The sequence below is a fragment of the Pelodiscus sinensis genome, chromosome 19, assembly GCF_049634645.1.
Source record: "Pelodiscus sinensis isolate JC-2024 chromosome 19, ASM4963464v1, whole genome shotgun sequence".
Classification (NCBI taxonomy): domain Eukaryota; kingdom Metazoa; phylum Chordata; order Testudines; family Trionychidae; genus Pelodiscus; species Pelodiscus sinensis.
The window spans coordinates 21,889,313-21,960,065 of NC_134729.1; the positions used below are offsets into that span (position 1 = coordinate 21,889,313).

At 48.9% G+C, this 70,753-nt stretch overlaps 2 protein-coding genes across 2 annotated transcripts in view; both read left to right on the forward strand.

Moving 5' to 3' along the window:
* The first annotated feature begins 10,501 nt into the window (after positions 1–10,501).
* On the forward strand, positions 10,502–58,454 carry ATCAY (ATCAY kinesin light chain interacting caytaxin). The gene is made up of 13 exons (XM_006135594.3): positions 10,502–10,864; positions 12,951–13,073; positions 21,289–21,353; positions 26,081–26,302; positions 32,627–32,812; positions 34,464–34,566; positions 36,045–36,176; positions 39,683–39,769; positions 41,281–41,379; positions 41,743–41,778; positions 44,904–44,939; positions 47,811–47,843; positions 52,457–58,454. The coding sequence occupies exons 2-13, from the start codon at positions 12,997–12,999 to the stop codon at positions 52,464–52,466; spliced, it is 1,086 nt and encodes a 361-aa protein (XP_006135656.2). The 5' UTR covers positions 10,502–10,864; positions 12,951–12,996; the 3' UTR covers positions 52,467–58,454.
* Positions 58,455–62,067: 3,613 nt separating this feature from the next.
* NMRK2 (nicotinamide riboside kinase 2) overlaps positions 62,068–70,753 on the forward strand; it is an 11,535-nt gene continuing 2,849 nt past the window's right edge. The window contains exons 1-5 of the mRNA XM_014579783.3: positions 62,068–62,281; positions 66,033–66,123; positions 67,645–67,693; positions 67,882–68,053; positions 69,819–69,890. Coding sequence (XP_014435269.2) covers positions 62,256–62,281; positions 66,033–66,123; positions 67,645–67,693; positions 67,882–68,053; positions 69,819–69,890 — 410 coding nt within the window. The 5' untranslated portion in view covers positions 62,068–62,255. The remainder of the gene's footprint in view (positions 62,282–66,032; positions 66,124–67,644; positions 67,694–67,881; positions 68,054–69,818; positions 69,891–70,753) is intronic.

Genomic DNA, 70,753 nt, shown 5'->3' on the forward strand with positions numbered 1-70,753 from the left:
AACTCTACAACTACGTCTACACTGGCATGATTTTCCGAAAATGCTTTTAACGGAAAAGTTTTCCGTTAAAAGCATTTTCGGAAAAGCACGTCTAGATTGGCAGGATGCTTTTTTGCAAAAGCCCTTTTTGCAGAAAAGCATCTGTGCCAATCTAGACGCAGTTTTCCGCAAAAAAGTCCCGATCGCCATTTTCGCCATCGGGGCTTTTTTGCAGAAAACAATACTGTGCTGTCTACACTGGCCCTTTTGCACAAAAGTCTTTCGGAAAAAGACTTTTGCCCGAACAGGAGCAGCACAGTATTTCCGCAAGAAGCACTGATTTCTTACATGAGATCATCAGTGTTCTTGCGGAAATTCAAGCGGCCGGTGTAGACAGCTGGCAAGTTTTTCCGCAAAATCATCTGATTTTGCGGAAAAACTTGCCAGTCTAGACACAGCCTACAAGTAAAGCTAAAGCATACAACCCTCCCCTCCTTCCCTCCGCCCCAGGTGGATATAGTGATCTAGCTATATAATTCAGAAATGTGTAGCTCTTTATACTTGGATACTTGCTGGAGATCCTGATGTTGCCATAACAAGAGGGGAAACCGAGGAAGGCACTTGGTGGAGAACGCATGCAAATGATCAGTCCTGGCAAGCACCCAGGGGAGGGAAATCAAGGCGGGGGGGCCCTGTCAATCAATCAGAATCTTCACCCAGAGCCGTTAGCTCCATTCCCCAAGGCGTTCTCTTACATAAGAGCGGCCACACTGGGTCAGACCAAAGGTCCATCTCGCCCAGTGTCCTGTCTGCCGACAGTGGCCAGTGCCAGGTGCCCCAGAAGGAGTGAGCAGAACAGAATAGGGAATCATCAAGCGGTCCCTCCCCTGTCATCCATTCGCAGCCTCTGACAAACGGAAGCTAGGGACACCATTCCTACCCATCCTGTCTAATAGCCATTGATGAACCTGTCCTCCATTAATTTATCTAGTCCTTTCTTGAACCCTGTTAAAGTCCTGGTCTTTACAACATCCTCTGGCAAGGAGTTCCACAGGTTGACTGTGCGCTGCTTTAAAAAAACTTACATACACACAGCCATACTGGGTTAGACCAAAGCTCCATTTAGCCCAGAATCCTGTCTACCAACAGTGGCCAATGCCAGATGCCCCAGAGGGAGTGAACAGAACAGGTTATCATTGTGTGGTCCCTCTCCTGCCATCCATTTCCAGACAAACAGAGGCTAGGGACACCATTCCTCCCCATCTGGCTAATAGCCATTGATGGGCCTAACCTCCATGAATCTATCTAATTCTTTTTTGAACCCTGTTAAATTCCTGGTCTTCACAACATCCTCTGGCAAGGAGTTCCACAAGTTGACTGTGCACTGTGTGAAGAAAAACTTCCTTTTGTTTGCTTTAAATCTGCCATCTATTCATTTCATTTGCTGAACCCGTAGTTCTTATATTATAAGCAGGGCTCGACAAACCGCTGATTGTACTTGCCCGTGGTGAGTAGATTTCAGCTGGTCGCTCCGTGCGACCCATTCACCAGCACTGTGTGCATGCGCAGTGCTGGTCTGGCGCATGTGCGGTGTGGGGCTGGCGAGTAGCTCTCACCACGGTTTGTCAACCCCTGATTATGGGAACAAGTAAATAATATCTGGTCACTTTTTTCCACATCAGTCATGATTTTATAGACCGCTATCATAGCCCCCCCCTCCCGTAATCTCCTCTTTTCTAAGATGAAAAGCCCCAGTCTCTTTAATCTCTCTTCATATGTGACCCGTTCCAAACCCCTCTTCATTTTTGTTGCCGTTTTCTGAATCTTTTCCAATGTCGATATATCCTTTATGAGACGAAGTGACCACATCTGAATGCAGTATTCAAGATGGGGGCGTACCATGGATTTTTATAGAGGCAATAAGATACTCTCTGTCTTATTCTCTATCCCTTTTTAAATGATTCCTAACATTCTATCTGCTTTTTTTCTGACTGCTGCTGCTCACTGAGTGGATGTTTTCAGAGAACTATCCACAATGACGCCGAGATCTCTCTCTTGAGTAGTTATAGCTAAATTAGTCCCCATCATATTTTACATTACTCCTCAGAAAAATCCAAAACTTTCCGGGGAGGCAAACCGCAGCCTGTGCCCATCGGGGCTTTTTTGCGGAAAAGAAATCTCTGCTGTCTACACCGGCCCTTTTGTGCAAAAGTCTTTCAGAAAAAGACTTTTGCCCGAACGGGAGCAGCATAGTATTTCCGCAAAAGCACTGACAATCTTACATGAGATCGTCAGTGCTTTTGCGGAAATTCAAGCGGTCAGTGTAGACAACTGGCAAGTTTTTCTGCAAAAGCAGATGATTTTGCGGAAAAACTTGCCAGTCTAGACACAGCCATGCAGATCAGCAGTTCCCATCTCTCTCAAAGGCAATTCAAGGAGACAAAATAAACTGGCCCTAAAAATGACATGAGGAGACCCCTTTAGAGAGATGGCAGTGTTAGTTATTTGTACAAAAACAAAAAGTCTATAGACTCTATCATCAGGGTATCTGAGAGTAGGTCTACACTACAAAGATAAATTACAAAAAGAAACGCAATTTGCAGTATGCTAATTGTGTATCTTTTTCCAATTTACTTCTGAAAGAGGCTTTTCTGAAATTTGGCTCATCTCTACTGGGCCAAATTCCCGAAAAAAAAACAAATTCTCTCTCAGAACATCCCTTATTCCTTATGAAATGAGGTTTACAGGGATGCTGAAAAAACGCATCTGCTTTTCTGACATTTTTTTTTCCGGAAAAGTGGACATGGTCCTCGGATGCAGCAGAGCTTTTTCGGGATACCTCCGGAATCCTGGAAAAGTTCTGTAAACTAGACGTACCCTGAGCACCTCACAAGCTCACTACTGTAGAGCTCTGCAACTCTGCGGATATCCACTTTATATAAGAACCGCCACACTGGGTCAGACCAAAGGTCCATCTAGCCCCGTATCCTGTCTACCGACAGTGACCACTGCCAGATGCCCCAGAGGAAGTGAACAGACCATCACATGATCCCTCTCCTGTCACTCATTTCCAGCCTCTGACAAACAGAGGTTAAGGACACCATTCCTGCCCATCCGAGCTAATAAATATTGATGGAGCTAACTTCCATGAATTTATCTAGTTCTTTTTTGAACCCTGTTAAAGTTCTGGCCTTCACAACATCCTCTGGCAAGGAGTTCCACAGATTCACTTTTTATTGCATGAAGAAACAACAGCTACTGAAACCTGGGATTGAATCAAGGACTTTTAGATCCTCAGTCTAATACTTGCCCCAGTGAGTTATTTCAGCTATGCCAGCGAATGCACATCCAGATACCTAGGACTCATCTTTGCAGATACAGCTGTGGCTGTGGCTACAAAATTTTGTATCTGCACAGGGCTCTAGAGAGATAGGCAGTGCTAGGGATGGGAAACTGAGGCACAGAGACCAGGAACCAGATTTTTTAAATGATATTTCTTCTTCCACTAATATGCCTAATGCAGAGGTTGCCAACTGCCACCTTTGAACTTTCGCAGTCATCACAGATAGTAACTGCTATGCTCCTTTGGAGAGGAGTCCATTTGACCACATATGTGACATAACTGGCTCATTCTGTTCCTCTGCCAGGTTCACCTGAGATCTTGCCTGATAGTAGGAGCATTGGGAGAAAGTTGCTCTGTAACCCATAACTTCATGTTCCCAGAAAGCTGCAATTTAGGCTCCTAAATAATAATTTCTACAAGAGACATAATCACATACTGTGTTTTTAGCAGTAGATCACAACAGCCCTTTGAAGCAGGGAAACACTAACGGCTCCATTTTATTAAGGGACAAGCAAGCTAAGTGACTTGTCCAGGATTATACACAAAGTCGGTGGCAGGTAGGGAAAGGTCTTCCAAGTCCAAGCATGTGAACCAGACTTTTTATTTGGTGACCAAAATGGGTTTATAAGGTATGTGTAGAGCTCAGTGCAGGATTGTGTGTGTGTGTGTGTGTGTGAGAGAGAGAGAGTGTGTGTGTGTGTGTGTGTGTGTGTGTGTGTGTGTGTGTGTGTGAGAGAGAGAGAGAGAGAGAGAGAGAGAGAGAGAGAGAGAGAGATTTGCAGAACCCTATTTAGAACCAGCACTCTCCGGTTGCTTAGGCTCCAGGTTCGGTGGCAAGGAATCTGGAAGTCCTGGAATAAGTGTGTGACCTTGGGACACATCACATAGACCTCTCTACACATACCAGTTCCTTAACTCTACAACTACGTCTACACTGGCATGATTTTCCGAAAATGCTTTTAACGGAAAAGTTTTCCATTAAAAGCATTTTCAGAAAAGCACGTCTAGATTGGCAGGATGCTTTTATGCAAAAGCCCTTTTTGTGGAAAAGCGTCCGTGGCCAATCTAGACGCAGTTTTCCGCAAAAAAGCCCCGATCGCCATTTTCGCCATCAGGGCTTTTTTGCGGAAAACAGTACTGTGCTGTCTACACTGGCCCAAACAGGAGCAGCACAGTATTTCCGCAAGAAGCACTGATTTCTTACATGAGATCATCAGTGTTCTTGCGGAAATTCAAGCGGCCGGTGTAGACAGCTGGCAAGTTTTTCCACAAAATCATCTGATTTTGCGGAAAAACTTGCCAGTTTAGACACAGCCTACAAGTAAAGCTAAAGCATACAACCCTCCCCTCCTTCCCTCCACCCCAGGTGGATATAGTGATCTAGCTATATAATTCAGAAATGTGTAGCTCTTTATACTTGGATACTTGCTGGAGATCCTGGTGTTGCCATAACAAGAGGGGAAACCGAGGAAGGCACTTGGTGGAGAACGCATGCAAATGATCAGTCCTGGCAAGCACCCAGGGGAGGGAAATCAAGGCGGGGGGGCCCTGTCAATCAATCAGAATCTTCACCCAGAGCCGTTAGCTCCATTCCCCAAGGCGTTCTCTTACATAAGAGCGGCCACACTGGGTCAGACCAAAGGTCCATCTCGCCCAGTGTCCTGTCTGCCGACAGTGGCCAGTGCCAGGTGCCCCAGAAGGAGTGAGCAGAACAGAACAGAACAGGGAATCATCAAGCGGTCCCTCCCCTGTCATCCATTCCCAGCCTCTGACAAACGGAAGCTAGGGACACCATTCCTACCCATCCTGTCTAATAGCCATTGATGAACCTGTCCTCCATTAATTTATCTAGTCCTTTCTTGAACCCTGTTAAAGTCCTGGTCTTTACAACATCCTCTGGCAAGGAGTTCCACAGGTTGACTGTGCGCTGCTTTAAAAAAACTTACATACACACAGCCATACTGGGTTAGACCAAAGCTCCATTTAGCCCAGAATCCTGTCTACCAACAGTGGCCAATGCCAGATGCCCCAGAGGGAGTGAACAGAACAGGTTATCATTGTGTGGTCCCTCTCCTGCCATCCATTTCCAGACAAACAGAGGCTAGGGACACCATTCCTACCCATCCTGGCTAATAGCCATTGATGGACCTAACCTCCATGAATCTATCTAATTCTTTTTTGAACCCTGTTAAATTCCTGGTCTTCACAACATCCTCTGGCAAGGAGTTCCACAAGTCGACTGTGCACTGTGTGAAGAAAAACTTCCTTTTGTTTGCTTTAAATCTGCCATCTATTCATTTCATTTGCTCAACCCGTAGTTCTTATATTATGAGCAGGGCTCAACAAACCGCTGATTGTACTTGCCCGTGGTCAGTAGATTTCAGCTGGTCGCTCCGTGCGACCCATTCACCAGCACTGCGTGCATGCGCGGTGCTGGTCTGGCGCATGTGCGGTGTGGGGCTGGCGAGTAGCTCTCACCATGGTTTGTCAACCCCTGATTATGGGAACAAGTAAATAATGTCTGGTCACTTTTTTCCACATCAGTCATGATTTTATAGACCGCTATCATAGCCCCCCCTCCCTTAATCTCCTCTTTTCTAAGATGAAAAGCCCCAGTCTCTTTAATCTCTCTTCATATGTGACCCGTTCCAAACCCCTCTTCATTTTTGTTGCCGTTTTCTGAATCTTTTCCAATGCCGATATATCCTTTATGAGACGAAGTGACCACATCTGAATGCAGTATTCAAGATGGGGGCGTACCATGGATTTTTATAGAGGCAATAAGATACTCTCTGTCTTATTCTCTATCCCTTTTTAAATGATTCCTAACATTCTATCTGCTTTTTTTCTGACTGCTGCTGCTCACTGAGTGGATGTTTTCAGAGAACTATCCACAATGACGCCGAGATCTCTCTCTTGAGTAGTTATAGCTAAATTAGTCCCCATCATATTTTACATTACTCCTCAGAAAAATCCAAAACTTTCCGGGGAGGCAAACCGCAGCCTGTGCCCAACTTTCCCCAAATCCAGTCCCTTTTCTGCCAAGTAATCACTTCCCCTCCTGTCCTTTTCTGGAGCTCTTATTCTCCAGTCCTCTTGGTTATTAGTGCCACTAACACCTTCTATTTGGGAATAATCATGGCCTGGTTATATAGACGCCCCACCCAAGACTCCTCCCACTCCCAGCAGCCTCTGAGAGGATTGGTTAATTGGGGTCCTACTTGGGATTTTTTTTCACACGGTCACCTCATGATAGTTTATTCCCTAGAATCTCAGAGGAGGCGCCGCATTAGCTTGTAACTATAAAAACTGTTCTGTGGCACCTTAGAGCATGTCTACACTAGGAAGTTATTTTGAAATAACTAAAATCGATTTAATAACTCCCAAAATAACAAAATCGAAATATCTCATCCCTATGACGGGAGAGCCTCATTTTTGGAGGAATGCAGGATCTGTCGAAAAGGGTTTATTTTTGACAGATCCGCATCTAGACTGCCAGTTTTTTTGTCGAAAAAACTCTGTTTCGAAAAAAAGCAGCGACCATGTTTATGCTAATGAGGTGCAGGATATTTAAATCCCTGCATCATTAGCAATTTCGATGTGACTAATCTACATCTCTCTGTGGACAGAGAGGTGTAGTCTAGACACACCTGGAGTGTGGACACTCCGCGTATTCTTTCGACATAATGGGGGTTATTTCAAAATAACCCCCTAGTGTAGACCAGGGCTTAGAGACTAACAGATATATTAGGCCAGGAGTTTCCGTAGGTAAAACCCACTCATGACCTAATAAATGATAGTCCCTAAGGTGCCCCAGAAGTGCTCACTGTTATTCCTCTACGGCAGTGGTTTTCAAAGGACAGGTTGCTACCCAGTATGGGGGCATGAAATGTCGGGCATTGGGTCTTGGTGCTGCAGGGAGGGGTCAGGGAGCAGCGGGGGTGGTAAAGCTGCTACCTGCCTCTCACGGCACCCCAGACTGCGCTGCGCCCCAGAAGTGGCCGCAGCAGGCCCGGTTCATAGGTGGGAAGTGGGGAGAGCGCACAGGGCACGGATGAGCAGAAAGCTCATCATCTAATAAACCATCTTGTTAGTCTTTAAAGCACTACATAGTCCTGTATTTTGTTTCAGCTACACCAGACTAACACAGCTACATTTCTATCACAACCAGTGACTGGATTGAAGGCGGAGCAAGCACAGTGGAGCCAAGAGCTAGGTGAACGAGAACCAGTAGGTGGCGCTCAGAAGCTTTGCAGGCGGCTTCACTTGCCACGCAACAGCAAAGGAGAAAAATGTTTTTTGCATGGAAGAAAACACTGAAATGCTCCTCTCGGCTGGGTAGTCCCACATCGACTGTCGGAGCTGGTTCTAAAACGACCCTTCATCTCATTGCCCCAGTTTGGTCTTAGGAAAGTCTGGGTAATAGGCCTTTAAATACCGTCTCAGAGGGGTCGCCCTGTTAGTCGATAACTTTAAAAACGAGTAGTCCTGTGGCACCTTAGGGCATGTCTACACGGCAGGTCTAACATCGAATTAAGCTACGCAACTTGAGCTACGTCATTTTGAAATCGAAAAAGCTTCACTCGGCTTTTGGCGTTGTCTGCACAGCAGGAAGTCTGAGAAGGAACGCTCTTCCTTCGACTTCCCATATTCCTTGTGAAATGAGGGTTACCAAGAGTTGGTGTAAGAAGTCCTGCAGCTCGACATTATTTCGAAATAAAGGCTTGTAGTGTAGACATGCACTATGTTATTTTGGAATAATGCCAGTTATTCCAAAATAAAGCTGCTGTCTCGACGTACCCTTAGGGTGTGTCTACACAACATCCTAAACTCAAAATAAGATACACAATTTGCACTATGCAAATTGCGTATCTTATTTCAAATCTATTTCAAAATAGCTTATTCTGAAATTTGGCGCATCTACACAGCACCAGATTTCATAATAACACGCTATTTTGAGCCATCCCTTATCCCTCGTGCAACAAGGTTTACCAGAATGGTGAAAGCGCACCCAATATTTCGAAATAACGGGTGGCTTATGTAGACATGCGGTAGCTATTTCAGGATACTTCCAGTATCCCAAAATAGCTGTGCAGTGTAGACATACCTTTAGAGTCTAACGCAAATATATATAATATCATGAGCTTTTGTGGGCAAAACCCACTTCCTCCTGCTTCCAACTCATCTGAAGAAGTGGGTTTTGCCCACAAAAACTCATGATACTGTATATATATATTGTTAGTTTTTAGAGGCATGTCTACACTAGGAAATTATTTCAAAATAACTAAATTCGAAATAATAACTCCCAAAATAACTATTTTGAAATAAGCTTATTCCTCAAGGAAAGCAGGCGTTATTATTTCAAAATAACCAGTCCGTTATATCGAAATAACAGGCTTGGTAGTGTGGACATTTTGCTTGTTATTTCGAAATAACTCCCTAGTGTAGACCGGAGATAAGATGCTACAGGAGTACGCATTAACTGGTCGGCGCATTACAAAGCCATTTTCTCCTGCCATTAACACCTGCATTTCCACATCCAAAGTTATGTATGGGTCACATCCAGCCCACTTAATTAGCCTCATTAACACAGGTCTTACAATAGATTGGTACTTCTTCCGCTGTTAAATCTGTATCTTGGTTTCTGTTATTTCCACTCCAAGTCATCTGATGAAGTGGGTTTTGCCCACGAAAGCTCATGATTCTACGTATTTTGGTTAGTCTCTCCAATACACAGGACCACTCCTTGTTTTTACATACTGTGTGAGTTTCCTCGTCTTCTCCTGCAGAAGCCACCAAAACCTCACCAGGCACTGTTGTGTCTGTGTAGCTGGGCCCTAGTACTGCATAGAGGGCTTTTATTTGGAACCAGCTCAGCTGTAACTATGGGTTAGGCTTAATGTTGTGTGAAGAGCCAAGTCACACCAGAAAGAGTCCTGCTTCGCGAGTGACTTCCTCTCTCTCTCTTCGCGCCTCCAGTGAAATCTTTCTGTCGTGAGCTCTTGCCAGATCTCTGCCCCCAAAGCCTCCTGCTCACCCTGGCCACTCGCCCGCAGACAGGGGAAATCCCTACAGCCGCAGAAGCGTAGCTGGAGAGAAGCCCTCAACCCAGCAGAGCCACCGAGGACTTCGGGGCTGTGCACTGTGGGGTTGGCACCAAGCCTATGCACAAAGAAAGAGGAGTAAGCACGTGGCATAGAGGAGTGGAGCCCAGTCCAACCCGTCTTCGGCATCCCACCCCGCCTCATGGAGCTATTCCTGCTCTGCTTCTCCTCAGCCCTTGCGTGCCTGTGCCGGTGCCTGGTCTGGGGGACCGGAGCTGCTCCGCTGTTCCGGACGCGTCTTGTATCATCTCGCTGGAGGATGCAGCGAGGAGAGAAGAGCAGGATGCGTGAGCTCAGATGACAAACGTGCTGGATGCAGGTAGCCGGGAGCCTGTCCGTAGCTGCGGGGCAGGATGATCTTCTGGTCTTGGTGCCTGTCCAGCCCAGGGACCCTGGTCTGTGACGGGGGCTCCAGGGCCCGACAGGGCTACAAACAATCAGCCGTAATAATGGTTCATCGGCAGGTGTGTGCCCGGCAGAAGGGACCCCTGACATTCAGCACAGCCTCTCCCAGGAGCCTGAGGCAAGGCTGGAAGAGAAGCAGGGATTTGTGTCAGCAGGGAATCAGGCCCCGGCTGCCCCTTGACAGCGGGGTTTGGACACACTAGACCCCTTTGAAAACCCCCCAGACTAGGCCTTCCACTGGTGCCTTTCCACCTGCCATCTGCCCTGGGCTGCGTCTGCACCGACCTGCCTCCCCCTTCTCCCCCTTCCTCAAAGCCGATTCTTTTCAGCTCCTCCAAACCCCTCTGGGGCCCTGCACCCCCTTCCCCAAAAGCCCCCCCCCAGCCAGCCCCACGCCAGCTCCCAGCAGCAAGGAGCACCCTCTCTTCTAGGTGCAGAGGACGGCCGTGCTGTTAGACTGGTCCTGAGACCCTGCCTTGGACCACTCCACTTTGCCTTTCCTTAGCCAATGATGCTCCACATTAAACAGCCTCACCCCGCCCCTCTCTTCCTGGGCCTGATCCTACTGAGGATGCTCAGGATGCCAGGGAAGCAGCTGTGGAGATATTTGCTCTTCTGTAGCCAATCAGAGGAGCCGTGGCTCTGAAAGGAGGGGGGGCACTTTACGTCATGAGCTCTCCACCCGCCCACCCCCCTCCTTTCCCGGCACACAAAAGCGGTGCAATTAGCTGTCTGAAGGGAGCTGGGGTTGAGCCAGCTGTGAGCTGCACATAATCCAGTATCTCTGAGGCAGAGCGAGCAGCGGCGGGGGGGAAGCATTCAGAGAAGACGAGCCGCTGCCATCCATTTCCAAAGCGCACGGCCGGCCCTGATGCGTCTCCCCGTCCCCCAGCTGCGACAGCCTGGCCCGGCAGTATTTTTATGCCAGTCCTGGATGTCTTAAGGAGCCCGCTGCCACTGGAGGAGGCATGCCAAGCTGGAATACAGCCGACAGCTCCTTTATTCCCCAGTAGCAAGAGGAGACGCAGAGACGGTAAGTCCCCGGCGGCGTCCGCGCTCCCATTCTGCGGGGTTGGCGATGGAGACACCGACGCTAGTTTTTCTCCAGGGTGCTGTGAAGGGATTGTGGAAGGGGAGTTACGTGCCCGGGATCTGTGTGAGCCCTGGGGCATTGCTCATTCCTGCACGCTCGGGAATCGTCCCTTAGCACAGAGATGCTCCTGCCCTGGCAGCGCAGCCGGCAATGCACCAAGAGAAAGAAAAATACGTAATGCAGGAAGCGCCGTGCGGGCAGAGGGAGAGGGGAGGAGAACGCGGTAACCCTTCGCCACACAGCTCCTTGCCGGCCTCCCGCAGGGCTGACTCCCACCTCTGGCCATGTCTGCAGTAAATAGAAACACAGGACAGCCCTAGCCATCTGCTGAGCCTCAGCCCCTGAAAGCAGCCTGCAGGCAGAGCCTTGTCTCCCTCCCATTCATCATGGAGGCCCTGCTGAGGTAGGACAAGCCTGCTTAGGCCAGGTCAGAGCAGCGGCTTCCCAAACAGCATCGAGTGGGCCGGAGGAACAATGTTGGCTGTAGCCGGGTCACTCGGGCCTTCCGCGGGTGTAACAGAGACCGGGATCTGACCCGCTGGGTTCAAAACAGGCCCCGGTTTAGCCCGTCCCTGCCCATGCAGACATGGGGTTTGTATCTGGATGCGGTCGGAACATTCAAGCACCTTCCGCGCCCACTGTTCTCCTGAGCGGGCAACGTCCGAAACCTCGCGCTGCCAGGGTCTAATCCTGGTGCCTTTACACTCCGCAGCCATTGAGTTCAACGGGAATAAAATCCAGCCAACGGAGGGGTCTTGCCCACGCTCGACTCCTACTGACTTTAGGCATGCGAGGAATAAAGAATAGTCCTCTCACTGACAGCTGTATCACAGCGTGCGAGGCGGCCACAGTCTCTCTGAAATAGGGCTGCCAGGTGTCCGGTATTGGCCTGGACAGCCCGATATTTTCGGCCTTTGTCCAATTAAAAAAAACAGAAAATACCGGGCACGTATTTTTTTGTTCAATAACTTGGATCCCCATCTCCCCCTTTTTTTTGTTTTGCTCAACCAATTTTTTCCCCACCATGTTCAGTATTTTTTGTGAAAGGATCCGGCAACCCTACTCTGAAAGTCCCGTAGCACGGCCCAGAGGCCTAGATGGGAAGGAGAAGTCGATCCCGTGGGGCTGATTTTGGCCGTCACTTGCACTGGCGTGGCTCACGAGTGGCTGCACTGGACTCCGTGGAGTTGCCTCAGTACAAACCACATGGAAGCAAGTGCCGAGCCAGCCCCATGCGCAGCCGGGCCCCCCATGGGTGTGACATCTGTTTTCATAAAAACGGGACTCAGAGTATGTGACAAGAGCCACAGGACGAACCCGGGTGTGTTGCCTGCATGACGAAGAACCAGTGTCTTCCTCCCAGAAGGCCTCCTACGCCTTCCTTTGGAAACAAGCCCTTCACCGGGTCTCAGCACAAAGCATCGCCCTGGCGTTTCTCTGTGCAACAGGCAACATCAGCACCCACCAGAGAGAGCAAAATGAACACAAGTGACGCTGCCCCATGGCCTGAAACTGATCGTGCGTTGTGGCCCTTTCAGCCTGCATTGCATTCCCACTGCCCAGCGTGTCGGTTACCATTGTTAGTACGGCAGGATAAACCCTGACCGGCGAGCCTATGCACTGAACATGGTGGGTCCCTGGGGACCAGTGCGTGAGAGTCACAACGGGTGATTGAGAAGCCGTGTGCGGTGGTCACGTTTTACACGGAACCTACGCGCCAGGCTCAGCAGAATGGCTTTTATTCATATCTCCGCAACACCACGCCCACTGGTTCCTGCATTTGTAAAGTCACTGTGCTTTAGGGAGAGAGGCTCTATAGTCACGTCACCACTGAACACTTCACACACACACAGACACACAAGCACATGCACACACTGACCCACATCGGGAGCTACGTTTTCCAAATGGCGACTGCCGTTGGAACAGACCACACCAAAGCCCCGGGCCCCTGCAAGGGGCTGAGAATGGGTTGCAGCTCCTGACGGCTTTACGCCGGGGGCCAACGCGCTTGTGTCTCCTGTTCCAGCCCAAACCCCGCGGCAGGTGAAACCCAGCGTCGCCAGCGTCTCGCCATGGGCACCACGGAGGCCACGCTGCGGATGGAGAACGTGGACGTGAAGGAGGAGTGGCAAGACGAGGACTTTCCCAGGTCGGTTCTGGCAAAGCCGCGGCGAACGGCAGGGGAAGCGTTACCTGGCGGCGATTGGGTCACGGGGCGGGTTCTGGCAACGCTCAGGCAAAGCAGTGGTCAGAAAGCAGGGATGCCGCTGCCCTTCCGAAAACGTTTCGGTGGCAATAATCTCCTGTCACCCTCACACCCCTTTGGGCACTCCGATACCGGGGGGGAGTATGGTCACAGCCGAGCTACATGTGCCCCAGCGCCCGTCTAAGATGCAGGGAGCATCTCAAAGAAAGCCTCCCGCAAGCTCTTCTTTGAGCAGCTTACTCAAGGGAACAGCCCAGAGGCCTGATTGAATTCAATGGCAGGACTCGGGCGAGTCAGTGCTACACGATGCCTTTATGAGTTGCAGAATCGGGCCCTAACGACAACCCTCCCCCCCTTCCCCTCCCCCACACCTGTCAGACAGCCACACAGAGAAGGACAGAGGTGCCTCTGCTCCCACCCGATCTGCAATGTTGCATAGACCCCACCTCCCCCGGCTCCAGTCTTCAGCCTGTCACCAGCACCTGGCTCCCCCGGGACCCAGCTCCACGCCAGGAGGGGATGCAGCTGGCGCTGTTGAATGGGGAGGCGCGCTGGTACCCAAAGGCTGTGAGGCTGCCTTTCACGCTGCCATCCTTTGGACCCAGCTGCGGCGGAACTCCCACCGCCGGCGCGACAGCCCCCCTGTGTTCGCAGCACAGTGGGCCCACTGTGCGAGTCGGGCTGTTCCGGGCGGTCCCTTGGCAAGGCCGAGCTGTCGTCTGAGCGCTCCTGTGCGCCTGGCCGTCGGCGGATCAGCTTGGCTCTGTTCTGGCAAGGCCCAGCTGTGGGGCGAATCTAAGCCCCGTTGTCTGCAGCCCCTGGCACCCCGCTCCTTGGGGCCCGCGTGTCGGCCTCCCCGCACACAAGAGTGAGACTCAGCCCGTCTAGAAGATGGGAACCGCCCTCGCTTATTTCAGGGCCCCAAAAGAGCCGAGAAAGCAAGCTAGCCCCGAGCCGGAGACCTGCTGCACAACCGGGCAGCAGCCACGACAAATGATAAGATTGGGACCCGCGCCGCGTGGCGCCCCGCCCCCCTTGTGCACGGTGCTGTACAACTGTGGCCCACAGGCCCACGTCTCCTGAGTCCCAGGCCAGTGCACTAGCCACTAGGTCACGCCGCTACGTCGGTGCGGGGAGCCGCAAGGCTCTCTTGTTTCAGTTGCAGCAAACTCGCTGGCTAATAATAATCACACGGCTATTCGGTTTCACCCTTAGATCTTAAGGCGGTTCCGTATCGCGCACCAGGAAACGCAGGGCACGGAGGTGACATATCTCAGGCCGTGCAGCAAATCAGCAGAAGTGGGTCCTGAATGCCAACTCCCCTTCCCCCGCCCCAGGCCCGCCCATTAACCCACACTCCCCCCATTGCATAGGACGGTGTGGGGAACATAAGGCCTGGAGGCCCGGTGTGGCCCCTGGCTTGCCTGGATCCAGGCCCAGGGCTCCCACACCAGCACTGGGGAGGCTGCACTGGTGCTCAGCCCCTGCCACCCTCCTGTGGGGCTGGAGCACACAAAATCGCCCACCCCGGCCCCTCTTGGCTCTGGTGCGTGAGGGGAAAGTGGGGAGGGTCTTTCTGCTCCTCCGTGAGGGTTTGGTTGGGTTTTTTATTCTAGTTTGTGTGCGGCCCCCGGCTGACTTTCCTGTGGGTCAGCGGCTTCAGCAGGGAAAGTCTTTCATGTTAAATAAGACCCAACCCAGCCAATCACTTGCCACGTGCGCTCCCGGCCGGGCTGGCAGAATTCCGCCGGCGTGGGCGTCTGCATGTGAAGCTCGTTTCACCTGAGAACTCAAGTCACACAGGCCCGAGGCTGAGCCCAGTTCCCGCTGCCGGCCGACGTGCTGCGCAATTGTATTTGCTCAGCTGCCATTCACCCATCTGGCTCCCACGGCATCTCCACGAAGATCCCAGCGAATTCAGCCCCTTGCAGGGCCCGAACGTTCCCCGTGGGCAGCCGGTTCAGGGGATGAGTTTCCTGGTCCCTGCTCGCAAAGGGGAGGTCCCCGCGGCTGCACCGCAGGGCAGGGCTCCGTCATGCAGGCAGGGAAGGATCCAAGTAGAGGAGAGCCCGCCTCCCTTCCCGGAAGGTTTAATCTCCTGGCTACAGTTTGGCTCTGCTGCTTGTGTGACTCCGGTCCTGCAGTGATGCTGTGGCGAGGCCGGGGGGGTGGAGGCAGGAGCATGCTCACTGTGTCCCCGGCATCCATCTAATCACCGCGCAGAGAGACTCAGGCTGTTCGCTGCCTGACAGCACGGGCCTTATACGGTGCCACTGGCCACCAGCTGATCAGTGCCGAGCAAAATGGTGGCCCACGACCCTTAGAAAAGCAGCTGTATTGAGGAAATGCTAGAAAAGGGACAGGTGGTCGAGCTAGCTGTGTGGGAAGGAAAATCCAAGGAAAGACTTTGCCTTAGGAACCAGGAGTTAGCAGGCTAAGCATCCTTCGGGAAGGTAAGGAAGACACCCCCTCCCCCCACTAGACAGACTGAATTGCTAAATGGAAAGGCTCTGAGATCCCTCACCTGCACGGTAAATCCCCGAGCCCCCCGGCAAAGGGCATTTTGATACACCCAAGCCTAGTGGCTTTTCTGTGTCAGAGAGAGGGAGAAAAGAAAGAAGGAAAGAAGGTTGGTTAGTTAGTTAGTTAGTTAGTTAGTTAGTTAGTTAGTTAGTTAGTTAGTGTGTCTGTCTGTCTGTCTGTCTGTGTGTCTGTGTGCATGCCTGTGTGTGTCTATGTCTGTGTGTGTAGTGCAGGGGGTATCTGTTTGTGTGTGTCTGTGTGGTATGTCTGTGTGTGTGTGTGTGTGCACGCATGCACAGAGGATGGGTGTGTCTGTCCGTGTATGTGTGTGTCTGTGTGTGCGTGTGTGGAGGGTGGGTGTGTTGGGGTCACTGGGCATGATCCTAGGTAACTCGGGGGAGTGGAAGGTCACGAATACCGATGAAGCACCCCCGCTCTAAGCCCAAGCACCCTAAAAGCACCCCCCCCTTCCGCCCCTTATTCCCCCTCCCAGGCATAACTTTTCTCTGGCTCGCTAATAGCTGGGAACAGGGAGGCAACAGGTGTGTCTGTCCATGTCTGTGTGTCTGTGTGTGTGTGTGGTGGGGGTGGGGATGTCTCCATCCGTCCCCTGTGGATTTTTTGCCCTGCTCTGGGAATATTCTTATTTCTTGCCAGTTTAGGGTACCGCTGTCTGCTGGCTATTGTGTCGGACCTTGGAGGCAGGGCCAGTGTGCCTCATTAACATACAACAGCCTCATTAACATACAACAGCCTCATTAACATACAACAGCCTGGCTCCAAGGGGATTCTCCCTTCATCTCAATGTGTCTCGCCTTTCATTTGACAGGGAGTTGTGACGGCGTGGGCGGGTCGCAGGGAGGCTCTGGAGGTTTGGGGGGGCATGCGCAGTCTGTCCCCCTGGCTTGAATGGACCCAGTGGAACGACCCCAGGTGGCTCTGAGATGGACCCGTTCTGTGGGGCTCAGTCCCCGAACTTGCAAAGCTTCCTACGCCAGCCCCTCCCAAGCACCACTTAGTGCAGGGCCGGGCGATCATTTTTGATGGAGGGAGGCCACTCCAAGAATTTGATAAGTGGCCAAGGGCGGCGCTCTTCCATGATCGTGATGGAGGGTGGGTGCCGAAGGGAGCTTGGGGAAGGGACTGGCGTGCAGGAGAGGGGGTGGGTTCTGGGAGGACGTGGATGAGGGAGGGGGTTGTGACCTGGGGCAGGAGTGCAGGGGAGTGCTGCAGGGATCTGGGTTGTGACCGGGGATAGGAGATCAGGGTGTAAGTTGTGGGAGGAGGCTGTGACCTGGAGAGGAGTGTAGGAGGGGGTGCAGGGTCAAGGAGGGAATTGGAACTCGGGGCAGGAGTGCAGGAGACGTATAGGGGCTTGGGATGCAGGGTCTGGGAGGAGTAGGGATGCAGGAGGCGGTGTAGGGGATTGAGGTGCGGGGGTGTGTGTAGGAGATTGGGGTGCATGGTCTGAGAGGGGCAGGGATGCAGGAGGGAGGCAGGGGGTTGTGAGCGGGAGGGACTGGGATGCCAGAGGCAGGTTCTGGCCCGGAGGTGGTAACCTGGGTGGCTCCTGCAGCCCAGTGGGTTCATCAGCCAGTCTCCCTGTCTTCCATGCCCCTACACCAGCTGCAGGGGCCAGGTGTGGCTCTGAACTCTGTGAGCCCAGAGAGGGGAGGGGTACTTCACACACAGCTCCCATTGGCCAGAAACCAGCCAATGGGAGCTGCAAAATCGTGTAAAGTCTCTCCCTCCTCCTCTCAGGTATGCAATATTCAGAGAGCTGGAACGCCAGTTCTAGTCTGGGTTAGTGGACACCAGGGCTAAGGACCACAGCCTGCAGTTTGGCACAGCATCATGGACTTCAGAGTACCGTGCAGCATCCGCCAGGGTAGTGCAGCTGGGCAGACGACACACGGACGGGGGAGAAGTGTTGCTTCTCAGATGGGGACCAGATTCTGATCTCGCTAACAGCAGCGTTGATCCGCTGGCTTCCTCGGAATGATGCAGGACTCGGCACCGGCGTGTCTTAGCGCAGAATCCAGCCCCGTGACTTGCCCCTGAAAGCAACGCTTCCCTCTTCCTTGGGATTTCAGCCCCTCCCGCTAGCAGGACCCCACTTGCTGAAAAGTGACTTTTCCAGCCCACAGGGCTGCGAGAAGTGAATGTCAGAAACCGAAAACCTTTGCTTCTGGGGCTGTGGCCTTGTTCTGTGAGGTCAGGGGCTGGGAATGGGCTACAGGCAGGGGGTTCCCTCTCAGGAAAAATTTCAGTCCTACCCAAAAATTTCAGACCTGCCCACCTCCTCAGCAGAGCTGCACAGCCACAGCGACATGGGGCCATGTGGCAGGTGGCTGCCCCATCCCAGGAACAGCTGGGCAGCCATGACACAACAGCCAGGAGCTGAAGCCTGGGCCCTTGTACTAAAAATTGCACCATGGCCCCAGCCGCAGTCCCAGCCCTAGCAGCCGCCATGCAGCTGAGGCCCCAGCTACTCCCTGGGACACGGTACTAAAAATAGTCCTGGCTCCAGCCACCCAGCACATGGCCACATCCCTGGGAGCAGCTGGGGCCGTGGCTGCCTGGCGGCTGCTAGGGCCCATACAGGGGTACTAAAAATAGTCTGCAGTCCTGGGCCCAGCAGACTCCACGCAGCCGCAGCCGCAGCCGCAGCCGCAGCCGCTCCCATGGGTGGCTGCCCCATGTTCCAGGACTGCTGCCGGAGCAATAGTGCAGCTGATCCTGGGCCGGGGTGGTGGTGCTAAAAATAGCACCATGGTCCCATCCAGGTGTAGTCATCACACGGCCCATGCGGAATGTGGGAGTCCTGGGCTGCAGCGGGTCTGCTGGGGAGAGTCCCTGGCGGCAGTGGGGGTCAGTGTGTGGGGGGGGGTGCTCCGGCAGCCAGGGGCTCTTGGCTGGGCACCCAACTCTGAAGGCAGCACTGCCACCTGCAGCAGCGCGGAAGTAAGAAAACCCTCCCCTACCCCCTGTGATTTCTTTGTGGCTCAGGAGTCCTACGATGACAGCGCCACAAGATTTCCAACTGAAATATTCAAAATCGCAACGTTTGTGATTTTTTTAATTCTGTGACGGTGAAATTGACCAAAATGGACAAGGAAACAAGGGCGTCCGGTACCGTGCAATAGTGAGAATGACCAAAGAATCCCTCCCTGCAAGAATCCGCCAACCAGGGGAGGGAACAGGTCTGCCAGCAGCAGCAGCTCTGCTGGGCTCCCCTGTCTGTCAACAGCCCATCTGTATGTCTGGCAAAGGGGAGATTTCGGAGGATGAGAAATGAGGGTTTCCCACTGGGGAGGTTCCTCATGTGTAAAGCTTGTACTACAGAGCCGGCAGCACAGCCAGCCCCCCGGCATGCACCGGCTCCCACCTGCAGCCAACTCCCTGGGAGCTGGTGCGTGCCAGAAGCTGGTTTTTAAGCTGTTTCTCAGCACATATTGGCTCCCAGCCCCGCACCCAGCTCCCAGCTTCTACCTGGCCCCCAGGGAGCTGGCTGCCACCCCATGCTGTGGGCTCTGATAAAGCGCGAGTGGGTAGGCAGCTCCCTGGGAGTGGGGCAGGGAGCTGATATGTAACAGTTGCGGTAACTGATATGCTCATGCTCATTGGTTAGCCAATTAAACAGTTATTCTATGATACCTCTAGTAGCGCCCTTGGCTAAAACATCCACTCTCCTTGCTGGGTGGCAGCTCTGTGTCTGGCTGCTGCCTTGCGTCCACCCAGAAGTGGCTGCATTTCACGGCGATGTGCTCGGTGGCAGGGGGGTTTATAGAGGTCGTTCCTGAAGCACCTGGCGATGCAAAATGCTATAAAAATAAATGGACGTTGATTAGGTTGTTCCCAGGCAAACCACCTGTCGGTTCCATGGACTCAGTGCCGCTGGTCTGTCCGGTTGAAATGCACTTGGGCCCAAAGGTGCATTAGAGAACGGGTGTAGAACTGGTACATTTTCCCGTGGTGCTCTCAGAGCATCTGCCCTGGGAAGACCAATCACTCCATGGGGCGTGCGGCACCGTGCATAAGGCAAAGTCAACTGAACAGCAGCTTCATATTTAGGACAAGAAGCAAGGGGCTTAAACTGCAGCAAGGGAGGTTTAGGTTGGACATTAGGAAAAACTTCCCAACTGTCAGGGTGGTTAAACATTGGAATAAGTTGCCTGGGGAGGTTGCGGAATCTCCATCACTGGAGAGATTTAAGAGCAGGTTAGACAGACACCGGTCAGGGATGATCTAGAGGGTGCCATGAGGGCAGGGGGCTGGACTTGATGACCTCTCAAGGTCCCTTCCAGTTCTAGTGTTCTTTGATTCTATGATTTCAGCAGCAAATTTTAGCTTCAGAAGTTTCTGATACACCCAGGCCCTAAACCCCTGAAGGCCTTTGCCTACCCTACGGCCCTGCCGGCAGCCAGGGTCGGCCAAAGTAGGTTTGTTGTTCTCAAGCCTTAGATTTATTTTGATCCAGTCTTGGATGAGGTCTCTCTCACTCCAGAGCCCTTCCTGGTGTCCTTCAGCAGCTACTTCCTTTGGACATGCAACAGGTCCCATTGTCTTCTCTTGCCCCTTTTGGGGTGCACTTCAGAGCTTTTGGCACCTATGACCGTTTTCCAATTTGCTCCTTTGCAACCCCAGGGAACTGTGCTCTTGCTAGGAAGCAGGGTGGCAGGCGGCCAGGGCTGGCCCACAACATTTTGGCATCTGAGGTGGGGAGCTCAAATGATGCCCCCATGCCTCCTCACGTGGGCCAAAACTTTGAAAGGTCTCAATTCTGCCTTCTTCTTGTTTTACTGCTCTCATGGGACTGCTCTTCTCCCTACATATGCACCAGCAGCAGACATAATTTTCTACACTTTGGCTATGTCTAGACTGCATCCCTCTGTCGACAGAGGGATGCAAATCAAGCACATCGAAACTGCTAATGAAGCCGGGATTTAAATATCCGGCGCTTCATTAGCATAAACATGGCTGCCGCTTTTTTTCCTAAACGGAGCTTTTTGGAAACAAAACAGCAGTCTAGACGCAGATCTGTGGAAAATAAAGCCTTTTTCGACAGATCCTGTATTCCTCAAAAATGAGGTTTACGGGATCTGTCAAAAAAGGGTTTCTTTTCGACAAATCCGCATCTAGACTGCCATTTTTGCCTCGAAAAAGCTCCGTTTTGAAAAAAAAGCGGCAGCCATGTTTATGCTAATGAAACACCGGATATTTAAATCCAGGCTTCATTAGCAATTTCGACATGCCTAATCTACATCTCTCTGTCAACAAAGAGGTGTAGTCAAGACACACCCTCTGGGTCCCAGTAACACTCCCCTCCCCACCAACAGTCTGGCACCTGAGGCAGTCACCTCAGTTGGCCTCATGGTAGGGTCAGCCCTGCAGGTGTAATTGACATGTGAATCTGATTCTGTCCTGTTTGGTGTTGGAGTGGGTGGGTGGCTTTTTCCAATGGTGATGTACCTTGAGTTGGAACGGTGGGATTGGTAAATACGATGGTAAAGATAATTGTTGCAAACCCCAGGGCACTGGGATGAATGGATTTAATAGTGGCAAGTCCTGCTAATTGTGCCCTCTTTGCGTCCGCACCTGGGCCTCTGGACCCTTTGCTTCGGCTGACTGGCAGACCCCTCCCGGAAGAGACAGGCATGGACTCCCTGGGCATCCCCACAGAAGACGAGCACACGTCCTGTAAGTATCAGATTGGCCTCGCTGGGCTTGGGAGAGGGCATTTTACTGGGCAGCAGGTTGGGCCAAATTCCCTTTGTCAAAGTCAGACAGGACTCACTCAGATTTGTCAGGCCACTCTATTAGCAAAGCTGCTCTGCTAAATGCACCCAGAAAATGTGAGTACCATGCAAGGCTCAAACTCCTTAGATTTATGCAGTCAAAAGAAAGCCAACTTAACAAGATTAAAAAGTGGCAAAACTTCACATGATTAGTATGAGACTAGTCAAGTATCTTCATTTCCACATCAAGCACACAGCAATCTCCTGTCCATATCTCCCTGGTTATCTCAATTACTTTCTGCCTAATACCTAATGTTCCTTTTCCTATTATCTCAGGCCTTCCTGGCTAGCACTCTGATCTGCATACCTACAACCAACATTAACATACGTTTTCTTCTTCCTGTTCAGAGACTAACAGTATTCCTTCAACTTACTCAATTATTACAGCATAATTCATCTTTCTCTTACAGTATAATTCTTTCTACTTTCACACCTTCAAGTCTTGCGCAAAAAATCTTGCCAAACCGAGAACAACATGCGAGTGTTGCAGATTCACGACAAGCGGGGGGGAAGAAGAATTTCCACAGGCGCCATGGACACCCATTGACTCCTACCCCGACTTCCTGGGGAGGGTTGAGTGGGACATCCCAGAGCCTCCGTCCAGCTGACACCCAGCCTGGGACACAGCTGAGCCCGCAGCCAACATGAATTGCTGCAAAACAGGAGGAAGATTTTGAAAAGCCAGATGCTCATTAATAAGCTGAGCAATTGCTGCCATAATTGACTTAGTGCACAGCAGAGTTCAGGCTGGAAAGCTCATTGCAATTATTTGACGGAGCTTTGCCACACCTCATTCTACGGAATAGAGCAAATACAATGGTTGTGCTCCCTCCCTGAACACAGCCAGAATATTATTCAGCATTTGTTTAACAGGGAGAGGATAGGAATCCACAAGAGCAATCCTTGTTAATATGTGATATTTGCATTGCTGTGACAGCTAGGAGTCCAGTCATGGGCCAGGACTCATGAGAAGCTAGATAATTACATGGAGGTTAGGTCCATAAAAGGCCATTAGCCAAGGGATAGAAATATCCCTGTTTGTCAGAGGCTGGAGAGGGATGGCAGGAGACAAATCGCTTGATCATTGTCTTCGGTCCACCCACTCTGGGGCACCTGGTGCTGGCCACTGTCGGCAGGCAGGCTATTGGGCTAGATGGACCTTTGGTCTGACCCAGTACAGCCATTCTTATGTTCTTATGTTTTTAGGACTGGGCACTGTACGTTGTGCTAGGTGCTGCATACGCATAAAACAAAAAGATGGTGACATTAGTGGCCCCAAACACCTTTGTTCCTTCACTTGCTCAGGTTAGTTTATCCATTCAGTAAAAGTTGTTCTGTTCAGCCCTGTGCTTTGATCTCTGCAGCTTTCGTTGGGGTTGGCTGCTGAAGTTAGATTTCTCCTACGCGAAGAAAGGCATGTTTAGCTTAATAGAAAGGATTTGCAAGAACAAGTGACAGGGCAAAGGTCCTGCATGGAAATCAGTGGCAGAGCCAGACTGAGACCACAGGTATTCCCTCATCACAGGCTGATGTTTAATTCACTTCACCAGGAAAGATGATGTATCAAATAAATAAGGAATTCATCTTCAAACATCTGGAAGACAATAAAGTGATAGGTAACAGCCAGCATGGATTTGTAAAGAGCAAATCATGTCAAACCAATCTGATAGCTTTCTTTGATAGGATAACAAGTCTTGTGGATAAGGGAGAAGCAGTGCACATGGTATACCTAGACTCTAGTAAGGCATTTGATATGGTCTCGCATGATGTTCTTAGCAATAAATTAGGGAAATACAACTTAGATGAGGCTACTCTAATGTAGGTGCATAACTGGCAGGATAACCGTTCTTAGAGAGTAGTTATTAACGGTTCACAATCCTGCTGAAAAGGTATAACAAGTGGGATTCCTCAGGGGTCTGTTTTGGGACCAGTTCTGTTCAATAGCTTCATCAATGAGATGATGGCATAGATGATACAATTAAGTTTGCAGATGATACCAAGCTGGGAAGGGTTGTAAGTGCTCTGGAGGATAGGGTCAAAATTCAAAATGATCTGGACAAACAAGAGAAACGGTCTGAGGTAAACAGGATGAAGTTTAATAAGGATAAATGCAAAGTGCTTCCACTTAGGAAGGAACAATCAGTTTCACACATACAGAATGGGAAATGACTGTCTAGGAAGGAGTACGGCAGAAAGGGATTTATGGGTTATAGTGGACAACAAGTTAAATTTGAGTCAACAGTGTGCCGCTGTTGCAAAGAAAGCAAACGTGATTCTGGAAGGCATTAACAGGAGTGTTGTGAGCAAGACACAAGGGGTGCATCTAGTCTGGCATGATTTTGCGCAAAAGCAGTTGCTTTTGCGCAAAAACTTGCCAGCTGTCTACACTGGCCGCTTGAATTTGCGCAAGAGCACTGACTTTGTAATGTACAAAATCAGTGCTTCTTGCGCAAATATTTTCACACTCCCACTCGGGAAAAAGCCCTCTTGTGCAAGAATACTTGCGCAAGAGGGCCAGTGTAGACAGGGAAGAACTGTTTTGCGCAAAAAAGCCCCGATGGCTAAAATGGCTATCGGGGCTTTCTTGCACAAAATTGCGTCTAGACTGGCCACGGATGCTTTTGCGCAAAAACATCCGTGCCAGTCTAGATGCACTTTTGTGGAAATACTTCATGCCAGTCTAGACACAGCCAAGAAGTCATTCTTCCGCTCTACTCTGCGCTGGTTAGGCCTCAGTTGGAGTATTGTGTCCAGTTCTGGGCACCACATTTCAAATATATGTGGAGAAATTGGAGACGGTCCAGAGAAGAGCCACAAAAATGATGAACGATCTAGAAAACATGACCTATGAGGGAAGACTGAAAGAACTGGGTTTGTTTAGTGTAGAAAAGAGAAGACTGAGAGAGGACATGATAGCTGCTTTCAAGTACCTAAAAAGGTGCTACAAGGAGTAGAGAGAAAAATTATTATTCTTAATCTCTGATGATAGGACAAGAAGCAATGGGCTTAAATTGCAGCAAGGGAGGTTTAGATTGGACATTAGGAAAAACTTCTTAACTGTCAGGGTGGTGAAACACTGGAATAAATTGCCTAGGGACGTTGTGGAATCTCCATCATTGAAGATAGTTAAGAGCAGCTTAGAGAGGCATCTATCAGGTATGATCTAGAACAGTGTTTCTCAACCTTTTTGTTTTATAAAGTACCCCTTTAAAAAAATTGTAAGTACCCCCAGTACCTACAGTTTTCAGACACACAACATTTTTTCTACCATTGCAACACATTTGTGTAAACAATTTAATCGTAGCCTGGTGGGCGATGAAAATTTTGGGTGTAAAAAGTACAAAAATAATAAAGCGCTGTAAAACTTAAAACAAAAATTCCATTTTCTCCCAATTTCAGTTGTGTTGACGTACCCCCAGACTTCTTTTGTGTACCCCCAAGGGGGACTCGTGCCATTGGTTGAGAAACACTGATCTAGAATAGAAGGTGCTTAGTCCTGCCGTGAGGGCAGGCGGCTGGACCTGATGACCTCTCAAGGTCACGTCTAGTTCTAGTATTCTAAGAATCATACAATGATAAAAATAAATACCCCATCTCTGGGAGGTGTGGGGGTCAGCCAACCACCATCACCAATCGGTCAGTGCCAGGGTTCCAGAGAACAAAGCATGGAAACAATCATCCAGCTTCTTAACTAGGCTCAAACACGGGTTCTAGCATCATCAGCCCCAAACGGTCTAGTGTTATTCATGTTTTAACAGCATTTTCAGCCTCACTTTCCTTCTTAGTGGACACAGGACTTTCTGTGCCTCAGTTTCCCCTTCCATAAGATGGTGGTTGTGCTTCTAACCTGTTTTGGGGGGCTTGTGAAGCTCAGTTAGTTAATGCCTTTTTTAAAAAATGAAAGGCACTATGGCTATGTCTAGACTGCAGGCTTCTTTCGAAAGAGGCTCTTTCGAAAGCATCTTTCGAAAGAGCCTCTTTCGAAAGATCGCGTCTAGACTGCAGGCGGATCTTTCGAAAGAGCAATCCGCTTTTTCGAAAGAGAGCACCCAGCGAGTCTGGATGCTCTCTTTTGAAGAAGCCCTATTTACATTGAAGAACGCCTTCCTTCGAAAGAGGAACTTTCGAAAGAAGGCGTTCTTCCTCGTGAAATGAGGTTTACCGCCATCGAAAGAAAAGCCGCGTTCTTTCGAAATAATTTCGAAAGAACGCGGCTTGAGTCTGGACGCAGGGGAAGTTTTTTCGGGAAAAGGCTACTTTTCCCGAAAAAACCCCTGAGTCTGGACACGGCCTATATTAGTGCAAATGTTCTGAATGGAACGGAGACTTTTGAGCAGAGAAAGTTCAGGCTTAATAACTTGCCCAGCTTGGCAAGGAAGGTGGAATGTAATAATTCCCGACTTTGGGAGCCCCTCCAACATGGAGCTGCGTTTGGCCTCATTAGAACAGAGAGCTGGGACTCAGGACACCTGCATTCCACTCCTGGCTTGGGCACGGGCTTAACATTTCTGTGCCTCAGTTTAACCCCCCTTTCAAATGGGGCTAAAATGCCGCAGTGCACAAGGGTGGGAGGCTGCTGCTCATATGCCAGGATCTGGCTGAGTTGCTTACGTTCCTCTTTCCTTGCAGCTCCCCCTAACACTTTGAACTTTAACGGGGCTCATCGGAAGCGCAAGACGCTGATAGCCCCAGAAATCAACATTTCCCTGGACCAGAGTGAGGGCTCCGTCCTGTCGGATGACTTCCTGGACACGCCCGACGACCTGGACATTAATGTGGATGACATCGAAACCCCGGATGAGACGGACTCCCTGGAGTTCTTGGGCAATGGGAATGAACTGGAATGGGAAGGTAGGTAAAAGGTGAACTTGGAGGGGATTTTGCTGGGTCTGGGTGCTTGTCTTGAATTGCTTTCAACCCTCTTTCTTTTGACTCCGCTTTGCTGAGCCCCGGCTCTGATGAGAGCTCCCTCATACACAGTTTGTCCTTGGCACGCTAATGGCAGACGGCACGGCACATGTTGGCAGCTGTTGGCAGCCACACAGACTGGTCAAAATACTAAAATAGCACCCTCTGAAAAAATAAAATGACAGAGAATAGCTATGCATTGCAGGAAGTACCAAGTAGGAATAACAACAATAAATACAAGTATGTGTCTGGAGGTGAGTAGACTGGATAGTGTGTGTGTGTGTGTGTGTGTGTGTGTGTGACAGAGTTCTTTTGTATCTTCGTAGGGTGAGACAGACAGTCTTCTTAGGGTGGGCCAGGCAGTTTCAAAAGCCAGCTGAAGACAAAGGGCTTCCCATTGCTTAAATAGACTTTCCCCCAGAGTGTGAATCCTTTGTTTGGCACACACACACACACACCCCTGTCCCCATGGAAAAATACCAGGTTCAAGATGGATTCAAGTACCAGGTGGCACAGTCACATGGCTTTCTAGGACCAATCACAGTCTTAGCTTACAGGACAAACAAGGCCATTCCCAAGTCATTGATTTGATTACTGAATCATTAAATTCCTGAAGTATGACTAATGGTCCTCATTAACACATTTAGAACTATGAACAGATTCACACTTCATATTTCTAACTTCACATGCAAGAATGATCCATGCACAAAAATAGGATGCACAAATTCAGCAGGCTGCATCTGAAAAGTTGATAGGTTACATGGCCTGTTTTACATAAAGCATCTTCAAGTTATGCATATTCATATTCGCAAGCCAATTCTCATAAGGCATGGGTGGGGAAAACTGTCACAGAGCCTATCATCCATGATATTTTCTTCCACTATTTGATCTGAGGAAGTGGGTCTGACCCACAAAAGCTCATCATCTAATAAACCATCTTGTTAGTCTTTAAAGTGTTACATAGTCCTGTATTTTGTTCCAGTCTTTTTAATCTCTCTTTCTAGGGAAGCTGCTCCAAACCCCTCATCATGTTTGTTGCCCTTCGCTGGACTTTTTCCAATTCTAATATATCTATAAAGGGGTCACTTGCCGTGAGCGCCTCTTAGAGGCCAAGGCTACATCTGCAATTTTCAGCCCAGCAGTTCTAGAGGGGGGTTTCATACCTCCTTGCTGCAGGTGGGGAGGTCCTAGACTCACCCACTCCTCCGGGTCCTGGCCCAGGGTCCGTGTAAGTAGCAGTTGCCTGCTATGAGTCTCTAGTGTCTGCTGCTACCTTGCTCCCTGGCTCTTGATACACCCTGTCTCAGGTTGCATAACGTTTTGTGGCTAGTCTTCTGCCTCTGGACCCGGGTCTTAACCAGGTCTAAAGTTCAGCTTACACTCGGCACTGTCCGAGGTGCTGCAGTCCTCCCAGTCAGAGCTCAGATCTGGCTGGGTCAAGCTCCAGTGAGGAACTGGCAGGCCCTGGCCCAGCAGCTTCTTTTATATCAGCCTGCTGGGCCCTGATTGGTTGCCTCTGCTGTGGCCACTCTATCCTGCGTGGAGGACCTCTCTTCTGCTCTTCACCCTACGGCGGGGTGCAGTAAGGCCTCTAGCTTCCAGCAGTGGGCCTTGGGGACTAGTCCACCCCACCACAATATCCTTTTTGAAACAAGGCTACCAGAACAGCACTCCGTATTTAAGGCGTACCATGGATTTGTATAGTAGAATGATGATTCTTTCTATCTTATTATCTATCTCTTTTTTTTTAATGGTTCCTAACATTCTGCTGGCTTGTTTGACTGTCCACGCCCATTCAGGGGATGTTTTCAGAGAACTAGCTATAGTGACTCTAAGCTCTCTTTCGTGAATGGAAACAGCTAACTTAGACCCCATCCTTTTGTACATAGAGTTGGAATTATGTTTCTCAGTGTATGTTACTTTGCATTTACCAACATTGACTTTCATCTGTCAGTGTGTTGCCCAGCCACCCGGTTTTGTGAATTCCCTTTGTGACACATGACAGTCGGCTTAGTCTGCAGACTTTGCCAACTCACTGTGTACTCCTTTTTCGAGATCACTTATTAATGTGACAAACAACACTGGTCCCAGTACAGACCCTCTGGGGACACCCAGGGCCATGGACAGTAATTCCAGGCCCGTGGCAGAATAGACAATGGGTCCCCTATGATATTTGCACTGCCAGCATGTTCCATCTTATTTTTTTCCATCCACATGCAGACCACATTTTGTTCTGTGCACTGAGGCATGTGCAGATGTGCACCACCAGGAGAAACAAAAAAACTAAATAAAATGCATATTTTTAAATGACCCTAGGGATAATCACTCCAGCTAGGACAGCTGAGGCCTGGTAGAACTCACTACTCAAAAGATTACATTTAAGCCTAGGAGAAATAAAAGTTACAACATGCACAGACCAACCAAAACACTAAAATGGCACACTTAAAAACAATACGATGGCAGAGAGCAGCTGTGTGTTGCAGAAAGTCCCGAGGAGTAACAACAACAATCAATACAAATATGTGTTGGGAGGTGAGGGTGACACAAGACAGGACAATGTGTGTGTGTAAGAGGTAGAGACAGACTGGACAGTGGGAGATGGGTGGTGATGAGAGAAAGAGAGAAGGAACAATAGGGTGTGTGAGAGACAGGCCTGTGTGTGTGTGAGAGAGAAAGAGAGAGAGAGAGACATTGTGTGAGCTGGCTGCTGGGGAAATCTAAGAAACAAGGCACTTTAAGAGAAGCCTTCACACACTCACCAGAGTAGAAGGAAACAGCTCCGACCAGAGTCCTGCACAGCCAGAACCACCCGTGTCCGTCTGCCACCTCTCAAGGAGGAGGCATGCTAGTCTCTCCTGAGTGGCAGGGCCCCTCCTGGTCCTTTGAAATCATCCAGGTCCCTGGGCAGTTACTCCCTTAGCTGCCCTCTGTCAGCAGGCCTGGGGACATGACTATTTACCCCTCTCCCTTCTGAAAACTAATCATTTATGCCTACCCTTCGTTCCCTATCTTTCAACTGGTTGCTGATTCATGAGGAGTCTTTCCTCTTACCCCATGACTTTGCTTAAGAGCCCGGACCATGTCCAAGTTTTCTGAAAGTCCAAGTACACAATATCCATTGGATCTCCCTTGTTCACAGGTTTGCTGGTGCTCCACCGCCCACCCCGCCAAAGCATTCTAGTAGATTGGTGAGGCATGATTTCCCTTTATGAAAGCTGAGTTGACTCCTCCCAACGTGCTCATGTATGAGTTTGATCATTTTGTTCTTTACTAAAATTTGAGCCAATTTGTTGGTACTGAAGTGAGGTTTACCAGCCTGGACTTGTTAGGATCGCCTCTGGAGCGCTTTTAAAAAATTAGGCAATACATTAGCTATCTGCCAGTCATCCGGTACAGAGGCTGATTTCAGTGATAGGTTATAGACCGCCGTGAATAGCTCTGTAATTTCAGATCTGATTTCCTTCAGAACCCTTGGGTGAATCCCATCCAGTTGTAGGGACTGTTTAATTTATCAGTTTGTTCCAAAACCTCCTCTAATGACAAAACTTCCCCAGACCCATTACCTAAAAAGAAAGGGTCAGATTTGGGACTCTCTCTTTAGCTAGTGAAGACCGATGTGAGGAGTTCATTTAGCTTCTCTGCGATGGCCTTGTCTTTCTTGAGGACTTCCTGATTCTGATGTGCTTAAAAGAAAAGTTTGCTGTTCATTTTTGTCATTTGCTAATTATTTTTCATATTCTTTTTTGGCCTTTTTAAGAATATTTTTACACTTCACTTGCCAGATTTTACACTCCTTTCTTTTTTCTTCTGTAGGATTTGACTTCCTTTTTTTTTTAAGCTCTCCTTTTGTCTCTCACTGCCTTTTTTACTGTGTTGTTTAGCCATGGTGGCACTTTTTGATCCTCTTACTGATTTTTTTTTTCTTAATTTGGGGTAGCCATATAGATTAAGCCTTTGTTGTAGTGTTTTTTAAATCATGCAATTTGCAGGCATTTCACTCTTGTGACTGCCATTAAATGAGCCACTCTCATTTGTGTGCAGTTCTCTGTTTGGAAGTTAAATGCTACTGTGGTGTGTCTCTTTGGTGTTTCACATACACATACACACACACAAACACACACACACATGCACGCGTGCGCGGATGTTCAATTTAATTACATTATTGTCACTATTACTGAGTGTTCAGCTACATTCACCTCTTGAACCAGATCCTGTGTGCCATTTAGGTCTAAAGAAAGAATTGCCTCCTCCGTTGTGAGTTCCAGGATTAGCTGCTTCAATCAGCAATCATTAATGGTGTCTAGGAATTGCATTGCTGTGGCCCATCCTGAGGAGACATGTTCCACGTCAAGAAGGCCATGGCTACACTAGGAAATTATTTCAAATTTACTACATTTGACTTATGTACTCCTGATTTAACAAATTCAAACTAGCATGTCCTCACTACAGGGAAGAATGGAACGTCATCTGAGGCAGGCTCCATTAATGTGGACACGCTCCGTCAGACCCAGAGCCTCCTGGAGACTAATTAGTTCAAATTAATGGCACCAGAGCCTCCACACTAATGTTATTTCAGACGTACAAGTTTGGACTTAGCATTATTCCTGATGAAAAGCAGGAGTGCAGAGTTTGAATTCCATGGCCCGTTATTCTGAAATAACGTGCTTGGTAGTGTGGATGCTTACTAATTTGAACTTGGGGGGGGGGGGGGCAGAAGGGATATTTTGGACTACGGTCCTGGTGTAGACCAGGCCTAAGGGGATAGTTGAAATCCCCCATTATTATTGGGTTTTCTGCTTTGGTAGCCTTTCTGATCTCCCTGAGCGTTTCATACTCAGCATGCAGGCCAGGTGATCAGTGGTATATTCCTACTGCTATTTTCCTATTATTCAGCCATGGAATTTCCACCCATAGGCCGTGTCCAGACTCAGGGGTTTTTTCGGGAAAAGTAGCCTTTTCCCGAAAAAACTTCCCCTGCGTCCAGACTCAAGCCGCGTTCTTTCGAAATTATTTCGAAAGAACGCGGCTTTTCTTTCGATGGCGGTAAACCTCGTTTCACGAGGAAGAACGCCTTCCTTCGAAAGTTCCTCTTTCGAAGGAAGGCGTTCTTCAATGTAAAGAGGCCGTCTTCGAAAGAGAGCATCCAGACTCGCTGGGTGCTCTCTTTCGAAAAAGCGGATTTTTCTTTCGAAAGATCCGCCTGCAGTCTAGACACGATCTTTCGAAAGATGCTCTTTCGAAAGATGCTTTTGAAAGAGCATCTTTCGAAAGAAGCCTGCAGTCTAGACATAGCCATAGAGATTCCATGGTACTGTTTGAGTCATTTAAGAGTTGTATTGTATTTGACTCCATGCCTTCTTGCAACATAATACCCCTCCCCAACCAGTGCGGAGCGGTATTATTATCAATGGCCTCATCTACTACCCGGCACTCCAGTTCACCCATTTTAGTAAGGTCAGGGTTATATCATACAATCATAGAACACTAGAACAGGAAGGGACCTCAAGAGGTCATCAAGTCCATTGTCCTGCCCTCATGGCTAGAGTACTGTCTAGAGTCCCTGATAGATGTCTAGCTAACCTGCTCCTAAATATCTCCAGAAATGGAGATTCCACAACCTCCCTAGGCAATTTATTCCAGTGTTTCACCACCCTGACAGGAACTTTTTCCTAATGTCCAACCTAAACCTCCCTTGCTGCAGTTTAAGCCCCTTGCTTCTTGCCCTATCCTCAGAGGCCAAGGAGAACAAGTTTTCTCCTTCCTTCTCGTGACACTCTTTTCTGAAAACCGCTATCATGTCCTCTCCTTAGATATTTAAGAGTAGGTTAAATAAATGTCTATCAGGGATGGTCTAGACAGTACTGGGTCCTGCCATGAGGGCAGGGGATTGGACTCGATGACCTCTCGAGGTCCCTTCCAGTCCTAGTATTCTATGATTCTATGAATACAGCAGCATGGCTGCACCTGCAACACTGTCATGCATCAGTGTAGTTTGTCACCACAGAGGTGTGAAGGATTCATCCAATATCGGAGTTAATCCACCTAGAGAGGCAGTACCTTAGTGAACAGAAGAATTGTACCATTTACCTAGTGTTGTCTACGCCAGGGGCTAGGTCATCTGAACGGTGTTGCTTGGAGGGATTGTTCACACCCTATGTCACCATTGTACGTTTTCAGTGTAGACCAGCCCTTCGTTTCAGCGATGCTTAGAAATGCACCTTAGATCTCTGTCCAGGCTCACCAGAGCTTCCACTTTCCCTCTTCCAGATGATACCCCCGTGGCCACCGCCAAGAACATGCCGGGCAACAGCGCAGACCTATTTGGGGATGGGGCGGTGGAAGACGGCAGTGCCGCCAATGGGAGACTCTGGAGGACGGTGATCATCGGGGAGCAGGAACACCGCATTGACCTGCAGATGATCAAACCTTACATGAAAGTGGTGACCCACGGAGGTGAGGTTTAGGAAGACCATGGGGCCTCAGAAATGCACTGGCCGGCTGGTCTTTCTTTCAAACTGTTGCTGTTTGGCTTAATGGGGTTGGAAGAGAAGTAGCTAGTGGTTGTCTGAGCCATCAGCATGGAAAGACGATAATCCATACGGTGCTTGCTAACTCAGTATGGCACCATTCATATCACTAGACCCAGCTGGGATTTTTTTTTTTTACTAATTTTTTCTGTCGAAAAATGACCATTGGTCAAAACCAAAACGTCACCAGAAAGATCCAGTTTCAATGCATCGCTCGTTTGGAAAACCCTTGGGAAAGCAAGTTTTGAAATTGTCACACCGCCCTGGTTTGGCATTTTCAGACCAAAATGTTTCCCGTAGTTGGCTCAAAATGACTTTTTGTTTCAAAATATGGTAGGGTATGTCTACACTACCACCCTAGTTCAAACTTGCAAATGAAGCCCGGGATTTGAATTTCCCGGGCTTCATTTGCATGTTGCTGGGCGCCGCCATTTTTAAATGTCCGCTAGTTCAGACTCCGTGCCCGCGGCACGAACTAGGCTTCCTATTCCAAACTACCGGTACACCTCGTTCCACGAGGAGTAACGGTAGTTCGGAATAGGAAGCCTAATCTGAACTACCTAGTTCGTGCCGTGTGTAGCCGCGGGCACGGAGTCCGAACTAGCGGACATTTAAAAATGGCGGCACCCGGCAACATGCAAATGAAGCCCGGGAAATTCAAATCCCGGGCTTCATTTGCAAGTTCGTATGACTACATTAACCACCCTAGTTCGAATTAGGGTGGTAGTGTAGACATACCCTCACTTTGTAGTACAATGTAAAACAAATGTTGAAAGGGTTGAACCCATATGTTCTGATTGGCCTGAACTGGTTCTCTTGTAGATTTTTCCTTTGCAAAAATTTCAAGATTTTGATTATGATAGGATAGAATAAATTAGCAAAACTCTTCTTGGAATGGGAAAACCATTCTCCACCCAGATCGGCCTGTCATCCTATAAAGCCTGGCTACATAATATAAAACATACAGGAACGAACAGTAGCAATAGATGGAGGGTCTGGTCCATCTCAGAGATGCAGGACACCTTCAACTTACGCTGAAGTCAACTGGAACTGCGGGAGCTAAGTAGCTCTGAAAACCAGGTCCTGGTGTTTCCAGTCAGATACCCAAATACTAAAGCACCAGAGGTAGTGGCAACGTTTAAAATTCAAGGCAAGCAATGAGTCAGTGGGACCACCTGAAATAGAGCTTCTGGTCCTTTGATTTTGGACCATGAGTGCAGGGGGGGTGGACTGAAGGGTCTTTCAAGATTTCTTCTGGTTCTAGGATGCTGATTCCCCTGAAACAGCTGATAATTTTCAATACAGGGCCTGCTGGAGCGTGTTACGGTCATCTGGGAGGCCACTGTAGTTCATCCTTTGGGTAAAATTCTCCACGGCAGGACCATGCATTGGGCTCTCTCAGCAGATGGCCTCTACCTCGGAAATCCCGTTTCCTTGGGAGTTGGCCAAAACCCCTCATCCTTTGGAGTTCTGCCTGTCTATGGATGGGGTGGTGTCCATGAGGGTGTTCCATTATGACCTCCTGCCTCTGTCTGTCTCACGCGAGTGGCCGTGCTGTCCATCTCTTTCTCTCTCAGGGTACTACGGAGAAGGTCTCAATGCCATCATTGTCTTTGCTGCCTGCTATCTCCCGGACAGCAACCTCGCTGACTATCATTATATCATGGAGAACCTCTTCTTGTAAGTGCCTATGCCAAGTAGAGGCAGATTGTAGTTTCGTGGGGCTCTGAACCAGAGCAATGGGGCCCCCTTTCTTAGTCCTTAGGCCTGCAGTCCCCCCCCCACCTCTCCCTGATGCTTCTGCCAGGGAAATGGGGTTGGGGTAAGGGGGTTTGCTCCTCTCTGCCCCCCGGGGGCTCCTGCCACCCCAGCAGGAGTACCGGGATAAGCAGGGCAAGTCTCCGCACCCTGATCTCACTCCCTGTTAGATGTGCTGGTTGGGCAGGCAGAGCAGATCACGGTACAGGGGCATCCATTTTTACAGGCCCCTCCAATTGGGTGGGGCCCATTGGCATGAGCTTCATTGGCCCAGTGGCTAGTCGACCACCGATGCCAAGTGTTATGATGGAGGGAAGGCGAGAAAGGTTACATGGGGCCCGGGAACCCCCTCTGAGCCACTTGCTAGGACTTTACATGGAACACCTCAGCTGGGAACCGAGGCAAGGTGGAATCCATGCTTGCAGGACCAAGGTGCAGCAGCCGATCTGGCTGAAGGCTACTAGCTGACTTGTTCATGGTGTCGTAATGGGCCAAGTTCTGACCCAACACAGGGGAACCTAAGAGCAGCCTCACATATTGCACGAATGGGCGCCCACCAGCTAGCCAGCAAAGTGTGCTGGTCCACCGCAGAACATCCCATCTGAGGCTACTGCTGGGCAAAGGACCTGGTGCCCATAAAATGAGTTGACTCCCATTGCGGACCCCTAGGCCAGGCCTTGGCTCACCCCTCCCAGGGTGCTGCAAAGCTGCCTCATGGCAATTTGAACTATCTTCCTCAGATCCCATAATCCACAAAGACAGAGGGGTGAGATTTTCAGTACAATGTTCTTTGGAGGCTTCTCCTGGCCAAACACTCAGGCTATGTCTAGACTGCATCCCTCTGTCGACAGAGGGATGCAAATCAAGCACTTCAAAAGTGCAAATGAAGCCTGGATTTAAATATCCCGTGCTTCATTTGCATAAACATGGCCACCACTTTTTTCCGAAATGGAGCTTTTTTTGAAAAAAACAACGGCAGTCTAGATGCGATCATTCGAAAATACAACCCTTTTTCGAACGATCCCTTCTCCCAGCTTTACAAGATCTTTCGAAAAAGGGTTGTATTTTCGAACGATCGCGTCTTGACTGCCTTTTTTTTTCTCAAAAAAGCGCCATCTTGAAAAAAAGTGGTGGCCATGTTTATGCAAATGAAGCACGGGATATTTAAATCCCGGCTCCCCCATTTGCACTTTTCGATGTGCCTAATCTACATCTCTCTGTCAACAGAGAGGTGTCCTCTAGGCACACCCAGAGTCCCAACCAGATGGGGAGGGATGAGCCTGGGGGAGCTCGGAAAGGGGGTATCTGGGGGCAAATATATCCAGAAACCCCGCTATATGTCCGGGCGCTTCAGTCCCCACGGTCCCACTCCATGGCTGCTTTGGATTTCCACCCCACAGGTACGTGATCAGTAGCTTGGAGCTGCTGGTGGCGGAGGACTACATGATCGTGTACCTAAACGGAGCCACGCCCCGGAGGAGGATGCCGGGCCTGGGCTGGCTGAAGAAATGCTACCAGATGATCGACAGGAGGTGAGGACGGCCAGTGGGGGCGGGTTATTTCCAGGGTCAGCCCCTGCACTATACACCGAGTTTACGGCACGGCCAAAAGAATGCAGAAGACCCTTAGCATCAAGCAGACTCCGCTCCACTGCTGCCAAGCTGATTGGAGCTCTGATGCATCCATGTGAGGTGTGTTAGGACTGGATGCAAACAGAGGACCTGCCTAGAGAGTAGGGCGGGGCAAGATATGGCCCCGGGGCCGGATCTGGCCCACTGAACACTTTGATCCGACCCACAGAGGGCATCTGGTCACTTTCTAGTTCTATCCTGCTGCCCCTGCCACCGAATTTCTAGGCAGTGGCTCAGGCAGCAGGATCCTATTTAAAAGGGCTCCTATTTAAATTGTTGCTATTTAAAGGGCTCACAGCTCCCGGCCCGGGATTGCTGCAGCTATTTAAAGGGCTCCCGGTCACAATGCTACCCGGGCAGGAGCCGGAGCTGAGAGCCCTTGAAATAGCTGCCACAACCCTGGGCTGCTGCCAGGCAACGCGGTAGTGGCTGGGCCAGGATCCATGAGACCTGTGCTGTGTTTTCACTCCAAAGCCCCTGGCCAGGCCCGGCCAAAGAGCCTGAAGGGTTCAAAGCAGCACATGGACTGCAGAGCCCGGCTGGTGGATGCTGCGGTGCAGGCAGGGCCTTGGGGAATGGGAGCAGGAAAGGAACCGCCCCAGCCCTCCAGCCTGCTGCAGGGGCAAGACCAGGGAGCTCCCCTCCCAGCCCCACCCGCCTGCAGCCCCGGTGAGCGTCGCTCGGGCCATGGGAGCCAGCTCAGCCTAGCCCAGCCCTGCTCACCAAGCCGGGCAGCAAGTGGCAGCCACTGGCAGCGAGGGCTGGGAGCAGCAGGTGGAGCGCAGTGCGCCCCATGGTGAGAGGAGACTGGGCTCCATCAGGGCTTTATCCCCAGCCCCCACTGGCCAGGGCCAATCATCACCCCTGGGTCCCGACCCAGCACAGCAGCGCGAGGCCCTGAAGATGCGGGGCCCACGGCAACCGCCTTGGCCTAAGGCTGGGCCTGCCTCTGGCCTCAGATAATGCTGGGGGGAGGCTAGACCCCCAGCCCCGCCCCTCCCACCCCAGGCCCCGCCCTTTCCGCGGTTGGAGCCAGCCCATGGCCACGTACCCAAATTCATCAAGCAGCCCTCTGAGGCGGGGAATCCCTCAGTCTCTCCTATTGAAGCTGCCCCACTGTGACTGAATGAACAAGTCTTGGCACAGAGGGCCTGGATCTCCCCCCATTCTCCCTTCGGGAGTGTGTGTGCACTGTCGAGCCATTCTCATGCTATAGAGAGTGGGGCTTCGAGTGCAGATGAAGCAGCAGCAGATACAGCTGAGCCATAGGCCTGGTTGGGATCCATCCCTCCTTGCAACGAGGGGGCAAAATCAGCAGAATTGTGTCATTCCACATCTCCCACAAAGCACCAGGGATGCTCACAGTGACGCACCGGCAAAGCCAGGACGCAGCGCCCAATGGGAACCAGCAGGGGGAGCAGCTCGACCTGCTTCCTCCTCCCACTCACTTGTCATTATTCTTGATTATCGTATTCACGCTTTGCAGTCTGCCTGGAGTGACTATGTACAAAGACACAGATGCAGCATCAGCCAACCAAGGAAAACACCAGATTGTTTCCACATTAGACTTTGACGCTGTGTTGTCCCTTCTGTCGGTTATATTGCACGGCACATACAATAAAAACAAGCACATGGGACTCGGCACAGCAAGCGAGACAGACATGGGTCAACATCAATTTGAGGCATAAAGCTAGTAAAGGAACTAAAGAGGATAGGGCTGTTCTAGAGCGATAATTCTTTCTTCCTCTCCCCCGTCTCTCTATGGCTACATCTACACTGGCTTGATTTTCCGGAAATGCTTTTAACGGAAAAGTTTTCCGTTAAAAGTATTTTAGGAAAAAGCGCATCTAGATTGGCAGGATGCTTTTCTGGAAAAGCACTTTTTGCGGAAAAGCATCCATGCCAATCTAGACGCGCTTTTCCGCAAAAAAGCCCCGATCGTCATTTTCGCCATCGGGGCTTTTTTGCGGAAAAGAAATCTCTGCTGTCTACACTGGCCCTTTTCTGGAACAGTTTTCCGGAAAAGGAGTTTTGCCCGAACGGGAGCAGCATCGTTTTTCCGGAAAAGCACTGATGATTTTACATTAGATCGCAAGTGCTTTTCTGGAAATTCAAGCAGCCAGTGTAGACAGTTGGCAAGTTATTCTGGAAAAGCGGCTGATTTTCCGGAATAACTGGCCAGTGTAGACACAGCCTATTTGTATCCCTTGGATACCTACTCATACTTAGACTATAACCACTAAGCCCAGGGTTCTCTCTGTGTTCTGTTCTTGTCCAGCACCTAGCGCAAAGGGGAGATTGATAAGATGTGCATCCGAAGTAGCTTCACTTAAAAAATAATTTCTTAGTCATGGTATTTTAATTTATACGGGAGAAGCCAGGTTCCTTGTCCATCAGCTTAGCTCCTCTGAGGTCAGGCTTCGGGGTGCTGCAGAGAGCAGATCGGTTAGGGTGCCTCCGTTTTCAAGTGGCCATGGCGGGCCGATAAGGAACGCCAGAGAGAACGAGCTGGCATGAGAACGGCTCGATAGCACCCGCGCCAGGGAGGGAAAATCCAGGCCCTCTGCCCCAAGACCTGTTAATTTAGTTTCAGTGGAACAGCTTCAACAGGAGAGCCGGAGGGGTTCCCCACCTCGGAGCAGCCCGTAGCCCGGCAATTAGGGTGCTCCCCTGAGAGGTCCGGGTGCGAATCCCTTCTCCTCCTCCAGCAACATGTTCTCTCACAGCCCGGCTGAGTGTAGTAACCACTGGGCTCAGAGCTACAACGGCCCAGATTCTTGCCAAAACGAGTCGGCGCTTCCAGTCAAGAGAAGGGTTTGCGGCTGCGAATCGTGAGCAGAAGGAGACTCGTGTCTCCTTGAGAGGGGCAGGACACGGCACTTCCCTCTGGTTTCCTTTAGCTTCCAAGGAGCCACCTCAAGCGCTGGCTTTTGGGATGCCCGTTCTGAGGCGTCTGTCTCTCCTCATTCGTTGTATAGAGGGCCCCAAACTCAGGCGCCGGGAATCCCAGTGGTTTTCTAGGCACCTAAAGGCTAGGTGGGCAGCACTTGGTGTCCCCTAAGGCCCTTTGTGTGACAAACCTGTGGCTGTTTTAAGACTAGAACAGATTTTCTTGTTCCTCTCCCAAGCGATAGGGTGGGCGGCCTGTCATTACTGTTTGTCAAACAAGGCCTGGGCAAGGCGCTGAAGAATATACTGTAAGGAACGTGCCCGCCATAGCTAAAGACGGGAGGGCAATGCTCTAGCTGGCCTTTGCCATCACTAACCTATGTGATCCCATGGGCCCATTCTGCCCCGACAGCCGAGTAAACCCCTGAAATCCACAAGGTCCCACCGGGGTGGGGGGACACCAGGAGTTTCGAAGAGGGCTCTGAGTATCTAACCTCTCCCATCTGGCCTTTCCACAGGCTACGAAAAAACCTGAAGGCTTTGATAATCGTGCACCCTTCGTGGTTCATCCGGACAGTGCTGGCTATATCCAGGCCTTTCATCAGGTGAACAAACCCCTCCCACATCCCCTAGTTAGGGTTGTTAACCCTGGCACCAGTCTGTGTGAGAGGGCAGGGTAGGGGCGCCGTGAGGGGTGATTATCCCACATGGCCTGGGCCTAATGCAAGGTTCTCACACCTTCCCCTGAAGCCCCTGGGACTGGACACGATCTCAGAGAGGCCACTAAGCTCGATGGGCCTTGGATCCGATTGAGCCGGGCAAGGCCTGTGCCTCTGTTACCCTACGGAGGCAGCCAGAAAGGGAGGCTGGATTTCTGTGGCAGGATCATCTCTGACTGGGAGGGGGCGGGTGCCCCGACGTGGCTGGAGGAGTTTTTGTTTGTGTCAAATTCTTAGCCCAACTAAAGGAATGACGGGGCCAGATCCTGATTTGGGGCGGGTGCCAAATTCTCTCCCCACAGGAGACAGTGGACGAGCTGGTGCAAGAGTTCTGGTTCTTTGAGAAGTCCCAGATGCCTTATCCCCAGCCTCTCCCAGCAGGGGTCACTGTAGATCAGGGTTGGCAAATGACAGCCTGCAAGGCCACATGTGGCCTGTCGGCCATTTTAACCCAGGCCTCAAGCTCCTGCTGGGGAGTGAGGTCTGGGGCTTGCCGTGCTCCGTGCATGCCGGGGCTTTGTGTGGCTCCTGGATGCAGCAGCATGGCCCCCCTCCAGTTCCTACATGTAGGGGCAACCAGAAGGCTCCATGCATTGATCCCACCCCAAATGGCACCCGCGCAGCTCCCATTGGCTGCAAACCACGGCCAATGGTAGCTGCAAGGGCAGTGCCTGCAGACAGGGCTGCCTGGCCGCATTTCCGTGTAGGAAGCAACTGGAGTAGGGGGACATACTGGCTGCTTCTGGAGCCTAGCCCCTCTCAGCCCCACGCTGTGCCCCAACCCCCTGCCTCAGTCCTGGTGCCCCTCCTGCCCGTGGAACTCCTCAGTCCCAACCCAGAGCATCCTCCTACACCCCAAACTCCTCCTCCCCAGAGCCCGCACCCCCAGCCAGACACCTCATACACACATAATCCAACCCTCGCCTCTCCTCCAAACCCCTTGGTCCCAGCCTGGAGCCCCCTTCTGCACCCCACACCCCTCATCCCCAACCCCACCCAACAGTCCACACCCCCAGCTGGAGCCCTCACCCCAACCCCAATTTTGTGAGCATTCCTGGCCTGCCATACCATTTCCATTTCCATACCCCCATGTGGCTCTCGGGCCAAAAAGTTTGCCCTCCCCTGCTGTCCATGTAAAAACTCATCGGAGAGGCACACCTGGCTCCCCCCTCCCCCCCAGCCATCCTCTCCCAGCAAAAGTTGCCATGCCAAGGGCAGGATTACATTGGGAGCAGGAGACCCCCACTCTAGCTGAGAGTTGTTTTGGGTCCCATCCCAGTGCGTTGACATCAACAGCAAAACATCAGTAGGATCTGGATGCAGGCCCAGAGAGCCACCCGCCTAGGAAGGGGAATGTCGGGATAAGCTCTTCACGGGGGGTGTTCTCTTCCCGCCAGCGTGAAGTTTATCAGTAAGATCCAGTACGTTCACAGTCTGGAAGAGCTGGAGCAGATGATCCCTATGGAGCACGTGCAGATTCCTGACTGCCTCGTGCAGTAAGTATCCCAGTGGCTCTCACCTGAGAACCCTGGTGTGATCCGGCCACCCTTCCCATGGGCCCTTTTCCCCTGGGCTTCGGAGAGGAAGGATGGTCCTGGGATCAAGGTCTGGTCTTCAGGCGGCCTGGCTGCAGTGCCTCATCCGTGCTCCACTCCAAACTCATTGCTTGGCCCTGGGCAAAACCTCCCCTCTCTGCACGTGGCGTGGCCCCATTCCGGCGGGCAGGAAACATGAGAGCGCGAGCGCGTTAACTCTGTGTCCGCTGGAGCCGGGACTTGCCCCAAGCTCTGTGGCCTTCAGGGCGAAGGCTGCGTTTTCCTGATGGCGACTTGTAAAGGCATCTGTCTGGTTTGTTGCAGGTACGAAGAAGAGAGAATCAAAGCCAGGAAAGAAAGGTAAAAAAGTCAGTGGGGTGGGGGGGATGGGGCTTGTAGTGTCCTAAAGCCGGGGTGGGGCCTTTCTTTGGGTCAGAGGCCACTGCGCTTCAAAAAAAATCAGTCGGGGGCCGCACACAAGTGAGAAGGAAAAGAACGTTCCCCATCTTCCCCTCCCACCAGAGCCTAGGGGTCCCAGGCTAGTAGGTTGGGTGTGCTCCAGCCCCACGGTGGGGTAACAGGGGGGCTGGAGCAGCAACACAGGCTCCCCAATGCGGGGGAGAAGCCCTGAGCCTCAGGGGCCAGATCCAGGCAAGCCAGAGACCGTAGGTTCCCCTATCCTAAAGCTTTTCCTCTTCAAGCAGTTCCTAGAAGCAGACGGCATGTTCCGCCCCCCTCCGACGGGCTCCTAGGCAGAGATGCAGCCAGGCAGCTCAGTTACAGCCAGTACATTCTGCCTTCCTGATAACGCAGCCAGGCTGTCTGCTCTGTACTTGTGTGAAGCTTGCCAACGGCCTAGGGATTTTCCCTCCGGTTAGCTAGCTTCAGTTCACCATGCACCTTTGTCTTTAGTGAAGATACTCCTAGGGTTGCCAAGTGTCCAGTTTTTGCCCAGAAGTCCAGTATTTGTGGCTTCTGTCCAGAAAAAAAACAGAAAATATTTTGTTTTTCTCGGACGGAAGGCCGGCGGGCACTTTCTTCCCCTGCCACGTCTGTCAGGGGCAGAGGGAAGAGGGGAACATGGGGATTTAAAGGCGCAGTGCCTTTTTTTCTTCTTCTTCTTTTTTGCTCAACAACTTTGGTTCCATTTTTTTTTTTTTTTTTTTTTGCTCAACCCATTTTTTTCCTGCCACGTTCGATATTTTGTGTGAAAGTATCTGGCGCCCCTCCATACTCCCCTGTGGTAAATCGGGGATCTGGATGCAGGACAATAGGAAAAACCTGTCCCCCACAGCAACACTGCGCAGAAACCGTCCTCCCCACCCCCAGAATAAACCTGCAGTGAAATAACTGAGCCTGATTCTCATTTCAGCAAAAGGCTTGTCTCCATGCAAGCCACCCTGTTCAATGGACCCTTCTCAGTGAAGGCGCTAGTGAAAAAGGGACCAATATTTGGAAATACATGTGGCTATGTACTTAAATAAAAACCAATTTACCTCTCTTGGGGCCTTGCCTGCCCAAAAAATTCACTGTCCTGCTAGGGGTTCATCAACACCCGCCCACCCCACCTCTAGTGTTGATGCAGATTGGTATGTCTTTCTGGGTGTCTGGCTGGTGAGTCTTGCCCACATGCTCAGGGTTTAGCTGATCGCCATATTTGGGGTCTGGAAGGACTTTTCCTCCAGGGTAGATTGGCAGAGGCCCTGGAGGTTTTTCGCCTTCCTCTGTAGCATTGGGCACAGATCACAGCTGAAGGACTCTCTGCATGTTGGGGCCTTCAAAGTATTTGAAGGCTTCCACATCTGAGACATAGGTGAGAGGATTATTCTAAGAGGGGTGGGCGAGATTCTGTGGCCTGCACTGTGCAGGGGGTCAGACTAGATGATCATAATGGTCCCTTCTGACCTTAAAGTCTATGAGTCTATGAGTCTATGAGTATGAAAGTTGCTTATACCAGTATAGCTTATTCCTGAACAGGACGGGGAATAGGCTGCATCGGTGCAAAGCACCTTTATAACTCGTGCAATCATGTCCACGCCAATGGCACGTCTACACTGCAGGTCGAGTTAAGCTATGCCACTTCAGCTGTGTTATTTGCGGCTGAAGTCCAACTCGCTTAACTTGGCTTCGGACGCTGCCTACACAGCAGGACTGCAAAGGAAGACCGCTCCTTTGACTTCCTGTATTCCTCGTGAAATGAGGGGTCCGGAAGTCCAAGTAAGAAGCCCATTCTTTCGAAATTATTTCAAAATATCAGGCTTGCTGTGTAGACGCGCACTCTGTTATTTCGAAATAGGCGCGTAGTGAAGACATAGCTTCAGGTTGCACAATTCTACCTATTTTGGTTAAAAAAAAAATCACACACACACCCCCGCCATCAATATCATTATACTAGTGCAAAACCCGTGTGCAGACCAGGCCTATGGGTCAGATCCAGCCAGCCCTGCATTTCTCTGCATTGAGTTCTGGCTCCATTAAAATCAGTGGCAAAACTCCCAGGGATATGGCTTCACCCAGGGGATAAGATGCTACTCCACAGAAATAAGGTTGCCAGACTCTAGCTCAGGGGTGAGCAAAAGGGCCTCCACAGTCTGGATTCAGCCCGCCAAGGGGGTTGATCCGTCCCGCAGAGGCCCTGCCACTCCCCTGCCCCTAGGCCAATTAGGATCTGGAGGCGGGGGAAGCAAACGAAATTTCCTCCACCCTGCTAGGAGCATGCCACACTTTAAAGTGCTGCATGCTCCTGGCAGGGCAGGAGGAGACTTCACGCGCTCCCCCGCCCCCAAGCTCTGATTGGCCAGGGGCATGGGTGCTTAGTGGAAAGGGGAGGGGGCAAAGGGGCTCCCTCACCCCCAAACCAATCATGGTCTGTGGGTGGGAAAGCCCGGGCCTGGGGCCACTTCAAACATTTTTGAAGCGGCCCCCGGCCAAAAATTATTTCCCACTCCTGCTCTAGCTCCAAGTTATTAGAAATAATGGGTGCAATATTCCTTTAAGGGTTCCAGATGATCAAACGAGAAAAAAAAAAAGATCATCTACAGTTCAAGGACAGCCACTAACATGAAATTAGAGCAGGCAACAGTCCCAAAGGGCTAGTCACAGGAGAAAAGAGGACTCACTCGAGTAACAGCTGCAAGATCAGGACCATCATGAGCAAAATAGGTCCATAGCACTTCTCATCTCCACGCCAGAAAGGCAAGACGGGTCTGAAATACGCAGGAAGACACGGAATCTCCGTATTTTAATAGATTCATCGATTAGAGGCCAAACGGAACCATTTTCATCGTCTGGTTTGTCCTCCTGCATAAACAGAGGTCAGAGAACCTCTCCGATTAGTTTCTGCATCAAGTCAAATCACGTTGGGTGGAGCTACAGCATCTGGTTCAGAACGAGGCCCAGTTTTGATTGCGACGGAGAATCCAGCACAGCCCTTCCACCCTGGCTGCTCCGATTTGGTAGATTTCAACTATATTTTCTCATTACAGGGCAGAGGAGAAACAAGACCTGGCAGAGAAAGAAAGGTAAAGGCCGTGAAGTGGTGGGTGAGCGGCACGCACTTACAAAATGACTCTGGATCCCGTCCCTGCCTTATTATTACCAGTTCTGTTCCACTGAAAACAGTTCACCCTGTTGCCAAGAGCGGTTGAAAACACCGTGATGAAAGCCAAGGGGGACAAATGTAGCTAGCAAATCAGCCAGATCTTCAGAAGGAAAAGGAAGGGAAACGTTACATTTGGCCGGAACTTGGCATCACCAGCTCTGCCCCCGTGCATGTCATGCTTCCAGTGTGTTTATGGCCCACGGTGAAAGGGCAGCATGTTAAATTGCAAGTCCCTCCTGAGTCATGGAAGCAGAGCGCTCTGCCCTGGATAAATCCTGTGACTCACCCAGGGACGCACCTACCAAAGGATGTGAAACCAGAGGCAGAGGGACAAGAGAAGATTTAGGGTTGCCAGGAGACAAGAGAAGATTTAGGGTTGCCAGCCTTTTCATTTCTGAAAACTAGCCCCAGTGCAGGAGCACCCAAACCTCCTCCCACCCTTGCCTCGACTCTTCTCCTGAAGCCCCGCCCCTACTCTGCCTCTTCTCCTGAGGCCCCACCCCAACTCTCCCGCTTCCCCTGAAGCCCCGCCCCTACTCTGCCTCTTCCCCTGAGGCCCCGCCCCAACTCTCCCGCTTCCCCTGAAGCCCCACCCCTACTCTGCCTCTTCCCCTGAGGCCCCGCCCCTACTCCCCCCCTTCCCCTGAAGCCCCGCCCCCTGCTTTGAATTTCAGCCCCGCCTTGGGATCAGGACAGCCAAGCTCAGGACTTCAGCACCTGCTGGGGCTCAGGGGTTCCTCCCAGGGCTGCGGCACCATATTTCAAATTGTCTGGGGCTCCTGGACATGAGCTCCATGGACCCATGCGTTAGTCCACCAGTGGCCCTCACCTGGTTAGGGTGCTCCCAGAAGCCTCCTCCAGCTGCAGGAAATGCAGTAGCTGCTGCCTTCAGAGCCCAGTGAGTAGGCAATTCTGCAACTCCCCCTACACCAGCTTTGGGACCCTCCAAACCCCCCTTTTGGATCAGGGCTCCCACGGTTACAACACCCCGGAGTCTCAGATGGAAATATCTGAAATCATGAGCCTAGCCAATGTTAAGAGCCTATGACCGTGAAATGGACCCAAGTGAATGTGAATTTGGTAGGGGCCTACCTAGATTGAACAAAGAGATGAGAACTTTACAAAGCTTTACGGCTTCATAGCCATTTCAGCCCCTTTTTCGAGTACGATTTAATTCCTTACGTCTGCCTGGGACTTTGTCTTTGTGCACACTTTTAATAATGAGGTGCTAAAAGCCAGCTCCCTTACTCGTGTCTGGCCCCCCAAGCTGGGTGTGGGCATGAGCCTAGGAGTGGAGCCCCAAGTCAGGGAGCTGCGACCCCAAGCGTGGGGTAAGAGAGTGGCAGCCGGGCCCATGGGGAGCAGGAGCTGGACCACAACCAGGACCAGAGAGGGCCAGCTGGGACCCCAGACGCAGGGGGTGGCTGGCTGGCAGCCAGGACTCCAGGTGCAGAGGAAGGGGGCTGCAGAGTCACGGCTAAACCCTGGGGGTGCTATAGCCCCCCCTACTCACCCTCAGCTCCCATGCCTGTGTTTCAGAGTGGGGCAGCTGATGGGTATCTCTCTGACTGTCACGCTCAGAAACTGTCAGCTGGCACTTTGGGGAATGACCTTAAAACACAGCTGGGTGGCTGCCAGGAATTCTGGAATGGTCCAAATTAGGAAACATTCTAAGCTTGGCGCCAGGCCTTGCTGAGTGACCTGTGGTCCAACTCCTGATCTAGAGAATGCCACCTTCTCGGTACTGTGACTGTACAAGGACTATGCGGCTCAGCTTGGTCTCGCTCCGTTATTGGTTTTCATCATCTCTGGCCGTGCTCTTCGGCTTCCTACAGCTGGCAACACTAGGGGTGTATCTAAACTACATGGCTCCATCGATGAAGCCATGTAGATTAGGCTGATCGGCAAAGGGAAATGAAGCCGCGATTTAAATAACCGCGGCTTCATTTAAATTTAAATGGCTGCCGCCCTGAGCCGACAAACAGCTGATCAGCTGTTTGTCAGCTCAGCGTGCTAGTCTGGACACTCCCGCACCGGCCTGAAAGCCCTTTATCGACCTCCCCGTTATGCCTCGTAGGATGAGGTTTACCAGGGAGGTCGTTAAAGGGCTTTCATGTCGTCAGGGGAGCGTCCAGACTAGTGCGCTGAGCCAACAAACAGCTGATCAGCTGTTTGTCGGCTCAGCACGGCAGCCATTTACATTTAAATGAAGCTGCGATTATTTAAATCGCGGCTTCATTTCCCTTTGCCGAACAAACAGATCTACATGGCTCCGTCGACGGAGCCGTGTAGTTTAGACGTATCCTGGGTGCTCAGGGAAGGGAGCCAGCGAATCACAATGTCACTCGGAGGGGTCTCCTGACGTTGTGCCGCCATGTTTATATCTGCGGTAGCGTCACGGCAAGAGAAAGGGACATGTTCCGCTGCCAGGGCAAGCCGGGTAACTCCTTTGACCTCATGGAGGCCCCTCGAAGCCGAGTCGGATCCTCCGTCGTCACATGTGAATGCAAAGCAATGGCAAATGTCAGACTGCTCCATGACCTCATGACTACTTTGGCTCCAACTCGATTTAACACGGTCTTTCCTTTGCGCTCCCTCCTCCTGGCTGCGGAGGGGAAAGGTTGGTTGTCCCAGTTGTTCTCCCCCCGGTGTGAGCTCAGACCTAGGAGACGCCCCAGGGGCTGGCTGTGTTGTGCCAAAGACCCACATGGGACTCTAGGGCCGTAGGTTGAGGACGACGGGCGTGCAATGCAGAGTTGCTTTTTCACTGTGATGTTTGTCTCCCGAGCAGGCCTGTGCTGCCGAGGGAGGACCAGGAAACCAGGTGGGAACGAAAATCTGTTTCTAATTCAGAATTTAAAATGTGTTTGCATTCTTTCGGCTGGGCAGTGATCCTGCTTTGCATGCCTACCACCAAATGCTCTAATTCCACTGCTTACAGACGTATAGGGGCTGCCAGATTGGAGCCGATCCAAGGGCCATATAGCCCAGTGTCCTGTCTCTGACGGTGGCCAGGGTCAAATGCTTCGAAGGAAGGTGCAAGCAAACAATTGGGGACTAATCTGCCATCCACAGAAGGCTCACCCTGAGCTGTAATTGTTGGCGTATGCCCTGAAGGACAAGGTTTAAAATCCCTTCCAAAATCGTTCTTGCCATTAACTGTGACATCAGCAGGAATACAGAGACCTTGGCGCTAGTCTGGGTCTAGCTGAAATAGCAGACCTGTCCTCTTGGGATTAAGCTGATATTCACCACGCATGACTGGTGCCAGGTCTACACTCAAAAGTTAAGTCAACCCAGCTGTGTCATCCAGGGATGTGAGAAATCCACACGCTTCAGGGTGTGTCTAGGCTACAGGGTTTTTTCAAAAAAAGTGGCCTTTTTTCAAAAAAAACTTCCCCTGCGTCTAGACTGCTGCCATGTTCTTTCGAAAGTAAATCGAAAGAACGCGGCGGTTTTTTCAATCGTGGAAAACCTCATTTTACGAGAAATAACACCTTTTTTTTTTCAAAAGTGCTCTTTTGGAAAAAGGTGTTATTGAACGCAAACTGTGCTTTTTCGAAAGACAGCATCCAGACTGCCTGGGTGCTCTCTTTCGAAAAAACGGCTCACTTTTTCAAAAGTACTGCTTGTAGTCTAGACGCTCTCTTTCGAAAGAGGCTTGTAGTCAAGACGTACCCTGAGTGAGGGAGATAAGCCAACCAGTGTAGCCAGCATGTGGTCCATGGGAGAATTCTCCTGTTACCCTAGCAACCGCCTCTTGGGCAGATGGACTCCTTACAGCAGTGGGAGGACTCTTCCCATCGGTGTATCAGTGGTGTCTCATGCAGGTGTTTTAGTGGCACGAGTGTCTCGTGGATGGTGTTGAATAGCAAAAAAAGGTGTACCTATTTGGAAGGGTTTCGAGTTAGCAAATCCCCAAGTGGCGGCGTGTAGACACTGTGCTCCAAACGATCGCTCGCTGTAAAAAAGTATGAATTATGAGACTCAAAAAGTGCGAGGAACAAGGGAGCTTTTTATCTGCTCTTGCCCCATTACCAAAGCGCAGGTGGGCTTTTAGGTGCGTTGCGTATCTGTGGGACCCCAAGAAGTTGCCTGCACTGATTATGCTTAAGGGCTGGCCATCAGGAATTACAGTAACTAATTAGAAATGCTCATTAACACCAGGGTAACAGGCCAAAGGAAACAAACATCCACCCCTAAAAGGCTAGTGGTCTACACGCGTAATATTTACAAAGTTTCAGCAGAGTCGCCAAGTAAGGGAAAGTCTACACTTGCTCCCTATCTTGAGATAGGGATGCAAATGTAGTGTACCGAAATTGCTAATGAAGCAGGGATTTAAATATCCCACGCTTCATTAGCAAAATCTCGCCCGGCACGCTAGTTCGAATCGCAGCTGATTCGAACCAGGAAGTGCGTGCCGGGACGCGTTAGTTTGAACCAAAGTCCCTTGGTTCGAACTAATGTTACTCCTCATTTTTTGAACTAACGTTATTCCTCTTTTTTTGAGGAGTAACGTTAGTTTGAACCAAGGGCTTTGGTTCAGACTAACACATCCTGGCGTGCACTTCCTGGTTCGAATCAACTGCAATTCAAACTAGCATGCCGGGTGAGATCTTGCTAATGAAGCATGGGATATTTAAATCCCTGCTTCATTAGCAATTTCGGTACACTCCATTTGCATCCCTATCTCGAGATAGGGAGCAAGTGTAGTCGTACCCTAACGGTGTGCCTACACAGCAAAGCTATTCCAAAATAACTATGCGAGTGTCTATACAGCAATTCCGTTATTTCGAAATAATTTTGAAATAACAGATGGCTTTTTCCGACTTCTGTAAACCTCATTCTATGAGGAATAACGCCTATTCCGAAATAGCTATTTCGAAAATAAGGCCTGTATAGATGCTCCACTTCTGCTATTTCAAAATAGCCCCTTCCCTAGGAAATTCTAAGTTATTCCTCCTGGGGCGCTAAATTGAGATAGCACGTCTACATTAGGGAAGCCTGCCTTGGACTAATTTTGAGGCTTCCCTGCAGTGTAGACATGCTATTTCAGAATAACTAGTGCAGTTTAGACATAGCCTCACTTTAAAAACAATGTGTGGTCCTGTGGCAAAAATATATGTAGGATCATGAGCTTTCATGAGTAGAACCCACTTCGTCAAATGAGATTCATCTGAGGAAGTGGGTTTCAGTCACGAAAGCTCATGATCCTATATATTTTTTGTTAGTCTCACAGGGTACATCTAGACTACCGCGTTTTGTCGACGGAAGTTTTGTCGACAGATACTGTCGACAAAACTTCCGTCGACAAAGAGCGTCCAGACACATTGAGTTCTGTCGACAAAGCAAGCTGCTTTGTCGACAGAACTCCGTAGTCTGGACGCAATGTTACAGGCAATAACACCTTCTGTCGACAGAGTTCTGTCAACAGAAGGTGTTATGCCTCGTAAAATGAGGTATACCAGCATCGACAAAACTGCTGAGTTCTGTCGACGTTATGTCGACAGAACTCAGCAGTAGTGTAGACGCTGGTATAGTTTTGTCGACAAAAGTCCACTTTTGTCGACAAAACTAGGTAGTCTAGACACACCCTTAGGGTATGTCTACACTTGCACCCTCTTTCGAGAGAGGGATGCAAATGAAGACATTCGAAATTGCAAATGAAGCCGAGATTTAAATATCCCATGCTTCGTTTGCATATTCGCATTATGGTGCTATTTCAAAATAGCGCTGTTTTGAAATAACAGACGCTGTTAAGATGTGGTTATTTCGAGAGAAAACCCTTCTCTCGAAATAACCCTTATTCCTCATACAATGAGGTTTACCGGGTATTTCAAGAGAAGGGTTTTCTCTCAAAATAACCGCGTCTTAACAGCGTCTGTTATTTCGAAAGAGCGCCAAAACGCGAATATGCAAATGAAGCGCAAGATATGTAAATTCTGGCTTTAATTGCAATTTCAAATATCTTCATTTGCATCCCTCTCTCAAAAGAAAGTGCAAGTGTAGACATACCCTTAAGGTGACACTGGACTATTCATAGTTTCAAGAGTGTAGTTGCTGAGATTTTCAGTGCGTGAAGCCGAGATGGGGAAACGCAGGCCCGGGGCCCGGATGCAGCTGATCCCGAGGCTCAGGGCCCGACTCATGGTCTCCGCCCAGCATTAGGGAGCCCGCACTGGTGCTCCAGCCCCACTACCCCACCCCCGCTACCTCACCGTGGGACTAGAGCACACAAAATCTACTAGGATGGGCCCACTCCACTCTGGTGTGGAAGGGGAATGTGGGCAGAATGTTTGGGGGCTTTTTTGCCTCTCACTTGTGTGCGGCCCCTGACTGATTCTTCTGTGGGTCAGCAGCCCCTGACCCAAAAAAGGTTCCTTGCTCCTGGCATAAAGGGAATGTATAGATCACAGCACAGAACAGTGTTTCTCATCCAGTGGTACGAGAACGCTTAGGGATACAGGCAGTCCCCGGGTTACATACAAGATAGGGACTGTAGGTTTGTTCTTAAGTTGAATTTGTATGTAAGTCGGAACTGGTACATATTGTAGGGGAAACGCTAGCCAAACATTTCTCCAGAGCTCAGTTTTATTCTCCCACACCTCACTTCCCTCAGTCCTTTATTCTCAAGCTGAGGTGTCTACTGAGAAAAGCCGCTCCGCGTCTCCCTAGTCTGCTGGGGGGCGGGGCGCTACCTTTGTATCTCCCTGGTCTGCTATGGGGAAGCAGCTACTTCAGGGTTGCCTCACCCCGTTTGTAAGTAGGGATCCGATGTAAGTCGGATCCATGTAACCCGGGGCCTGCCTGTACTCAAGAGAAGCCTGGGGGGTACGTCAATACAACTGACATTTGGAGAAAACTGAATTTCTGTTTTAAGTTTTATAGCGCTTTATCATTTTTGTACTTCTTACACCCAAAAATGTCATCGCCCGCCCGGCTACAATTAAGTTGTTTAAACAAATGTGTTGCATCGTAGACAAAAAAATGGTGTGTCTGAAAACTATAGGTATTGGGGGTACTTCTAATTTTTTTTTAAAAGGGGTACTTTATAAAAAAAGGTTAAGAAACACTAGCAGAGAATACCCAGACTTCTCTAAGGGCCACATGAAGGCTGACCATGCCACTCTTCCTCAGATGAATAGGCCATAGCCATCAATGGGATCATGTGTGTGAATAAACGCAACTTGGAACAAGTAAAACTTTGCTGGTTTGGACCCTTAATTCTTATAGTGCCAAATGGCCATTGCCGTTAATAGGCGTCTTGGCAAAGTAATGCTTTCATGCTGTGACCCGCCATGTCTAGTTTGCAGAATTTTATGGAGGGTTAAGCTCGTGCGTATCTTTGGGAGGCTTAGCTGTTTGGCTTTCAAGGCAGAAGATTGATTGCTACCATTTGCTGTCTAAAACTGTCCCTGTCTTTCTCTCCCATCCTAGCATGTCATGAATGGAAATAATGAGGAATGAAGGGAACCAAAGGAGGATGCAGTCTGGCAGTCACCCACTGTAAATGCCCTTCCTGGTATCAGATCTTGTCATCGTCTCATTCCAACTCCTGTAAGATCAAGGCACAGAGATGCAAAGTCCTTTAACGCTTCTGGAAACATTTAATTTCAAGAAAGAATAAACCAACAGCAGCACTTTCGAGGACAAGCTCCAACCTCTGTTTCTAGGCTGGTCTGTGGGGAGAGCTAAGTTGTGCAAATGAATGTTTCTCTCTTAGCACATAAATATCACCCAGAGTCCATTACAGCCACCTGCCCAAAAGAAGAGGTCTATTTTTTTTTATTTATAAACTCCTTCCCTAACTTGCTGCTGGCCAGCACCATGCTGTTTTGCTTTCCTTTGCACATCAGTTTCCACAACATAGCAATTCCAATGGTCAAGGACCTTCATTAACTAACACGGGAACTAGGAAGAGCAACTTTCATCCCTTTCAGATGCAAGTGAATGCTTCTTCCAGTAGACGTTGAATGTCCACCAAGTCTGTCACCGACACATTTCCCCCACCCCTGGCTCTTTCACCTTGAGATGCCCTTGCTGGGCCAACTCGACAGCTAACTCACAGTGAAACTTACCTCTGAGTAAGTACAATGATGTTTAATTTGTCCTATCCCTCTTCATAAGGCTCTCGCAGATGAAAAACTACACTCTGAAAGAAGGCGCCTCTATTTGGATGCCACCTCAGTCAGAATCCTTCTATAAGCACTTTTTCATGGTGTGGTTCAAAGACCGACCTATTCTTAGGAAAGAGCCTTATGAAGTGGAAAGTTTTTCACCCCTCTTCTTTATATAGACGACACTGGACAATCATCCACTCTTTATACCTCCTATTGCAAAAGCAAGCTGCTAATTATTGGAAATGTTCCTACATTCTCTTCCTGGATGGGGAGACCTGTCTGAGCAAAGGGCAAACTGCAGCGTGACCAGCACAAACCCAGGTTGGGAATCATGCAAATATGAAGATGGAGAATTGTATGGTCACTCAGGCGCTCAGCTCTGAAGTGATGCGGACATGAGATCTGGACTTTAACTCACGGTTTGGGATGCAATGAGGATTCTTGAACAGAGCAGAGAAGAATTTTAACAAGCATACAGCTGGCAATGTTATTTGTAAACTCGTCTGAGGCCAGGGTCAGCTTATGCAAACAATCTCACACATGCACAAGGGAAAACCCCCTTATGGATGAGTTCTGCAGCTGAAGAATTATCGGAGAATTAAAATAGTCAAGGGACATTTTATTACTGGTATCCTTGATGGATCTCGTGTACAGGGCCCCCACAGCCCAGCTATTCACTACCATGTGAAATTAATACCACATCTCCCTGCAGGAGGGCAAAACCGGCAAAGCAAGATTTTCTGAACAGCAGAATCAGCTTTCTGTAAAATACAGAGCTTTGCTTTTTATTCTTTCCCTATAATTCACAATGGCAGAGGAGCAGAGAGTATGCTAGCTCGCCAGGCACATTGCAGTGTTTTTTTTAACTTTTCATGTTCTGCATGCTTCTCCTATACTGGGGGCAGAAGGCTTATAATGGGATGCATGTCTCTTCAAATTGTGTATTTATTTAGGGAGCAGACATATGCATGGAAAGAGGAGAACGCATTAGCCATAGAAGCAGAGGATCCTGATGCTCTGTTTTGCAGCCATGTTAAAAAGTAGTAACAATTCATTTGCTGAGAACTCATCTATCTACTTGACTTCCTGGAAATTTCACTCTTAGCCAATTGCTAGCCATGGAGATGGGATTTCTGTGTTACAAGCAAAAGAACACAGCACGTCAGTTTTTTTGGCATTTGAGTTTATGCTAAATAAGACAAAAAAAATATTCTGCACTAAAATTTCCAAAAACTCGGCAGTCACTTAGTTTCAAGGCAAGAAGCAGTCATCAGAATTTCTAGACTATGTCAAGGTTAATCTGATCCACAAAGCCATCTGTGCACTCACAAACATTGATCCAAAACCCATTGGAGTCCCTAAAAACACTCCCTCGGACATCAAAGAACTTTTGGAATAATCTCAGAATAAATCAGTACAGATCTTACTGTGGTACAAAAGATGTGAATTCCCTCTTCCCGTTAGAAATTCACGGGCCTAGAATTTTGTTTTCATTCTGAGAACATATTTCAGTGGAAGTCAAAAGTGCAATAAACTCTATAAATTCTGGAGACCAGAAGGGAATTGTAAAGTCACTTTGGCGGAACACTAAAGAGATGTTTGAAAGCCAAACCCCAAAACCTCTAGCACATCTGCAGTAGCTTAACACTTCAGCGAAAATGTTCACAACATCCTAATCTGTGAAATAACACTATTCTGGTACACATTCTGCTGGGGGGGAAACCAACACAGATTTATCTTCAGTCTTGGGACCTTGAGAACTAAAATACTGATTGTGAATAGCAATCTCAATAGGTGAACTTTTTAAAGGAAAAATACTGGACGCCATCATATGCAGCATTAGCAGAGAAGCCACACAAAGGATGGACCTAGAGGCTGAAGTACAGTATTAGTATCTTTCGAGGCAGGTCCTCCAAAATGGGGCTGACGTTTCAGGATATTAAAATGCACATCATCTATTTCGTATGCACATACAGGAAAGGAACATACATTGAAATGGAGAACATCAACTTGAATTTTGTAAAATGAACTAATTTTTCAAAAATGACACTCTGTGATAGAGCATTCTTTAAACGGGATATTACAGAGGTTTTAAAATATGTGTCAAGAGATTTTCTGCTTCCAAGTGGATGTCTATAAGGATCTATTCAATATGAATAAAACTGACTGTACAGGAGAAAAAGTGAAACCGATGATACACAAGGTGCTGTCAAATACGCCAAATAAACTGAAAAAATTGACAAAAAAATATCGACAGCATCTTTCAGTTGCAGTGATTTTAGGTTATTGCTTGTAAACATTGTGGCTACAAAAGTCTGAGATGGAAATGTGCCGTTCAAGTTGTCAGTGTCCCTTTAACGAGATCTGTGGCCTCATATCAAAAGACTGGTATTCACGGCCGTGTGAAATTTTAAAATGTTGGTTATCCATCAATAAAATATAAGATCCATAGACTGTAAACATTTCAACACAAAATGGGCACCATTCATTTTACAGAAAGAGCATAATGGGCTGGATTCGACAACAGAAAGCCTCAGTGAATTTCAAAAAGGGTGGGCTTTGGTTCTCCAAAAGAGAGAATTGGAAAGGCAAGCAAAGTCCCAGAGAATGCAGGGATCCGGTATAACCGCCCAGGCCTGGAGCTGTCAACCAGTTGTTTAAAAACAACCGCAAAATATATGAAAGTAATAACACTTCACGAAGTGCCGTTATGCAAGACAGCCGTACTTCTGAGGTACTTGAAGCCATTTAACATACTTGAGCCTCATAGCATAGCTGAGATGTGCAGGTATCAGCTATAAGACGATTGCCACATGGTATCGTTTCATGCCCTGTCAGAAATCGGGTAGCATTACTCACGCGCTGCTGTTGTTGTTAATGATGTCATTAGAAGCCTTTGGTGTGTTTATATCCTGGCATCTTGCTAAAGCTCCACTCTTACTCGATGGATGGAGAAATCTATTAATTTTAATCACGATATTACTTTCCAAGACAAAAAGGTTACACATGGCGACGATGCAGAATACAAACAGAAAAGAGGATTGGGGATTTTCTTGCCATTGACTTAGACCCGACAGTGATGACTTCAATGCCTTGTCTATACTAAAAAGGATTCAACAGTATAGCTATTCTGCTACAAAAAAAACCAAGTGTTTCTGCCGGGGGGTTTTCAGTTCCCCTAACAAAGTCACCTAGACCAGCAGAAGCCCCAAATGACAGTATGGATATGTCTACACTGCACGGCTATTTTGAAATAAGCTATTCCAGAATAATTCTTCCGAAATAGCTTATTTCGAAATAAGACATCTACACTGCAGGGAAGCCTCAAAATTAGTTCGAGGCAGGATTCCCTAATGTAGACATGCTATCTCAATTTAGAGCCCCAGGAGGAACTGGGAAGGAATAACTTAGAATGGCCCCGGGGAGAGGCTATTTCAAAATAGCAATTGTGGAGTGTCTACACACGCCTTATTTCATAATAGCTATTTCGGAAAAGGCGTTATTCCTCGTAGAATGAGCTTTACAGATTTCAGAATAAGCCGTCCATTATTTCAAAATTATTTCGAAATAATGGAATATCTGTGTAGACGTTTGCATTGTTATTTCGAAATAACGGTGCAGTATAGGTGTACCCTCAAACTGCATGTGCATTAGGGCATTTGCCAGTATAAAAATATCACAATTGCTAGGCCAGAAAAGTTTCTAGTGTAGACCTGGCCTTATTCCTGCCTAAAGACCACTCTGTGTGATTTCAAATAGCAGGCGTTCTCAAACACATTTTCCTGAGGAAGGCAACTCCTGGACTCCACCACTGATGTGAATTGGTCAGTTCACATATTGAGTCTATCCACAGCAACATTTTTGATGGAGGGGAAAAGTTTATTTTACATTTGTGACACCCCCTTCAGAAATAACACCAAGGTATTCCCCTCACAGCTGTTGGTGGCTGCATTCTACCATCCATGTCATAAAAAACCCAACCCACATAATCAGATTTTGGCCTTTATATGGAAACAGTTAAAGAGCAGAGTTTAAAACATCCTAATTCAAGCTATGTCTCTGCTACAGAGTTTTTGCTGAAAAACGGCCATTTTTCCACAAAAACTCACCAAGCGTCCACACCTCAAGCAGAGAGGGGGTTTTGCACAATAATTATTCCTCTTTCTATGAGGAATAACTCCTTTTTGCAGGGAGGAGGGGAACTGACTCTTTTTGCACAAAAAACCCGCTTTTTCAATGCGCTTTTGCAGCGTGGATGCGCTCTTGCGCCAGACGTTTTTGCAGAAGTTCTCTTCCACAAAAAGCTTCTTGAGCAAAAAGCCTGCAGTGTAGACATAGCTTGTGTCCAGTGTAGAAGTGCATGCTCCCTAAAGGGCCGATCCAAAGTCCCTGGGAATCTTTCCTTTGTCTTCAATGGGATTTGAATCAGGGTCATCGTGAAGGAAACTTGTTTGCTCATTTTACATTCCGTGATTTTTCTCCAATCGATTTCTTATTCTGCGGTATTCTACTGACAGACCAAGGAAAGCTATAGACTGAGGTAGACCATCCATCTGAACTGCAGATATTTTTTTCAGGGCTAAGCAGCAGGCAGCGGGGTTATGCAAACTACTGTGTGCTGGCATTGTGAGAATGTGTTGAAATTTAGGTCTGGCCAAGGGTTTCGTTTTGGTGCACCCGACACAGGAAATGAAATGGATAGAGTCTGTGATCTCATCAAGTGTGAAAAGTAATTCAATGTCTTCTCTACAGTACTGTGTAAAATCTGAGTCCATTGAACGTATACCTCATGGCAATTGTTTCCATCTGTTTTTTCCCAAAGACTCTTTGCTTATAGATGTGTCTACATATTGGTAGGGGAAAACAATATTTCTAAGTGTTAACGTTCTTAAAAGCAACACTCCTCTATTTCATCTTCCTGGCTGGAAAACAGAACAGAGTTAATACAAGAATGATTGCTGTAAACTGATATTGGCTCAACAGCAGGAAAAATATACAGGCAAGATTGCTTTTAAAAAAATGTGGATTCACTTTTTCTTTTGTATTTTCATACTGTCTGGCAATCCGAAATAGAGCATGCTACTGTTAAAGTGAATTTTGAAGTCACTATAAGAAGGGAATATAATCTCAGTTTTCTTCCTTTGCAGTAGGCACTCCAGCCCATACCTACATGTAAAAATGTGTGAAACTTGTCATTTTTCTAAAGTGTTTGTATGTTGGTGGTTTATGCTAGAAGATATAGATTATTGTTAACAATGTATTATTTTTTGCTTTATATTATGCCATACAAAACTGGATATTTAATTAAAATCAGAATGACCCTTAAACAAAAATGCCTCGCCTACATTTTGTGTGCATCTAGTTTCACTGCCAGATGAAATTAAATATTGCCTTAAATATAAAACCAGATGAAAAAAATCTTCATTTCTTTAGATTAAGGACCATTTCCTCCTCTAAAACAAGTCAGAAAGGCTATGTCTAGACTGCAGGCTTCTTTCGAAAGAGGCTCTTTCGAAAGCATCTTTCGAAAGAGCCTCTTTCGAAAGATCGCGTCTAGACTGCAGGCGGATCTTTCGAAAGAGAAATCCGCTTTTTCGAAAGAGAGCACCCAGCGAGTCTGGATGCTCTCTTTCGAAGACGGCCTCTTTACATTGAAGAACGCCTTCTTACGAAAGAGGAGCTTTCGAAAGAAGGCGTTCTTCCTCGTGAAATGAGGTTTACCGCCATCGAAAGAAAAGCCGCGTTCTTTCGAAATAATTTCGAAAGAATGCGGCTTGAGTCTGGACGCAGGGGAAGTTTTTTCGGGAAAAGGCTACTTTTCCCGAAAAAACCCCTGAGTCTGGACACGGCCAAAGTGCCAGATCTCTACGGCGGAAGCTAAAAGGTAACTCTTTCAAAATGATCTTACTAAAAATACAGTAACTATACAATCTCAATGCCCTTGTCTACACCTTAGTCCAAAATAGCCCCCCAAATTTGAATTAGTAAGTGGTGAGTCCACACTACAAAGCCCGTTATTTCAGAACAAGAGGCCGCAGAATTCGAACTCTGTACTCCTGCTTTTGATCAGGAATAATGCTAATTCCAAACTTGTATGTTTGAAATAACATTAGTGTGGATGCTCCAGTACCGGTAATTTGAACTAATGGGCCTTCGGGAGGCCTCCCACAGCTCCCTAGAATGTTTCCTGTGGCTCTGAGTCTGGGGTAGCGCGTCCACATTAACAGAGCCTGCATCGGACTAATTTCGGTGAGAACACACAAGTTCAAATTTGCGAAATCAGACGTTCTTAAGTCAAATGTAGTCATTTCAAAATAACTTGCTAGTGCAGATATGGCCAATATGTTTTTACGAGTGTCTCTTTACGTTTTGCTTCAGAAGAGACCCATGGAAAAACTGTTCTATTAGCTTTGTATCACCTACTCTATGCAGAACCATCCACCACAAAAACTAAAACTTGATAAGCCCCCTTCTTTGTATATTTCATTTGCAGTCTAATTGACATAAATGCTTCACCATTCAGCCCTAAGAGATTCTATAATAAACCAGCATATATCTGGGATGTCAGGATCCTAATTTGAATGCTAAAAACCTTTTAAAGTGAGATATTTGCATATCTTAACTAATTAGCGTGAACCCAAAAATAAATTGACATCCTCCGAGACCACTCACTGCTGGATGTATGTTGTGAAAAATGTACTGAAATCTATAACAGTTAACATGAGTGTAAACTATTAGGGTTACATTTCTGTTGCATGAGTAGCAAACTAAGAGCAAATTTGGATCCATTATGATAACTCTTGAACATGCTGAGACAAAACGCTGCCTCCGTGGCAGGGTCGCATATTATTAGGATATGAATTACTTCCAAAATATTTCAAGTGGCCCTTCACCAGAGTGTTACTAACATCACTGCTTTGCCATCAGAAGAATTTGAGTCAGGGGTTCCAAAAAGGGAAGTCGTGGCTGAGTACACTCAACCCACACATCTTCACTGCTAAGAACATGACCAGGACAACAGATAAAATTCAAAAGCCCTTTGTGGTACGACTACACAGTGCATATGAAATAGGATTAACTGCTACTCTCCTGAAGACACTAAGGATGCATCTAGACTGCAGGGTTTTTTCAGAAAAACTGCGGTTTTTTTCTGAAGAAACTTCACTTACTGCTATTGAGTACTTTTGAAAGAAAATCAAAATCAAAAGAACGCAGGGGGTTTTCCGACACTGGTAAACTTCATTCCGCACTTTTTGCGGAAAAGCGTCCATGCCAATCTAGACGCGCTTTTGCACAAAAAGGCCCCGATCGCCATTTTCGCGATCGGGCTTTTTTGCAGAAAACAAATCTGAGCTGTCTACACTGGCCCTTTTGCGCAAAAGTTTTGCGCAAAAGGGACTTTTGCCCGAACGGGAGTAGCATGGTATTTCCGCAAAAAGCACTGATTTCTTACAGTAGGAAGTCAGTGCTTTTGCGGAAATTCAAGCGGCCAGTGTAGACAGCTGGCAAGTTTTTCCGGAAAAGCAGCTGATTTTCTGGAAAAACTGGCCAGTCTAGACACAGCCATAAGGTTTAAAATTGTGTGTACAAAGCCTTGCGAAACAAGGACTCTTTCAGCGAGTTTTTTAAATTTGCCCATCTGTTGATTCTACAAAAGACACAACAAAAGGGCCACTAGGGTTGCCAGCTACCTTCACAAAAAATCCCTAACATGACGGTGGGGGGAGGAGGGGGAATTTGTTGAGCAAAAAAAACAAAAAGAGGGGGACCAAACTTATTGAGCAAAAAAAAGTGGGGGGTGGGGAGACCAATCTTGTTGAGTAAAATCTTGTTGGGTTTTTTTACTGGATGGAAGGCACAATTACTGGACACCTGGCAACCGTAAGGGCCACACTGTCGGTGGAAAATTAAAACCCAGAAATGTCTCTGTTCACAACAGCTGAGGTCTCAGTGTGTTTTATGCACTCTTAGCATCATATGGATCTGAAAAAAGATCATTCAAAATGATCTCCAGGTTACTACCAGCTTTTTTTTTTTTTCAACCCTCACCTGAAAAGGTCCCTAGTTTCTTAAACTTGCAAAAGCATTTGGGCCTTGGTATTTTCATTTCAGGACTAAGAAAGCAGAGGCTGTGGAAAGAATAAAGGTTTCCAGGCAGGCTCCACAATTGTTGCTCACCCTGAGTATAGTAGTACGTATTCAAGCGTGTAGGCCAACTCAGGTCAACTCCCAGGAGGAAGTGCTACTCAGTAGGAGTGAGTTTTGCAGAAACAGGCGCTCAGCAAAGCAGCTCATATTAGTTTTCACGAGTTTGCGTCAACATGGAAGAAATAAGCCCCAAATAGCGGTCGGATCAGCCACCGTGCCCTTCCCAAAAAAGCCTCCAAGAGTGGGCATCCAACATGATTTCATCGCCTCCCCCTGCATTCTCCTTTGAAATGTTCCTCGGAAAAACGATAGGCGGAATCTTGAGTCCTCGTGCTTTCACTGGGAGACATTTGACACACAGGAGTCATGGAAGGAAAGCCAACGGGGAGGGGGACTGTGGGGGACTTCAAGGGGATATAAATTAAAGGCGCACACACCTTTTGTCCCCCTCAATGAAACAGCAAAGCAACTCACGAGGCTTTTCATTTTGCCATTATAACCCTCCCTCCCCTCCCCCAGAAGACCCCGTGGAAATGAAAAAGGGGGGTGATAGTCTCACCTTGCCCATTTCTAATTTTGGCAAAGGAAAAGCTTGCCAAAAAGCTATAAATAACACAGGGGACTGTAAGAGGTCTCAGAGGGGGGCAAAACAGGTGCAGCTGCAGTGCGCATGACCAGGACTAAGAGCCTTGAAGTGCTGCATCTCATGATAGTCAGAGTGCTTTCCCATCACCCTGTGGGGCGTGGAAAGGACAGGGAGGGGGTATAAATTAAAGGCGCACATGCCTTTTTCTCCTCAAGGGAATAGTAAGGCAGCTTGCAAGGCAGAGCTGAGAGGGAGCAGCTGGATGCAGGCACTCAATTAAGGAAAAGGAAAGATCAGGCATCGCTTTGCTCCATTTTCATTTGCATCATTTCTGCTTGTGCATCCAAGTTGCTTCCCTTCCCATTCCTGCAACTCCCGGACGATGAAATACATCATCGGGATAGGAGGGTAAGGTGCTAGGTGATCTTGCATTTACTTCCTGCTTTTCGTTTTTGTCACCTGCAGCATGCCTTGAGGCATGAGGATGACATGTACTTTTATATGGTAACAAGGATAGGGGTTTAAATAAGGCAAAATCTAGATCAAATATCTCCTAGCTCTAGATCATGCTTGTTTTATTGCACACAGAGAGCTGTGCAGGTTGGGCTTGCCAGACGCTTTCACCCCCACCCTCGCCAGACGCACCAGCGGAAGATTGTCCCCACTGGCCTTCCATCCAAGAGAAACAAAAAATACAGGACATTTTGTATGTACAGTATTTTCTGTCTTTTTTTCTGGACGGGGCCAGACAAAACAGACTGTCCATATGAAAACCAGACACCTGGTCTTTCTATAGTAATACAGGGCAGGAGCTAAAGGTTTTCTGGCTTTATCTTCACACCTGATTTCGAAATGGGTTGAAACAGTTATAAAATGTAAGAGGCTTTCAGTGCAGAGAGAGATTTTAAGTGTTCCACTGAATACACGGGAGGGGAGGGGAAAGTTGATAAAAAAAAGCTTCCTAAAATGGTTCCAAAAAGGAGGGACTTTGTTTCCTCCCCTCCAAATGAGTGAGACTAGGAAGAAGAGCTGCATAAATCTCCCGAATTGGGTGACTGTGGGGCACAGATCCTGCGCAGGTGCTGGCTGTCATAGGTGAGTTAGGGGGGTTATACGGCATGAAAAAGTGTGCAAAGGTGAGAGATTTGTAAAGAAATGTTCGAAGCTGGCACGTTCAGCCCAGACCACCCCGCCCTCCTGCAGGGAGGAAAGTCTCTCTGCTTTGGGATACAGTGATGTGGGACCGTGGGGGTCTGAGTCCAGATCTGCCCTCCACTTAAGGCTCATTCACAGGGTGGCGGAGGGAGGTAATTTTTAAGGCCGTTGTGTAAGGCATTTCCCTCTTGTGGCAGATTTTTTTTAAGTCTCAAAGATCTTGGCTGCATCAGCTGAAGTGTCCTAGATCCTACAGACAGCAGGGTGATGGGGCTACCGCCATGCTAATAGGAAGTCATTTGGAATCGATGCTGAAAATGGCTTGTTCACCCCCGTTGAGTGTATCCCTGGGAGACGTCCGCTCACGTTCCCTGCTCACAATCCCAGGATTTTTAAGACAGGAGCAATGTTTTAATTTGGATCCTTCGGGGCCGAAGTGAGATTTGAGGGCTCTCACTGCAACACACGGAGATCCTGCTCCTCCTCCCCCACAGGAAATCAATTTAATTAGAGGTTGACTATAACTCCCTCTCATGTCTGAGTGAGAGGATTAGTCTGAGGGACTGCAAGACCTTCCCCCTGACCGGAGGGCTCCCCGCTTTGGTTCTTGAGAGGAGGACCCTGGCCGGAGGCAGGGAGGATGCTGTGAAGGCCAAGACGATAACAGGGGTAAAAAAAGAGCTGGACAAGTTCATGGAGAACACGTCCATCCATGGCGATTAGCCAGGTGGGCAGGGTTGGCACCTCTAGCCCAGATAATTGCTCTGTTCTATCGCTGAAGCAGCTGACCCCGGCGCCTGTTGGAAGGCAATATTCTGGGCAATACAGAGCTTTGGTCTGACACAGTATGGCTGTTCTTATGTTCTAACCCCTTCCCCCCTGGTTCTGGGGCAGCCTTCACAGAACAGCCCCTTTGGCTCTTGGACAGAAGGGCCCCTCACCTGGTGCATTTGTGTCCTATAAAGTGTGTAGGAACGGGGAGCAGCCCTGCTTCTCCCCCACTGGGTCTGTGAAGGGCAGGAAAGGGATTCCACTACCTCTCCCCACTCCGCCATAACACAGCTAAGAATCTGGTTTCTATGGGACTAGCACATTTACCTGGCGTAGCTCGGGTCATTATAGTGGGGCTCAGGATAGTGGGGTGCAGGAGCCAGGGCAGGGGGCTGGGAGGCGTGAGGGGGCTCAGGACAGGGGTTGGAGTTTGGTTGATCCCCAAGCCTGGCCAGGGCAGCAGAGGCATTGTGTCCAGTCTCTGGCTCCCTGGGGCTGACCAAAGCAGGGGGCAGGCTGCCTTGCCAGCAGCTCACCAGAACAGAAACCTTACCCGTGTAGGGTGACCAGCAACATCCGGAACCCCGCCCCTAGCTGGCCACACTCTTACTGCTGCACCCCCCTCCCCTCCCAGTGCAGTGTTCCCTCTAAGCTACACGGCTTCACAGGTGATTCATCAGCCTCGCTCAGACAGTCGGCTCCGTGCACGGAGCCCTGAGCCTCCGACTGGGCGGGGCTGATGAATCACCCAGGAAGCTCTGCTGCCCCGGTGGTCATTCTGCAGTGTAGCTGTGCCTCCTAGCAGACCCCCTCCCTTTGCATTTGAAGCATAACAAACCCATTCCAGGCACAGCCCCTTGTCCTGGCACCACCAAAACTCTGGCCTTGCTTTACGTTAGAGTGGAGGAAGCTGCGGCCCAAGTTTCGGTGGTCCTAGCTCTTGCCATTTTGGAGGAGGAGCTCTTGAACAAATGGACAGACAGACAGATGGGCAGAGAGACAAACTCTCTCAAGTATATCGTAGATGAAAAGGCTGGGGGGCGGGGGGGTTCACGTCCTTCCCAGCTTTGAAGCACGTCTGAATGTCAGGGTGTTGGGAGTGACTGGCGAGACAGTTAGCGAAGTCAAATCTTGGGGAAGGATCCAGATTCAGTCTGCAGTGAAGACGTCGTAAGAGGGACTGGGGTCCCCAGTGTGCCCTTTGGGTGACCTTTTGGATGACAGACCATTGCTGGCTGGTTTTCAGATCTCACCAGAAGACGACTGGATCAAGCAAAACAATTACTCCGATCTCACAAGTTGATTGCCTGGGTAAACAGGGCCCCTTTTGCATGAGCATTTTATTTCTTTGTTTTAAGAATTTTTACATCTCCACCTTGGCACTTATTTGTCTTGGGGGTTCATTATATCCCTGGAGTCTGACTAGTCACTTTATCTAGGAAGGTCGGGGGGGGGGGGGGGTTATTGAATCTGATACGGTCGCCGTGTTTAACCAAGCCTACAAGTCAGATCCAGCTGGGGCAAAAAATATTGAAGAGAAAGTGATGGGATTAGTTCAGAAGCATCCCTTCCTTCCATCAGGACCTACAGTCTAGTGCTTGCCATTACAGAAAGGATGTGGATGCATTGGAGAGAGTCCAATGGAGGGGAAAAACACATGACTTACAAGAAGACACTGAGGGATCTGAGCTTATTTAGTCTGCAGAAGGGAAGTGTGAGGGGGGATTTGATAGCAGCCTTCAACTGCCTGAAGGGAGGTGCCAAAGAGGATGGAGAGAGGCTGACAGATGGCAGAACAAGGAGCAATGGTCTCAAGTTGCAGTGGGGACATCTAGGTTGGATATTAGGAAAAACGATAGCCCCGGGAGGATGGGGAAGCACTGGGATGAGTTCCCTAGGGAGGGGTAGAATCTCCATCCCTAGAGGTTTTTAAGTCCCAGCCTGACAAAGTCCTTGCTGGGATGATTTAGTTGAGATTGGTCCTGCTTTGGGCAGGGGGTTGGACTCAGTGACCTCTTGAGGTCTCATCCACCTGTATGATTCTAAGATTCTATGCTGGGCTTATAGACGCCTTTAATAAAGATTCTTTTGACTCCATGTGATACAGAAGCAGACAGATCTGGCTGGAATAGAAATACCCCTGAAGAAATGGTGTTAGGCTGCCGTAACGGCACCTTATACTGTCGTAATTCTAATGCCTCTTCTCTCCCGCTGCTTCACATTCCCTCTTTAGTGTGACCAACGGTGGCAAAACCACTTTGACCAACCGACTTATCAAAGTTCTTCCAAACTGTTGTGTTGTCCATCAGGATGATTTTTACAAGGTAAATTAAGCTATTCTGCCTGTTTAAAAATAGCTACTGAGGCTTAAATATATTCCATGCAATGTCAAGTATGTGCCATAGGGAAGCCTGGTGTGAGTTTGTGTGGTTAAGTGGTTTAGGAAGAACATATTTAGCTTCTGAAATGCCTTGGGCAGATTGAAATACAATGGCCTTTTACAAACTGTTAGCATGTTAGTTTCAACACAGTAGCCAATTGGAACACAGGGAAATGATCTCCTTGAATTTTAATTTCACAGCAAATGCATGTAACTTTAGATCAGCCTATTGGTTTAAAGGGACTTATTTTTGCTTTTATTTTAGCTATTTTCCTAGTTTGTCCCCACCTTGGCCCTTTCTTGTAATCGTTCTCTTTACAAAAAAGACTCTGGCTTTCCAAAGGCCTTTTATGACATAGGCTGCAAGCATGTTTGCATTTATCATTTAAAACAAAGACAAGCTAACCTTTCGGCACAAGGGACCACATCCTCAAAGGCTTTTAGGCTCCTCGCTTGCACTGATTTCAATGTCAGGGGAAGGGTCAAACTGTCTAACACCTTTAGCTCTGTTTTACCTCTGTAGGAGCCTGAGCCAGTCTATGGAAAGATTCACACTAAAGTCAGTTGGCTGTGTTGGATCAAGCCCAGGCGGATGGCAAGGACAAAGCCACGTTAGAACATGTTACCGAATTGTGTTTTGGGCTCTAACAATGATCAGAAGGGTCATAACCGTATTTTGATCCCGCTGATATAGGCAAGATCAAACCATGTTGTGACACAGTGGGAGAATTCCTATTTTATAACACAAAGCCCCAACCCGGTCGATGTTCCTGTGCTCCCAGACCTAAAAGGCCTGTTTGTCTGTCCTTCATGCATGTACATGCCCTACTGAATAGAACTCAGCACATTTTTTATATTGCTAAATTGGAAGTGTTTCTTCATCCTAACCCAAAAAGTGCATCTAGATAAATGCTAAGAGGAGCTTTGAGAGGTAGTTATAACTTTTTCTGTAAAATATGTATTTCATTCTGCCATGTTAAATTTATAAATGGTTATTGAAAGCAGAGCTAAGAGCAAACGAAAGTTACTGTGCTGACTCACAGCTTTTATTGGACGCGTTTGTTCAGTATCGTAGGAATTAATGTAAGATGTGATACAGCAATGGTCACTTAACACTACCTGCATTTTTTAAATCCAAAGATTCTATTTCTTGACTTAAAACCATGCTTCTCTACCAAATCAGAAATGGCATTTTTCTGACTTTATGTTAAACTGGGAATCCTTGGGCAGACGCAGCCTCCTTGGGGCAAGAGAGCAAATTCACTTGCTGATACTCTCAGATGGGGTGGAAGATGGGGCGGTAAAAATGCTCCATCAGGTTTCACACCCGAAGGCTGCTGCGGCTGTTTTGTTAAGTGAACTCTTGCTTCGTTGTGTAGTGCAGTCGTGCACAGGTTGTGATCACATCGTAGCTAACAGATCACCCTGCCTTTGCAGCAATGTTTTATTGCTCACTATATTTCAGCCACAAGATCAGATAGAAGTCGGGGAAGACGGCTTTAAACAATGGGATGGTAAGAGCAGTGTTCGCTGTAGGAAGCAGTAATGTATATTTTTTCCTAAGTATTTCTTTTTAATTATACTATTAAGACTTAATGGTAAATTTCCATAATTCTATATTACACGTTTCTATTTACACACTTTCCTGCCTCTGGGGTTTGGGGCTTTTGACTTATTTCCCACCTGATTTTCTTCTAAATAGCACTGGAATCCCTGGATATGGAGGCGATGGTGAGCACAGTGAGGGCGTGGATTGAGAAGCCAAGGAAATTTGCCCGTTCCCATGGGGTGAATATTAAGCCTAATTCTAAAGATCCCGCCCCGGAGGAGATCCACATTCTGGTCATTGAAGGCTTCCTGCTTTACAATTACAAGTAAAGTGTCTTTTTATTTACAGAACGTTTTGTGGCAATGAAAAGTGCAGGATTTATAGCTCTGGTCACGGAAGTCTCCTTGCAATTAACTAACTCAAGTGGTTTTCAGTCTAGGGGTCACGACACAGTACTGGGTCGTGGAATGTCAGGCACCGGGTCTGGTTGCTGCAGGGGGATCAGTGGGGGGGGGCTAAGGCAGCTCCCTGCCTGTCCTGGCTCCTCAGACTGTGCTGCACCCCAGAAGCAGCTGGCAGAAGGCCCGCCTCCTAGGTGAGGGTGGGGGTGGGGAAGAGCGCACTCCCATTGGCTGAGAACCTGCTGCTGGCTGCTTCTGTCTTTGCATCGGAATCACAATTCTCAGTGGTTGAGGTGACTTGAGTTCCATCTAACAACACCTTCTTGGGGAACAAATATTTAATACAGGTTGCACCTCTAAAATCCGGGATTCCCTGGTCCGGCAACATCCATAGTCTGGCATGACCTCGGATGTTCCAGGATCAGAAAGTCCCGGTGCGTTGCAGGGTGTTGGAGGTCCAGGAGCCTGTGTGCGGCTTAGCTGGGCAGTGAGGAGGGAGCCAGGAGCCGGGATACAGCTCAATCGGTCTTCAAGGAGGGCTGGAGCTGCACAGGGGGAGCCAGGAAACCGGTGGTAACGGGAGGGCTGAAATGACCTCCTCTGGTCCAGAAAAATCCCTTATCTGGGTCCAGTCAGGTCCCAAGGGTGCCAGATCAGGGAGGTCCAACCTGTTATGGGCTCTTCAGTCTAGCAGAGACGGTAAGACAGGGTCCAATGGCCGGAAGTTAGACAACTTCCAACTAGAAATAAGGCATAAATGTGTAACAGCGAGAGTCATTAACTACTGCAACAATTTACTGAGGGTCAGGGTGGGTTCTCCCAAACTTGATTCAACAGTGATGACGTCCTTCTAAAAGACCCTAGGTAGGAATTATTTGGGGGAAGTTCTCAGGCATGGGATAGATAGGCGCTCAGACTACATCATCATAAAAGGTCCAGGCCATGAGTGGTTCTGCGAGGACAACCATTCAATGACACCTGCTCAGCACTGTTTCAACACTCAGTATAGGAAGCAGCTGGGACCTGCCTTCTGAAGGTGAATGTCAGATGTGAATGGCTTGTCTCCACAGACTGTGTGTTACGAGAGCCTCATTGAAGATTACATCAGTAACTTGCCAGGGGCCCAAGACTTGTATGTTGCCTGAATGAAGTAGAACAGTGTTGTCCAAATGAGACTTTAGGTCCCATTAGGAAACACTCTGAGTGAAGAGCCTAGATTTAGGCTAAGATGGAATACTGCATTCTGTTTTGTGGGAAATCGCACCAGAATCCTGTCAGTCAAACTTTGTCCAAGCCTGCTGTATACATCCGATTCCTCCCGCCATGATCCTCTGGTCTGAGCTGACATCTCCAGTTACTGGCTTTCCAGACTAGTAGGAGCGTAATTCAAGCCAAATGTGAAAGACTTTTCCCTTAGGCTCACAGGGTGACTAGTTTTCCTGGCTGTTCAGGCCCCTTTAGACACTCTATTTCTGTCTCGGACACAAGAAGTATTTGTAAATGGGCTCACATCAGGCCACGTGAAATGTTGTCAGAAGTCCGGACTGCTGCAGAAAGTCTTTGAAGCAAGGGCACGACAAACCACAGGAAAAAAAGATTGTATTTGTTGCAACGTGGCCACTAGCATTTGTCTCTGAGGAAATAAGTAATAGTGATCTAGTGTTGCCTTTTTTCTCCCCGCTCCCCCAGACCGCTGACTGACTTGTTCAACAGACGCTACTATCTGACAGTTCCCTATGACGAATGCAAAAGGAGGAGGAGGTAAGCGCGTTACTTTACCTACGGTTAATTAATACGTTGCTCTGGTATCGGATTTGGAGCGCGTATGCAAGGGAGAGTATGGTAGTTGCGTGACGATTGTGATTCAATGAACGCACTGGCGTTGCTTTCCAACTGCAGTTGCAATTGACAAACTTTCAAGTCAGTCGGAAGATGACAGCTCATGGGGCATTTCTTGTACCTTTAGAACAGGGGCGAGGAAACTCAGGCTCGGGGGCCAGATGCGGCCCTCGGCTTGCCTGGATCTGGCCCCCGAGGTTCAGAGCCCCCCCCCACTGCCTCCCAGTGGAGATGGAGCACACAAAATCTACTAGGCTGGGCCTCTCTCGGCTCTGGTGTGTGAGGGGAATGTGTGGAGGGTCTTTCTCCTTCTCATTTCGGGGGCCCCAGTGGGGGGGTGTGTTCTACTTCTCATTTGTGTGCAGCCCTCCCCCCCCCCCGGACTGATTTTTCTGTGGGTCAGTGGCCCCCAACTCAAAAAAGGTTCTCCACCCCTGCTTTAGAAAATAGCTATCTTGGGGGGAGTAGCTTTTCTTGGGAGTTGCAGATCTGAAAGCTGATATTCTGGAGTGACCTTCAAATAGGTACAGCTCCTGTCCCTTAGGACATGGGCTGTGTTCAGCAGTATATTACCGAACCACCATTAGATAACCTCATTTGATCTTTAGCATTGGGCCAGATGTAATGCCAACATGACAATCTAACACAGGGGTGGGGAACCTCAGGCCCGTGGTTCGGATGTGGCCCCCGGCTTGCCTGGTTCTGGTCCCCAAAGCTCCGGGCTCCTCCTCAGTATTGGGGAGCCCATGCTGGGGTTCCCGTCCCTCTTCCATCCACCGCACAGC

What these genes read in the sequence shown, in the direction of transcription:
- ATCAY (XM_006135594.3), top strand. Translation starts at nt 12,997, where the DNA reads ATGGGCACCACGGAGGCCACGCTGCGGATGGAGAACGTGGACGTGAAG. An exon ending in AGAAGACGAGCACACGTCCT is followed by an intron (nt 21,354 to 26,080) that starts GTAAGTATCAGA and finishes CTTTCCTTGCAG; the next exon opens with CTCCCCCTAACACTTTGAAC. An exon ending in GAAAGTGGTGACCCACGGAG is followed by an intron (nt 32,813 to 34,463) that starts GTGAGGTTTAGG and finishes TTTCTCTCTCAG; the next exon opens with GGTACTACGGAGAAGGTCTC.